Source organism: Brachyhypopomus gauderio, unplaced genomic scaffold (genome assembly GCF_052324685.1).
Source record: "Brachyhypopomus gauderio isolate BG-103 unplaced genomic scaffold, BGAUD_0.2 sc50, whole genome shotgun sequence".
Lineage (NCBI taxonomy): Eukaryota > Metazoa > Chordata > Actinopteri > Gymnotiformes > Hypopomidae > Brachyhypopomus > Brachyhypopomus gauderio.
This window is the reverse complement of record NW_027506875.1, coordinates 1,495,784-1,567,872: the sequence shown is the minus strand read 5'-3', so window position 1 is coordinate 1,567,872 and position 72,089 is coordinate 1,495,784. Positions and strand designations below refer to the sequence as shown.

Sequence of the window (72,089 nt, the reverse complement as noted above, 5' to 3'; positions counted from 1 at the left end):
ACACACCAGCTCAGTTCTATTATCGAGGCAGCAGATTTTGGGTGTGACTTTGTCCCTAATTCTCATTTATGCAGCAAAAAAAGAGAAGGAACAGTCCACAGTGTGTAAGGGCAGAGTCACATTCTGCTGTTATATTTTGTAACACATAAGAGATTTTTCCCTAAAACTTTTGAAATAAATGTAGTCTTTATTATGTAAACTGTGTGAACTTCAGGAGGAACGTGAGTCATACACACACACACACACACACACACACACACACACACACACACACATACACACACACAATAAAATGCAGTCACTCCTTACACGTATGGTAAACAGTGCTGATATTTGGACACGGTCCAGCGGAGAGAGAACACTACTCAACTCTCAGCCTGTTTGAAAGGAGAGCAGAACTCAAATTCAAACTTGTCCATTCTTCCAACAAATTAAACACTCATATGGGTGTATCAAGGTGGAATTCATGCTACTCTATGAAGGCTGTGTCTGTTTGCCATACTACTGTACAAGTCAGATATACTTTAAACAGAGTCAGATGTCTCTGCACAGGGCAGCGTAATACAAGCCAAACGCTCTGAACATTACAACATAAGTTTTCTGCACATTTTGGATTTTTAAATTTTTATCTGTATCTTCTATTCTTCATGAGACCAGTAGCTCAGATCATGGTGCTCATCAATGTACTTGAGTTATAGGTGTAGTTATGAGAGTTAGGGTTATAACCTTGAGTTATAGGTGTAGTTATGAGAGTTAGGGTTATAACCTTGAGTTATAGTTGTAGTTATGAGGGTTAGGGTTATAACCTTGAGGTATAGGTGTAGTTATGAGAGTTATGGTTATAACCTTGAGTTATAGGTGTAGTTATGAGAGTTAGGGTTATAACCTTGAGTTATAGGTGTAGTTATGAGAGCTAGGGTTATAACCTTGAGTTATAGGTGTAGTTATGAGGGTTAGGGTTATAACCTTGAGTTATAGGTGTAGTTATGAGAGTTATGGTTATAACCTTGAGTTATAGGTGTAGTTATGAGAGTTAGGGTTATAACCTTGAGTTATAGGTGTACTTATGAGAGTTATGGTTATGACCTTGAGTTATAGGTGTAGTTATGAGAGTTAGGGTTATAACCTTGAGTTATAGGTGTAGTTATGAGAGCTAGGGTTATAACCTTGAGTTATAGATGTACTACAAGCATTTATCTTGTAGTACTTTATCATGTAGTACAGCTCCAATGGGACCCAGCCTTAATCTCGCAGTGTAGCTGCAAATGCATTTGGCCTTAATCTTATTGTCCAACTGCACCTGGACCCAGTCTAACCCTGGACCAGTCTAACCCTAACCCAGTCTAATCCTAACCCAGTCTAACCCCAACCCTAATCCTAACCCAGTCTAATCCTAACCCAGTCTAACCCCAACCCTAATCCTAACCCAGTCTAACCCCAACCCTAATCCTAACCCAGTCTTCATGTATTAGTAGTCTTACAGAACAGCTACATCTGTCCCTTTATACTCAACAGCAGAAATGATGTTCTACTGTAACAGGGAGAATAGTGATGGTGTGTAGTTCTGTAGTGTCTAAACTAAAATCACCAAACTAAAGTCACCAAAATGGGTTTAAAACTGAGATAACATTGAATAATCTGTTAACAGGAAAAGGACCACTTTTAGTGGAAGAATAGTATTTAAAAATTTTCTTTAAGGAAAAAAACTATACAGCAGTTGTGTTTGTGTTTGGAAGATAAAAGGAGGTGGTGTGGGTGTTTCTGTGGAGCTGTCATTCAATTTGTTTTGGGATGTAATTCCGTGTCTCCGTGGTAACACTGCATGTCATTGTTTGTTTCTAGCTCCTATGGTAGCAATGTAAATGAACCTTTCATAAGAATGTATGTGTTTTACTCTTCATTATAGGTACATCTAGGGCAGTCATGGCCTAGTGGTAGGGAACTGGTGACTGAAGGGTCGTGGGTTCGATTCCCAGACCTGAGGCCATGACTGAGGTGCCCTTGAGCAAGGCACCTAACCCCAACTGCTCCCCGGGCGCCGGGCTAGGGCTGCCCACCGCTCTGGGCACGTGTGCACCACAGCCCCCTAGTAATCACTAGTGTGTGTTTGTGTGTGTGTTCTAATTGCACAGATGGGTTAAAAGCGGAGGACAAATTTCGATTGCGGTGTAAAAATCACAATTGACAAAATACAGCACATTTCACATTTCATCTGTCCAACTGCTCATTAACACAAATGTCAAATCAGCCAATCACAGGGCTGGCAACTAACCCACCGAGGGTTAGGGTTAGTAATTAGGGTTAGGGTTAGTAACTAGGGTTAGGGTTAGTAACTAAGCCTTGTTCATGTTTTGACGTGTTTCAGTTCACTGTTCATGTAATGCTCACAAGCTGAAGCTAAGATGAAACTGTAGAAAAAACACAAAGAACAGACAATAAACAGACAGCAGGAAGTGGTAAACAGACCTGTTTGCTATGCTGTCATGATTCATGGATTTCCCACAATTTGCTGATTTTGATTTTACAGCAAATCTTGTGGAGCTTCTTGATTCTGGCCAGGCCTTCATCTTTAGCTCTAACTTAAAGTGACAGAAAACATCTAATTAAAGTCTAGCTTATGGATATTGGTCTTCATGTTCTAGAGTGGTTTAGCGTTGCCTTTGTGTTAGTCTGGATCTGAAGTGTGGTGTCAAAGACGTGGAGGACAGTCCTCCTCTCACACACAATATTAAGGCATTTGGGACAGTTACAGCATCGTTATCTATTGTTCGCGTATGTTGATTGTCTGTCAGATCTGTCAGTAGTCTGGTGGTTTTCTTCCTGTTTTAAAAAGTTTTCAAAACTCTTGATTAGTTCAGGCAACATAACTTTGATAGCCTGTGCCATTCCAGTTACACCCTAAACCCTGGCCCCAGCTGAGTGAACACAGACTGAATTCACTTAACATTAAAAATGTCCTACCATGGACCCATCTAGTCTGACAAAAAAAACTCGAGACTCTTAAAAAAAACATAACATAAGCTTGCTTCTTTTTCATATCCCCTGCAATTTATACCATATATCTGTCGGCAGCGTCATTCATCTGTAACAGGAAGACAATGAAGCTATCTTTCACTAGCCAGCTGTTTGGTCCTGTCAGATGGAAAGACCTTCTTTGCATGCAGTGTGGACTTACCTTGGGTGAGACTGCAGGTTTTCATATTAAACAGACAATCAGTGGTGGCACTGGTGGTGAAGTATGAATTATTCTGTACATGTGTCCAGGCAATGCTGCCATCTGCATACGACAGTGCAATTAGCACAGCTCCGGAGCACAGTACCTGACACGGCCGGCAGACCCAAACAAGACCAGCAAAAACACAGACATTTGAACATGTGTCTCGGCTGTTCCCCACTGAAACACCATAAGAAAGAAACTGCAGCCCAGGGGAGACTGAAGAGGCTTGGTCATCTCTGAGAGATCTTTGAGATTTGAGTAGCGATAAGCAAGAAAAAGGACAAGAGGCAGGAACAAAGTAACAGGGGCTGATTTATTAAAAACACAGATCAGCAGAGATGGAAGTGGTGCTGGTCTATTGCACAGGGAAGGTGGCTCATACTAACTCAACCAGCAGGAAAATGGCAGCTGTGTTTACGTGACCCCAGAATGGCCACCCATCCCATCAGACATCAGTGATTAACAGGAGCAGTAAGCAGCCTCACACTACAGAAGAGCCTGAGGAGCTGACATGTCATAGACAATCCTAACTCTAAACCAACCCTAACCTTAACTCTAAACCAACTGTAAACCAGCTCTAACCTTAACTCTAAACCAACCCTATCATTAACTCTAAACCAACCCTAACCTTAACTCTAAACCCACTCTAACCTTGACTCTAAACCAACCCTACCCTTAACTCTAAACCAACCCTACCCTTAACTCTAAACCAACCCTAACCTTAACTCGAAACCAACCCTAAACCAATCCCAACCCTAACCATTAAAACATTCCCTAACCCTTTAAATTAGCACATAGAGAGAAAGACAGTGAGAGGGAGAGGAGGAAGATGAGTGAGAGGGAAGCCCATCGCTACATATGACTGATCCCTGGAGTTGACCCCTCTCTGTCAGTGATGACTGGCGACCCAGTAAGAGCTACTCTGGACCACGGTGATCAAAGCCACTGCCTTGCACAAGCAGACACTCAGGGCCTGAAATATGGGCAAGCAGCGTTAGTCTGGCCAGTCTGACTCCTTTGCAAGACCTAAACAAAATCCCCAGAACAGCTGTATGTCCCTTCAGCTTGAGAAAGAAAGGAGAGAAGAAGGGAGGGAAGAGGGGAGAGAGAGAGGAGAGGGAATGGGAGGTGGTGGGGGAAAGAGACGTGACAGAAAGGTACAAAACTAATGGTAGAAGGGAGACAGTAAACTCTACAACACCATCAGGAGAAAACACATTATACATTAATATCTAGATGGATGGAAATATGTAGCAACAATACAATATAATTAATAAACATTTCTTGTAATTCTCATAAACATTTAAATGTGCATAAGCAAATAAGTAGACATTTCTAGAACCTCTGTGTTTGTTTTACTTGTTAAAGTTTCACTGCCTCACACTTGGCCTGTGAGGGTTAGTGTTAATGTTGGTGTGCACTACACTTTAAATCAAACAAACACAAAGTCAGTGATACACTTCTAATAGTGAGCAGCCTGCTACGTAACATTTTGAATGTTCAACTGAATATACACATCTGTGTAAACATGCTTTAGGTGTCCTGAAAGTGTATAAAATAAACAAGACTATATGGTTGGGGAAATTTGAATACAACCCCGGTGAACAATCGTGCTGCGACTCATTCTGTGTCACAGAGCAACGGTTGGTCCTGTGAGTCCCAACACACTCAACAGTAGCTTTGCATGTAGCACTGGTGCATAACTGCAGCTCAGAGGACATGGGATGGGAGAGGGGGGTGGACACAGTCGGGACAGGGCCGAGACAGAGTGATGACTGTAAGGACACAGTCGGGACAGGGCCGAGACAGAGTGATGACTGTAAGGACACAGTCGGGACAGGGCCGGGACAGAGTGATGACTGTAAGGACACAGTCGGAACAGGGCCGAGACAGAGTGATGACTGTAAGGACACAGTCGGGACAGGGCCGAGACAGAGTGATGACTGTAAGGACACAGTCGGGACAGGGCCGGGACAGAGTGATGACTGTAAGGACACAGTCGGGACAGGGCCGAGACAGAGTGATGACTGTAAGGACACAGTCGGGACAGGGCCGGGACAGAGTGATGACTGTAAGGACACAGTCGGGACAGGGCCGAGACAGAGTGATGACTGTAAGGACACAGTCGGGACAGGGCCGAGACAGAGTGATGACTGTAAGGACACAGTCGGGACAGGGCCGAGACAGAGTGATGACTGTAAGGACACAGTCGGGACAGGGCCGAGACAGAGTGATGACTGTGAGGACACAGTCGGGACAGGGCCGAGACAGAGTGATGACTGTAAGGACACAGTCGGGACAGGGCCGAGACAGAGTGATGACTGTAAGGACACAGTCGGGACAGGGCCGGGACAGAGTGATGACTGTAAGGACACAGTCGGGACAGGGCCGGGACAGAGTGATGACTGTAAGGACACAGTCGGGACAGGGCCGAGACAGAGTGATGACTGTAAGGACACAGTCGGGACAGGGTAGGGACAGGGTAAGGACACAGTTAAGACAAGGTAAGGACAGGGCCAGTCTTCTGTTGACAGTGATCAGCTCCTGTGTTCTTTCTGTGTTCCCAATACCCTCTTACATTCATCTCATTTAATCTCCAGAAGCACTAATTAGTCACACACAGTTTACATATGTAAACATACACACCCAGGAAAACACACACACACACACACACACACACACACACACATGCACCCAGGAAAGCACACACATGTACAAACACACACACAGACACACACACACACACAGACACACACACACACATGTACAGACACACACAGACACACACACACACACACACACACACATGTACAGACACACACACACACACACACACATGTACAGACACACACACACACACACACACACACACACACAGACACACACACACACACACACACAGACACACACACACACACACACACACACACACAGACACACACACACACACACACACACACACATACACACACACACACACAGACACACACACACACATGTACAGACACACACACACACACACACACACACACACACACACACACACACACACAGACACACACACACACACACACACACACACACACACACACACACATACACACACACACACACAGACACACACACACACATGTACAGACACACACACACACACACACATGTACAGACACACACACACACACACACACACACACACAGACACACACACACAGACACACACACACACACACACACACACAGACACACACACACACACACACACACATACACACACACACACACACACACACACACACACACACACACACACACACAGACACACACACACACACAGACACACACACACACACACACACACACATACACAGACACACACACACACACACACACACACACAGACACACACACACACACACACACATACACACACACACACACACACACACACACACAGACACACACACACACACACACACACACACACACACACACACACATGTACATAAATATGCCACACAGACACAATATTGGTGGTCTGGAGAGATCTTCTAATACTCTACCTTTTGCTTTCTTTTGTCTTTCTAGTAAGACTGAAAAAAGCCACATTTGGGTTTGTCTCTTAAGAAAACGGAGCTCAACAGAGCTGAGGGGATTACAGTCAGCCACGGGAGCGCGGCATTCACATGTCAATCATTTTACCATCACACAAGAGAAACCTGCAGGTTGGAACTAAACAGACCAAAACAGTGATCTTCATAGTAGACACAGTAGGGACACACACAGAGACACAAAACACACACACACATGCACGCACACACACACAAACTAGACGCCCTCTACACATACTGTACATATTGTAAACACAGTACAGATGCACTTTAAATATTTGGAATTTTTCGGCACTGCACAATATTGTAGTGGGAGGGGCTTGTTCCTGTACCACATGATGATTCATTTGTGGGAAACATCTTTTGCTGTCTATGAGATTAACCAGAGTTCCAAAGTTTTTTTCCTCCGTGTGTGTGCGTGTGTGTGTGCGTGTGTGAGCATGTGTGCATGTGCGTGTGCGTACACCCTTAGGTAAGGGTAAAACATCATGTTTCTTCTACCCTTCACTAGCGTGTGCAATCAGCCTCTGTTTGAGCGTTATCAGACAGCAGCAGTCTGAACTGAAGTGCCTCTCGCTAAAGACGTCTGTGACCCTCACCCTAGACGTCTGTGAGCAGCTTTATGGGTGCAGATACCATTTTGTCTGACAATCAAGATAAAAATGCCAGGCTTGTTCATTGCTTTGGCTTTTCAAACTCCAGACCTGGAATATGTGGAATTCCGCTCGGTTGTAAATTGTCTTCCAGGATTTACATCTTTTCCTGAGAGGGTCAACATGCACATTTCACCCGCGACCGAAATAAACTGGATCCACACTAGAGCCACAGCTGCTGCCGCTCAGAACAACGAACCCTAAAACAACTTTCTGAATTATATGTTTCATCAGACATTTTTCTCTTTAGTTATACAGTATTAATTCTATAAATAACATTTATTTCAAGTACAGAGCAAACTATGACCCATCAAGAGCCAATGCAGGACAATTTTGTATTCAATTCATCATAATATAAATCAAGCAATTAGCACTTTAAAACTTCTCTGGGTTACTGACTGTGGTTTCCACGTTGGTGTTTTAAATGCTGCATGCCTTCAGCTTCTGCACATAGATTCACAATGTATCCTTGGGCTCAGATGCACCCTAAGCCTATCCCCTAACCCTAAGCCTATCCTCTAACCCTATCCCCTAACCCTAAGCCTATCCACCTAACCCTAACCTCTTACCCAAATCCTTATTGGTTACTCAAACGTGTAATCAATAAATAAGTCTTTCTTTGAATAATCCCTTTCATAAAACCATTTTGTGATGCATTTATTTTATTAATAGATAAAAAGATTAGTGAGACCAAAATCTGTTTTATGTCATGCTTGACTTGGTGTGAAAGGAAAAGAATCTTATATCAGTTTCAAACAAATTCTAACTGTCTTAGACTGGCCAATCATTAGCACAGGTATGAAAACTTGCAGCTTTAGAGTCGCTAGGCAACAAGATAGGAACAGAAATGTCCAATTATAATTTATTAATATACAAATCAAATAGCCAATCAAAGATGCTGTCTGTGGTTTTCAGTTCAATATTGGTTAAAATAGTTTTTTGGTGTTTAAAAGAGAAAAGTAACATGGTATCCCTAGTCATCGTCCACACATGCTACTTCTAGACTCAGACTCCTAGACTGAAAGCAGAGATGTGTGAATCTGAAGGGACACGGTGAGTGGACACACCTCACTCCTCATTCACTGCAGTGTTTCACTCAAACACACTTTACTTTCTTTGTGTTTGCTCTCAGAACGCACCGTTCTCACTCGTCTCGCTGTGGACGCCCACGGCAGCATTTTAATCATCTCTGCTGCTTTTTGTCTTTCTCCTGACAGGCGTCTATTCTTACGTGAAGCTCGGAGCCCCGGCCCTACCCAACACTCTTTCAGGAGTCCTGAAGCGAGACTACTAACGCACACCACCCTGCCCCACCACGCTGAATGCCACAGCAGCAACACACACTCACTTTGTCTCCATGTTTGTCCAAAGAAATTAGTCCAATATGTATTTTACAGAACGACAATGTTTGTGCAATAAATCACAATGAGCCGGAGCCCACAAGACAGAAAATGCAACTATGTGTGCATGTGTGTGTGAGTGAGTGTGAGTGAATGTGTGTGTGGGGGTGTGGGGTATGTATTTGTGTAAGTGTGTGTGTGTGTGTGTGTGTGTGTGTGAGTCAGTGAGTGTGAATAAATGTGTGTGTGGGGGCGCGGGGTGTGTGAATGTGTGTGGGGTGTGTGAGTGCATGTGTGAGTGTGTGTGGGGTGTATGTGAGTGAGTGTGTCTGAGGAAATGTGTGGGGGAGCATGAGGTATGTATGTGTGTGAGTGAAGGTGCGTGTGTGTGTGTGTGTGTGTGTGTGTGTTCACTCAGGAGTGAATATAAATCATATATAAACATATAGAAACATATTGCACCAGCTGGATGATCTCAGGTCCTGATGTTACCTCACACAGTGCAGACACACACACACACACACACACACACACACACCTGTTCTGCACAGCTGCAACAGTACCAAGTGCCAGTGCTATCGTGATATAAGGCATTACGCTAAACATATACATATTGAAAAAGGCAAATCAAGAATCATTTCTGAGACAGAAAAGTAATTTTATATATAATATTCTAATAATAGTAATATTACCTTCAGAGGAGCAGATGATGTATATAGGTGATGTACACTCACTGGCCACTTTATTAGGTACACCTTGCTAGTACCGGGTTGGACCCCTTTTGCCTTCAGAACTGCCTTAATCCTTCCTGGCAGATTCATCAAGGTACTGGAAACATTCCTCAGAGGGTCTGGTCCATATTGTCATGATAGCATCACACAGTTGCTGCAGATTTATCAGCTGCACATCCATGATGTGAATCTCCCGTTCCACCACATCCCAAATGTGCTCTATTGGATTGAGATCTGGTGACTGTGGAGGCCATTTGATTACAGTGAACTCATTGTTGTGTTCAAGAAACCAGTCTGAGATGATTCACGCTTAATGACATGGCGCGTTGTTCTGCTGGAAGTAGCCATCAGAAGATGGGTATACTGTGGTCATAAATGGATGGACATGGTCAACAACAATACACAGGTAGGCTGTGGTTTTGACACAATGCTCAGTTGGTACTAAAGGTCCCAAAGTGTGCCAGGAAAACATCCCCCACACCATTGCACCACCACCACCAGCCTGAACCATTGATACAAGGCAGGATAGATTCATGCTTTCATGTTGTTGATGCCAGATTCTGACCCTACCATCCGAATATCGCAGTAGAAATCGAGACTCATCAGATCAGGCAACGTTTTTCCAATCTTCTATTGTCCAATTTTGGTGAACCTGTGTGAATTGTAGCCTCAGTTTCCTGTTCTTACCTGACAGGAGTGGCACCCAGTGTGGTCTTCTGCTGCTGTAGCCCATCAACCTCAAGGCTCAATGTGTTGTGTGTTCAGAGATGCTCTTCTGCATGCCTCAGTTGTAACGAGTGGTTATTTGAGTTACTGTTGCCAATCTATCAGCTCAAACCAGTCTGGTCATTCTCCTCTGACCTCTGACATCAACAAGGCATTTGCACCCACAGAACTTCCGCTCACTGGATATTTTCTCTTTTTCGGACCATTCTCTGTAAACACTAGAGATGGTTGTGCGTGAAAAGTTTTCTGAAATACTCAGACCAGCCCGTCTGGCACCAACAACCATGCCATGTTCAAAGTCACCTAAATCACCTTTCTGCCCCATTCTGATACTTGGTTTGAACTGCAGCAGGTCATCTCAGGGAGATCATTCCAGGGAGGTGAGGGGTGAAGGAGGTTAGAGGAAAGGAAAGATGTATTGAGGGAGAGAGGAAGAGAGGGGGGTGCTGTGGCAAATGCAGATTCATAACTTCAAAGTTAGGGTTAGATACAATTTCACAGTGTCTACTGTATTGAGTTCAGTATATAAATGTAAATTTGTAAATGTGCCATATTTTGTCAATTGTGATTTTTACACCCCAATCGAAATTTGTCCTCCGCTTTTAACCCATCTGTGCAGTCAGAACACACACACACACACACACACACACTAGTGATTACTAGGGGGCTGTGGATCACACATGCCCAGAGCGGTGGGCAGCCCTAGCCCGGCTCCCGGGGAGCAGTTGGGGTTAGGTGACTTGCTCAAGGGCACCTCAGTCATGGCCTCGGGTCTGGGAATCGAACCCACGACCTTCCGGTCACAAGACCGGTTCCCTACCACCAGGCCATGACTGCTCCGTACAGTGTTCAGTTTTCATTGTACAGTAAAGTGTTCTTTGTACAGTAAAGTAATCTGTGTACAGTAACATTTTTTGTGTACAGTAAAGTGTTCTTTGTAGTGTCTTATGTGCTGTACAAAGTAATCTGCATGGTGTTCAGTGAATAGTGTGCAGTGTACAGTGTACATTTTTCATTGTATAGTTTTTGGTATCTAGTGGACCTAGCATACACTCTGTAGTGATCAATAGTGTGTAGTGTACAGTGTTCAGCAGTGTTCAGTGTCCTGTTTACCACAGAGCTAAATCCCCAGGCCTCCCAGCAATTATTCCAACTCTCAAACCAGATGTATGCACATGGGTATGAGGTGTGTGCATATGTGTGGGCATGCATTACTTTACTGTGTACGAAAAGAAGGAAGGGATGAGAAAAGAGAGAGAAAGATATGAAGACAAATAGGAAAATAATGAGAGGGAGAGAGTAATAAAATGTAAATGGATTTTTATTTTTGGTTAAAGAAATAAAACCAGTTATCAAAGGCTGGTGGGTTGGGGTCAGAGGGTAAGGGCTTTAGTGTTAGCTCTAGGTCATGTTCTGCACAAGCCACTCTTGGTGAGAAACCACCAACCTCACAAACAAACTCACTGCACTGAAAACTAATCCCTGAACTAACTCTAACTACTAAACTAACTCTAACTCCTGGACTAACTCTAACTACTGAACTAACCCTAACTCCTGCACTAACTCTAACTACTGAACTAACTCTAACTCCTGGACTAACTCTAATTCTTGGACTAACCCAAACCCCTGGACTAAGTCTAACCCCTGAATTCACCACAACCCAGCCCCGGGAACTAACCTCTGAGGGTTATCACTAAGGCTGCTTTAAGGTGCCAGACTCAGTTGTTGTCCAAGCAGGAATTTGAACACTTAAATGTGAACAGAGAGACATTAGGACACACAAACTCTTTTTTAAATCTTTGACTCTACCCAATCTGCACAATATTCTACGACATAGACTTTTTGCCATTGTGTTTATTAGTTAGTGGGTGTATAAGTGATGAACTGTTAAGAGTAAATTTTCTTACATGAATGTTTCCATTTTAGATCCCGATGGTTGCTGATTGAGGACTCATTGTAAGTAGTGTTAGCCCAGGAGGGACTGCTAAAGTAAGACTGACCACTCAAACACAACACACAGAGACCTAGATGCACACAAACAACATTTGGAGGTCTGTAGAAAGTGTCATTGTGTTCAGAGCAAGACACCACACACAGGTGCTAATGGCCACCCACCCAGCTCTGCAGAACATCATGTATGTCATGTAAAATTAGACACATTCATTTGTCATGTTATAGGGTATAACAAGTGTACCAATGTAATTTGAGTAAAAGAACAAAACATCTAAATGCTTTAAAACCATATTTGTAACATAACTTATAATATTTAAAGTGGTATTTTGATCACTTCCTTTATGGAGCGCTAAATTGTGGGTTAGTTTTTTGTATTTTGACAAACACAGATCTACCTACCTATCTACCTATCTCTCTCTCTCTGTCTCTCTCTCTCTCTCTCTATATATATATATATATATATATATATATATATATATATATATATATATATATATATATATATATATATATATATAGCAGAAATAGCACAAACTACGACATTTTATTTGCTGTGGGCCTAAACACTATTGATCACTACCAAAAACACATAAAATTGTTTAAACCGTCTTTAAACACATTTAAACCGTCTTACTGATATTCATGATTAAGGTTTTTTGAATATCGCATGCTTCACAATTTCAGAGAGACGGAAAAACCATCGAGACCAAAATGATTTCGATTATAGATGTTAAATGTGCCAAACCATCTGCAGGAATGTTTAACAGCATAATTCAATTAAACGTCTCCCAAATAACTTTATATTAGTTTAGTCTGCTTCGGTTAGGGTTAACATATTAAACATATTTAGATAAAAACACACGTAAAATAAGTAATGATTATAATTTACACAAATGCAGTCAATCCAGATTAGTTTCTCGTGTTTTCGCTGCTTAAACCTTTTGTTGAAAAAGTTTTTATGGCCTTCCGCTCAGTAAAATTTCTATTATTCGCGAATCATGGCACAGTCGACGTTTGACCAAAATACATCAGTTCTCACAAAAAAAAAAAGAATTAAAAAAAAATGAGCTGATGTAATTATCTACTCCTGAAACGTTATATGAGGATGCATTTTATATCCGCTCACTAAGATCTGAGATTTGCAAGAAGACAAAATTCAAAGCGTGTGGATCAAGGTGAACTCCACGACGTCGCTTAATCACATTAATAAAGTTTCATTATTAAAGCTTCGTTATTAAATCTTAATTTCAGTCGGGCCTAGGAAAAGCGGCGTTGGAATATAACTGCGACTGCTTTCGTAAATTCGAATTCAATAGCAGGCGTTTAAACGAAAACACTACTACTAAAATAATAATAATAATAATAATAATAATAATAATAATAATAATAATAATAATAATTTAAGATTATGACTTATATAGAACAAATTATGACAAGTATATTTGACTGACTGAAACCAAACGCGTTGTTTCCCTGAAACAGATGTGCTATTTGACACCTTAGACCTGTTATTCATGAATTAGATATTAAAAATCGCAATTAATTGATCTCCATATATAATATTTGTTTGCATAATCTGGGATCTCTACAAGTTCAGGTACTCAAACATTTTTGTTTCGACAAATCCTGTATCAGGTGGCCAGGAGGGGACTCGCGCGGATGACGTCACACCAGCACGCGCGAGGACAGGATCTGACCACCTCACACCAAGCGCATATGAGAACATTGCACATACTTGTACATTCGTGGAGGTCTATTTGTCACTTGCATGGGACATTTTAAATAGCGAGAAGGAAAGATACATCTGTACTTCGAAAAATTAACTGGTGAGTGCTTGCCACGTCGTTATTCAACAAAAAATAATTCGCAGCTCAGACTGCAAATTACCGGCTCGTTTAGGTTGTCTACAGTGTTATATTTAAATATTTCTATGCTTGAATAAATGCTTTTACAATGTTATTGAATTTAGATCCACATTCTGCAAATATGCCGGATCTCAATGTAGACTGTTCACTCGTCCATAGTGATGTTTAGACGGCTTTGATACATAAGCAGTTATTTCATACTTTGAAAAGGGCGCATGGAGCTTTTATTCATGCTAAATATTCTGACTAACTGGACATTAATCTACCCACCGCTATCAGCTATGTCCAGAATGACAACAGTGAAGACAAACATACGTCAACCCATAAACGCGCGCGTGCTCGCCCCCGCGAGCGCTTAAGTGAGCCGACTGAAGATTTATTAAGGATATAAAGAACCGTCCAGCGCACATAAGAAAGGTCGTGGGAATATATCAGTCTTAAAAGTAACATTTGAACAACATTTGGGTTTTTTGATCTTTGACCTTAGCTTTCTTGATTTTCAGAGTACTGTCACTTTCGACTGGAAATTTTGTTAACTCAAAATCCGACGTATATCATTGTAGGAATAGTTTCTTTACAAAGTTCAGCGTAACATGCTGAACTGAGTGATGTTTTATCATTGATAACAGCTTTGTCTTGTTTATCCAGTGGTGTTGTTTACTTGTGTATCAAGTGTTGTAAACTACACCAATAACTGTCTGATTTTGCTAAGAATTGCTACACTAAGATGCAGTCCGTGTGTTTTATTTTGTTTTGCAGACATTTGGAATGGAACTAAATTTGTCCAAGAATGTAATCTCGTGCAGCGGCCAAGGTAGGCGTGTGTCATTATTAATGTTAGCACGGAATATCCAGGACGCTGCAGACAGGACTGACAACGTTTTGTGAAACAAAATTGGCATTTTATCAATATTTTTTTGAAAAAACAAAAAAAAAAGAGAAAACTGACGTTATTATTAATATATTATAGGATATCAGTTTTGTAAATTTCGATGTTAGTAGACTTCATTCCCACATTTCCAACCCTGATTATCGTAGGCCCTGCGCTGCTTTACGCCTGTTACAGTACACAGATGAGAAATTAATTATTACTAGTGTCAAAATTACTTTTACTGTGATGATATTAAAACACGTTCCGTGTTTGATGTAATGTTTTTATACGCTATTTTAAAGGATTAATTGTCAAATGCTGACGTCAGCGGGAACAGTTCAACAGACTTCGATGGTTATTCAAACAGATCTAAATTAATTTGCAAATAACATCAACTTGCAATGTCTAACTGCTGTCAAATAATTGAACGGTCGCTATTCGTGCAATACTCATCGATATTGACCGTGAAGGTCATGAGGTTATTGAAGGAATAACATAGTCAGTCCTTTTGTGCCCGATTATATTTACAATTAATAAAGCGCTTCATTCAGTCTGTACCCTATATTATGTTGATTTGAATGTCCTATATAAATTAAATAGTTGTCGTACTGAGTTGCGGCGGAGCGCAGTGAGTGCGCCTGGCTGGCAGGTGTAACGGGAAACACAATGGAAAAAAGAGCAAACATGACTTTTTTGGCTTATTTTACGCTAATCATGTTTTCAATTTTTAAAATACATCTCTCTGTTTCCACTCATATCTTTCAGACAGTATGACGCTTAGGCCTGCTCGATCTCCAGCATTTATTTATCTTGACTATTAGATCGCATCAGTTTTTTCTGACACTTCCGTACCCTACACTTTGCGCTTCATAATACATTTCTATGAAATGAGCACACAACTCTACTCTACACAACTCTACACACTAAACTCTAATTCTACGAACTTCAAAACAGCCTTATTCTCGTCATTTCAAAATAACAAGTCGCTGGTCGTGATATAATACAGTTCCCCCAGGAAAGCCACTAAACAAATGAATTAAATCTAAGTTGTTGTTAAGGGTCTGCACAAACGCTTTTGCAAATACCCTTGAGGGAGAGGTTACTAGTTGGACGGGGTCTAATGTCAACTTAAATGTCATCAGTGGCCTAACACGCTTTAAGGATCGGCGTCTACAAAATGGCCCACTCTGACTAAGGGGCACGTTAGTCCATGACATTACTGTTACTAAAGACCACAACTGTGCGGAATTCATAATGGTATAACTGATCACCTAAACAGGCCACAGCATATAAACCGATCACGTTATATAGAATTGAGATTCGCTTATATTCGCTGGTATGTCAACTGTGTAACTAGTAGACAAAATTCTGAATCAACTGTAGGCCTATAATTAAAACGACATAATACTTTAACAGAAAGAAAATATATATAGTGTGGACCTCCTTGACTAAATTATCTGCTACTTTCAGCATCTCACTAAAAGAAAGTCCAGTGGCATCAAGGGTTTGGGTTAGAGTTAGGATTAGGGTTAGGGTTAGACTTCTGTAACAAACTCAATACCCGCTCGTATGTGCGCGTGCACGTCTATGTTAAGATGTAGGCTTTATTTCATATACAACTGTTTTAAATATGTGTTAATAATAGCACAGAAACATAAAGTCGATGTGTGAACTCCATTCATGAGAGAGATACTATAATAACGTTAGTTTTGAAAATATGAAGCGTACATCAGGCCACAGTCTACCAATAATCAAACGCATTTTCCTACCGTATCAATGCCAGCAGACCTAGCAAATAATTCTCACCCACCAGCTGGCGACGCTGAGCTACAGTGAGACATAAACTACCTGAACTCTAAATAGGCCTATAACAGCACAGGTAAATTAAAGATAGAATTAATGGGCTAAATTAATCAATTAATTATATTTAACATTAGATTAGATAACGTTTCTAGACTACTGTTGAGTCAGCAGGAAAAACGCGGCTCATACAAATAGGTTGAAATAAAGCATTTGATATGAAGCTATTTATTTAGGTTTGTTCACGGGTTACAATTTTAATAATCGTAGGCTAAACACTTATTCCAAACATATGTCTTCAATTAATAGTAAGAATATGATGTATTACTGCAATACATCACATATTACCAATATATTAACATAAAAATGTTCATTATATATATATATATATATATATATATATATATATATATATATATATATATATATATATACTAAGAAATATATATATATATATATATATATATATATATATATATACTAAGAAATATATATATATATATATATATATATATATATATATATATATATATATATATATATATATATATATATATATATATATATATATACTTTCACACTATATATATAAACTTTCACACTATATATATAGGGTTATATATATATATAGTGTGAAAGTGTGAAGAGGATGTTTTCTGCGTGCACGGAGCTTTTTCAAAGTCCTGCGACAGCTGTTTATTCAGTACCGCACATATCCGAGATTAACATTGTGCGTCTGTGTACAAGAGCCCAACGTGGTACTACGGCATGATTCAAACTCAACATGAAGCCCGTTTTCCTCCAGATCTTCAACATGGAGTGAATGCAGTAGTCTGACGGGCTGAGTGAACGTGCTCTATGTAGCACGAGGATTATTGTGGCGTTGTGGGTGGGTCCTGTCTCCAAACAGGGAGGAGAGGATGGGTGGTTCGTTACTCTACGAGGTGCTACGGCACTTCCATTCGGTCATACCGCACACTAACACTCCAGCGGAAACCGAAAGCTGAAGGCAACAGTAGTAGTCTTAGCTCGGAAATATCGGCGAGATCGGACTTAACAGCTTTCCTTGAAATGGGCAGACATTGCTACACGTGGATGGACGTAATAACATACTGACGGGCAGGAGTGGACAGTTTTTTTTACTAACAACCAACGTTTTTTTAAAGGAGGAATGAATTTGGAGCGAATCGCCGACACTGTGAGACCCCCGCCAGCGCGCGACATGGCCTCTACCTTTCATTTACCGAGAACTTCTAACTCAAGAGACACGTTAGAGCATTCAAGCAGCGAGTCCTCAGATACTGAGATAGCAGGTAAATGCATTATTTACTCCGTATTTCATGACTTGAATATCATTCAACTCTACATCCAGCAACACGCCTCGACTTGATATTTTAACTACATTTACGCCCTGCAATTCAAGGGAATATGTGAGAACAAAGAGGGCGCAGCTTGAATGACATGCCCATATTCCCGTATGTCACGGAAGTCAAATTCGCCTGATTTTCAGACTGAAAACGCTTTATATATATATATATATATATATATATATATATATATATATATATATATATATAAAGAGAGAGAGAGACTCTTCTCAAATCAGGAGAAAGAAGGTAGGTTATGGTAACCCTAACCCTGGGTGATCCGTGGGCCTATATTTCTTAGTTTGCTGTAGGCAGACGGGAGGTAGGAAATTCTATTCTATAAATTTAATTTTAGCATAATTTCAGGCATGAATATTTTACAACTACAAAATGTATCAAGTCTGCAAAACGAGCAAATGAATTGTACACACATTTAAACTGTCTCACTGTTTTTGTTTTTGTTTGTTTTTTTGGTTTGCTAAAGAAAATATGTTTAAGCGTACCATTTATTAAACTCTTACAACTAAGTGTTTTTGACATCAGTTTATCACCGTATAAATTTAACTCACAATGGTCTGCGAGTCAAAGATAACATTTAAATCTGCTCCTACTATATACTTTGCGTGTGATGTGTAGAAGACATTATTTGGAATAAGAAAACAAATTACAAAATTACGCACGTAATCATAAAGCGGAAAATAAATTGCAAAGTGCTCCTGTTTTATGCAGTGAAAAACGTACGTGTTTTTACGTTCGTAAGCATTTCGCCTTCACTCTCCCCCAGAGAAAGAACGAAGCGTTGAGCAAAGAAGCGACGATGGAAACGGAGAGGACCCGAAGAAGAAGAAACAGCGTCGTCAGAGGACTCACTTCACCAGCCAGCAGCTCCAGGAGCTGGAGTCCACCTTCCAGCGGAACCGCTACCCCGACATGAGCACCAGGGAGGAGATCGCTGTGTGGACCAACCTCACCGAGGCCCGAGTCCGGGTACGAAAGCAACATCCGTAAAAACATAGAAAGAAAACTACAACGTTCAAAATGTCTAAATATTTCTGTATTTAACCGTGACTACCTTTAGCAAATCAAGTTCTGTCCTGAGCTCGGACCGTTCTAAATGTCTCTTCTACTATAACAATAGTTAAATTTTAGCTTGATTTAAAATGCGGGTTTTGAGCATTTTGAAAGAATGAATGTAAATATTACAACTGTATTATTACTGAGTTCTGTCCTGAGATGACTACTACAATGCTATAGCCTGTTCTTTACAAACAGTTTTTTTAAAGTAAATCTAACCCCACTCTTATTCAGACACCATGATTTACCCAATATTCTAAAAAAAATTAATCTGACTATAAAATAGGAAAAGATGCTGCTTGCGAATAAACCGAATGACTATGAAAACTGTCTGATCAAGGCACTGTGCACTGTTATGTAGCCTATGGCTTGTATCGGGGTTGGGGTTACCGATTAATTGTGTCCAATATATCGCTACTAGGCTTCTTGCTATAGTTTTTTTCACAAGCCTCAGGATTGGTGGTTCTGAGCAACTAAAAAAAAAAGTGTGTGATATAATATATTTTGGGAAAGGTATTTGATAAAAAATTTATCAAAATTTATCAAATTTTAATTATTCATGAATAAAGATAAAGTCATTTAGTGTCACCGTTTTATTTAATAAATGTATTTAATTTACAGTTAATTAACAAAGATATAAAAATAAATATTTTTAAATATTGACCATTACATATTTTAAAATTAAATTGCACACACGTGGAGTGTGTGTATCAAATGGCTATTGAACTGGTGGCGCCTCTATCATTGGCTTTACACGCGGAATCTGCGTATAGGCTATAGCGTCATTAATATTAATATAATTATTAATATCATTGTTGCTGCTGCCATCTAAGTCTACATGCATACTGTTTTAAAGTATAAGCGTAAACTACATCTTCTCCGCGTTTTATTTGTGTAGGTTTGGTTCAAAAACCGAAGAGCGAAGTGGAGGAAGAGGGAACGGAACCAGCAGATGGATCTGTGTAAGAACAGCTACCTGCCCCAGTTCAGCGGCCTGATGCAGCCGTACGACGACATGTACCCCGCCTACACCTACAATAACTGGACAAACAAGGGTTTGGCTCCAGCCCCGCTGTCCACCAAAAACTTCCCTTTTTTTAACTCAATGAGTCCTCTCACGTCCCAGTCTATGTTCTCGGCCCCAAACTCCATCTCCTCAATGAGCGTGGCGTCCAGCATGGGCCACTCCGCGGTGCCCGGCATGTCCGCCACTGGCCTCAACAACATCAGCAACCTGAACGGCATCGGCAGCTCGACCATCAATTCCGCCATGACTTCGTCCACGTGCCCTTATGGGCCTCCCGGGTCTCCGTACAGCGTGTATCGGGACACTTGCAACTCCAGCCTTGCGACCCTTAGACTGAAATCCAAACAGCACCCAACTTTCGGATACAGCGGTTTGCAGAGTGCAGGCTCCAGTCTTAACGCCTGCCAGTACAACAGCTGACAAAATAACGGCGTCAAACTCGCCAATCAGGCCGATGACAACTGGATAAGTTACAACTGTTCATTTTTCAGATGGATTATGCGGGTTGTCTATGTTTACCTGAACTTGCACAATGATTTAAAATCCATGTTTTGGATTCAAGGTGATGAAGAACATTACATTGCAACACTGTAAATAGCCTAATGTATTACAAAAACATGCCTGCGTTTAAGATTCCAGCAACTCATTTTTCTGGCACGACACATTTAGACAGACTGATATAAACTAGGACTCGCTATCATGGTAGTGGAATGTATATAACTTTAACCCTTTTGTGAGTCTCATGTAGCACGGATCTTATTAAACATTGGCGCAGTCCTCGCCTGCTCTCTTGCGCGTCTTATGGGAAGACTTGGTTTCATTTACATGTTTTGTTTTTGTGCGTCGTCGTTATTTGTTTATTACTTCTATAGATATAACTAGACCTACCGCATGCTTACGTTGAGTGCAGACTATTTTGTACAGAATTCTAAAATGTGTAGGTTCAATCCAAGGAGGCAACTCTATAATGTACTCAAAATGAAAAGGTGTCCTAATGTGTTTATGAAAATGTTGGAATAAAAAAAAATAAATACTTTAAAAATTATACATATATTTTGAAATAGTTATCTCAAGGGAGACAGTGATCTAAACTCTACCTAAACCAAGTCAAGCAGGTGGTTTAAGGTTAAACTGTAGCAACTGTAGGTTCCCTCCATAGAAAGGTCGAATCCTTGCAGTTTTGTTTAATTCATTTAAGTTTAATGAACAAGTTTAATTAATAGCCTAGATAACTTAACAGCTTTAAAAAATAAATTCCCTAGCCCTCAGTACTTTATACACAAGTTTAACCCTAACTCTTGTAAAAACACAAAACATGCGCTAGTAACTGCATCACACTCGTTAAACCCGCCCCAAACATGTTTAACGGGCAAAATATAACGGTGTTCATTTCTCCTATTCACTGCCTGTGTTTACATCAACTTTTTGAACTTGCTGGTCCATATCATGAACACATTTATCGTAGGGTGTAGGGTCCGATACGCATACAATTTTTGATCTTCCGTATCTGAACCCAGGTTTCTGAAGCGGCGTTTAGTTTAGGTACAATGATATCTAATATTACTCGCAGACTAACTAAGACTATTGTGATGTTTATGTGGTAAAACCGTAATGCTTATCTGGTTACCATAGTTTGAACCTTTCACAGCACCCTATCAGTATTAATGATTTATAGTGTGATAGAAGTCTATTAACGTGCGGTAAGTTAATATTTATTACCCCAAATGTTCGCTGTATATAAGTTATTAGATTTAATTTAATACAAATAAAGTACTAAAAAACAGCAATAAACTTTTTTAATTAAGTTTTGCGATATGACCACATCAGCTACATTCACACTGGCTGGAGTATATTTAACACAGCCGTGCAAGTTATCACGTTTAAAGCTGCTATGCCCGTGTGGTATTCAATACGTGTATTATTTATCATTAGGTTTTAATTAACCATTTTAACATCGGTTAACATGTTAGATATTGCTTATAGCAAGTAACTGTAAACCAATAACACAAACACTCAAAACACAAAGAAATATTTTAATCTATAACCAACTTAAATAAAACATTGTGATTAATTTAATTTTACAAAAAATATCAGATACAAAATTAATGCGTAGTTCAACTGAAGTTTAAAACGTGCACATTGTAATTTTTGGATAATTTAGAATCCAACTGAATGCCTCGTCACTTTCGCCTTCTCTATTCTTTCTGCTTGAGTAAATCGTTCAATGCCACAGAAGAACTCGACTCGTTGCGCTTCTGCAACGTCTTAACGCTAACAAGACAAAATCGGAGTAGTATGGTATTTTGACAAATAAAGGACTTCACATTCAAACAGACTCGTATTGTTTGTTGTGTACATAATAGAGTGCTATCAACTCGCACATTTACACAACGTTTGTGTCATAAAAATACTTTACTTTATTAAAGTAAATGTTAGGTTAATTCATTATAATTTTTCTGGCAAATGTTTTTTCACAAATATAAACAGATTGGTATAACCACAGCGTCCTAACAGAAAAATATATTACTATAGCTCACCTATATCCTGCACACACATACGTCATCATCCTATAGCCTACTAGCCTATAGTAATAATTAGGATTCCTACACTGCCAGTCGGTTTGGGCATACTTCGTTTATTTTAAAATGCTCAACATTTTGGAAAGGAGTACAAGACTATGCAGTGTTAAACCCTAACTCTAACCCTAGATGGTTTAATAGATGTCTGTAGATTGTAAAGTTCTTCAGAGCCACCAATTCGTGGAAAGGAATGATGGTCTGGATGCTCCTGGTGTTCTTAATCAACTTCATGAGGCAACACCTATGATGCCCTGAACACCTTCTCATGTACACTGAACACCTATGATGCCCTGAACATCTTCTCATGTACACTGAACACATACGATGCCCTGAACATCTTCTCATGTACACTGAACACCTATGATGCCCTGAACACCTTCTCATGTACACTGAACACCTATGATGCCCTGAACACCTTCTCATGTACACTGCGCACCTATGATTCCCTGAACACCTTCTCATGTACACTGAACACCTATGATCCCCTGAACACATTGTCATGTGTGCTGAGCACTTGTAGGATAAGGGGCAACATGTATGATTTTTTGAGAAGGCAATTAATTTCAAATCTAATTATTAGTTTAATTATATACTGTATACATTGGTTTGATAAAAAAAAATAATCATACACAGGCCATTGGCATTAATTATTTATATTTAAGTATAAACCATTAGCTAAAAATGCATTTAAGACTATGAAGAACATACAGCCATGTCCAATATGTTGAGATTGATTTCAGAATATTTCGAAAGGCTGAAAATTTTGAAATAAAAAATTATTTCTTAGACTAATCAGTTTTTCTTCTAATGTCGGATAATACTGTGAGAATGAAAAGTAAAAATAAAATATCTGAGACATTTTCTGACCAATAATGATTACAGTAAAACCAACTACAACTTTGCCTGCGCAGAAGACAAAACAGCCAAACAGCTTTACAGTCTAATGATTAACCGTAGTGCACTGGTGATTGTGAATTTGACCCAATGTCTGTGGTGTTCACCTGTTCAAGGAGTTTCCCTGGATGTCAGCATGCACAGATATGTCTATAAAAGACAAAGCAGTATACAGTAAATATATGTTTATAGTATATATTTATATTTTGAATATATATATATATATATATATATATATATATATATATATATAGTAACTATATCAGATTACAAGTACAATACCAAACAAAAATAGTAAAAAATAGTAAAACAAAATTCTATAGCTGAAGGATTAGTGGTCATATTAACCTACAAATACAGTCTTCAGTCTGCATTGAACACAGCTTGGGACTCTACAAGGACATGATCATCCACCATCTGGTAGCCAAGACAGAATAGTCTCAACTTGAAGCATTGTGTTTCAAGCCATACTCAAGTTTCAAAATACACAAGGTATGGATGGATCAGGCTTTGACCACTATCAGATATGGAGGGGCTGGTCCATTTGACCACTATCAAATATAGAGGGGCTGGTCCATTTGACCACTATCAGATATGGAGGGGCTGGTCCATTTGACCACTATCAAATATAGAGGGGCTGGTCCATTTGACCACTATCAGATATGGAGGGGCTGGTCCATTTTTGTATTTGTAGGTGAGCATCAGAGCTCAGAGGCCAGTGAAGGAAAACAGCAGTGGAGTGTATGTGTAAGTTACTCTGTGTGTATGTGTAATAACCCTGTGTACATTATTGTGCATATGTGTTATAACCATCTTTAAGTAACACTGTGTGTGTATGTATAATATCCCTGTGCAAGTAGCTCTGTGTGTATGTGTAGTAATGCTGTATAAGTTACTCTGTGTGTTTGTCCACATTTCATATTTAAGTAAAGTAACATATTAAAAGCAATGCATAAGAAGTAATGTATTAGACATAACATTTATTAGACGTAACATTGTGGCAGATAAGGAAACCGTGTTAAACAGTGAAAGGAGGAGATAAAGGAGACCATGAAAACACACACTGCCAGGGGAGGAGACCCATGCTCACATATGATAGGAAAATGAGGAAGAACTAGCACTATTCAAAAACAGCATTTCAGAAATGCAGAAAAGATAACAGATGCACTAACCTATTCCATGGTTGAAGGAATGTGTTTCTACTGTGGACCTAATTATTACATTTTAATGTTTTAGCAGGATTAATTAAAATTGGATCAGATGTATATACTGCATTGAGGAATCCGTTGGGTTTAATTGGACAAGATGCTACACGTGGTACTTCGTATACATCTGGCTATAGTATCTAACTAATTTCTTAGCAGCAAACCCAGAAGCTTCTTCAGTGTGAAAGTTTAGGGTTATAGGATTTGCTTCTGTCCATTCAATTTTTATAAATATTTATAAAATGTAAACATATATAAAATGAATATATATAATATATATATAGTTATAATATATATAAATATAAAAAAATATATAGAGAGAGTTTTGATGATGCAATCACCTATAATGAAGCAATCAAGGCTTAAAATTATTCTGATTGACTGGTTGTCTTCATTTCAAGTCTTTCATTTTAAGTCAAGAGAGTCAAGATGCTTTTTACTGTCATTACAGTACAGGTACACAGTGAAACGAAATTACGTTCCTCCAGAACCATGGTGCAACATGAATAAACAATACAATAGACAACATAGTGCAACAGAGTAACAAATGTGCAACATGCAAAATGTGCAGCATGGAATAATAACACTACAGTAAGTACCATAACACTACAATAAATTAACATACAGTACCGGTACAGTGCAATGTAGTGTGAGTAGTGTGGATAGGTGCAGATATGTGACATACTGTGACATATAGATCATATATGATCACAGCAGTTCTGAGGTAGTTTTACAGTTCCTATAGGAGAGCAGCAAATATTACTGGTAGGGATAGAGATTCAGTCTTTGTATGCTGTGTGTGTGTGTGTAAATATATATATATATATATATATATATATAATACAGAGCATGAATAATAGTAAATGATTTGCTGATGATGCCACTCAGACAAAGCCAACATCTAAAGAAATATTTTTTATCTGACACCTTAGTCGGTAAATGTTAAAAGTGACGAATGAGGGGTAGGGGTATATATAGTAGTTAATAGGAGTAACTTAATTACGGTTTGCAACTCTTCTCCTAACCAAAGACCACCGAGTTGTACTCTGGTGTCAGAACGTAGGCTATAATTTCGCTTACACCTTATTTCGGTGAATACTGCAAACAAGAAGTCCAGTTCATTTACAACCAAAGATTATCTACCTACGGCTCCTGGATTAGAAAATCGACTGCGCGAGGTACTTTGATTTGGCTCAGTTTCCTCCGAACTCCTGAATCCGTTTTAAAGAAGTCCACCTCGATATGGAGTCACACAAGCGTCCACATTTCACCATTATGTTCACATGTAGTGATTCATTACAGCACGAAAATGAAAACCTAGCAAAGGTCTCCATGAAGTAGAGGGAACGTGGAGGTTTTCGTTAAGTTAAAAAATATGTTACACAGCTATTATTTTTAGAACAGTAAAACAAATTAAAACAAAACAGTAAAACAAAAACGTTTATCGTTTAATAAGCATGTTGCAGACAGCATGTCTTTAATCCTTTATTGCCCTGTCCGTCGCAGTTAGAATATACTTGAGGTGCGGATCGACCCTGAGCCCCTCAAACACATGCGCTACATATTCACCCTAGTGAAGAAAGACACGACAGACACGGCAAGAGTCGTCAAGAATTTATTTTACTCGTAAAAAAAGAGAAACCAACATTGCTTAGTTCAGTAGCCTACCACATGCCAAAACCTTTTCAAAAGCAAACTATTAAAACATTAGGCTACAGGAAACGTATAGGCTACTAGAAGTTTCCTATTGCCTATTCTATGTATACAAGTAACCCTAGCCTGTATAGATACAGATAAATTATTAAAAGAGCAGCACGATCTCCTTTTTCCCATGGCCAATAACCAAGGTCCATAATATTGAGATTAGAATTTTATTTTAGGATATTTTAGCCTACATATATTTTAATGCGAGTTAGCTAACTGTAGTATAAGAGTTAAAAGCTTTCGGAACAGATGGTGCACCAACATTTAAACTGAAACATTTAATGCAACGAGAGGCCTAAATATTCCTTAATCTTTGATTAAAACAATAACAATGGCAATAATGTGTAGGTGTTAACTGGATCAGCTGTATGGAAAAAAAAAAACGTCCAGTTGAAGAATGTATTTTTTTATTATCCCATTTTATGAAGCAGCAGCGTTACTTTGGTGGGTGAGGCAGTTACGGATAATCCGTGGAAACTACGCTGAGCTCGCTGGTTTCCACGGAAACCAGGCTATTCATTCACTCTTAGCTAGCTAACACAAGCCATTTCCCCGTCTTTACCTTAAAAGCAACCCACGTATTTTTGAAATAACGTTAGCATTCTGGTTTAATTGTGGTTTTAGCTAGTTGTCAGATGCTTTTTTTTCATATGGTAGCATACCTTACTAAATGTTAACATACTAGCTCATGCTAGCATTACAATCGCTGACCTAACCCTAACCTTTCAGCTAATTTAGCTAGCAGAATGTGCGCGAGACTTGCTGCACGCGCAATATGTCCGCTCCTCACAGCTCATCCTAACCCTAACCCTCATGTCTAACCCTAACCCTCATGTCTAACCCTAACCAACATGTCTAACCCTAACCAACATGTCTAACTCTAACCAACATGTCTAACCCTAACCAACATGTCTAACCCTAACCAACATGTTTAACTCTAACCAACATGTCTAACCCTAACCAACATGTCTAACCCTAACCAACATGTCTAACTCTAACCAACATGTCTAACTCTAACCAACATGTCTTACCCTAACCAACATGTCTAACCCTAACCAACATGTCTAACTCTAACCAACATGTCTAACCCTAACCAACATGTCTAACCCTAACCAACATGTTTAACTCTAACCAACATGTCTAACCCTAACCAACATGTCTAACCCTAACCAACATGTCTAACCCTAACCAACATGTCTAACTCTAACCAACATGTCTAACTCTAACCAACATGTCTTACCCTAACCAACATCTTACCCTAACCAACATGTCTAACTCTCACAGCTCATCAGCTATTGACACCATCTAAACGGCCCTAAACGGCTAATTCGAACACTTCAATTTCTGATATGAGATTCACTTGGACTTTACAATCATGTACAAACGTGCCTGTCATTTACACACATACGTTTGATGTCAGTAGTTGTGAGAGAAAAAAAGTTACCTGAATATGGTATAATATAGTATTTTGGTATTTCAGCTATTTGGTATGAAAGTAGCTTCCATGTACGTTTCATAGTGAGAAACACAATGAACTAATGTTTGTAAAGAAAATTATGAGGACCATTTCTTAACCATATCAATGTGTATTTATGAGTAAAAAAACATACAAGATAAATCTTGGAGCAGTCTAGTTGACAGTTGTGCCTCTTTGCTAAACTCCAGTGCTTGCATAGCTAGGGTCTGGGATAGTAAATTAGTAGGAAAGATATTTTAGATCTCTCAGCAGTCCAATACATCCAATCTCTGTGAATGAATAAGCCCATGTCTGTCCTACATAGTCAGTGCAACTTTATCAATAAATTTGGCCAGCCGGATGTCTTTCTTTGACAGCCCTCCACAGTCATGTGTTGTTAGGGTGATCTGGACCTGGAAGACAGCATGGAGATACAAGTATAAGGCAACAAAAAAAAACATCACCACACAAGAAATAACGCACACTATTAGTAAAATAAGAAACAGTGGAAAGTAGATTTTGCAGAGTCCAAAATCTTCAAATACTTTAATAAACACAGGATTAACGGCTACATTCCTTGCACTGCAGTCAAACTGCCACCAATAACTCAGTTGCTAAAGTGTGATTCACAGAGATTTGAGGCCCTGTTTGTCATATTCACTGCTACTTATATCACAGAGACAGAGTAAGGGGGTTCTTTGGGAAAAGATTTTCACCAGAAACTGTCAAGATTATTTTCCAATCTTCGCCCTTTTTTTGCTGGGCCTCAGTACTTGGTGTGAAATGTGAGCTAGTTCACTATATAGTGTGATTGCAATATAAACCCCATGTGTTCAAAGGGCATTGCCATGGGCCCTTTCATGCCCTCCACTGAGCAGCACTCTAAACTGCTGCTCCAGGGTGAAGCATCGGTGGCTCAGTGGAAGTTATTACCTTGTTATAAACATTGAACCACTCTGGATGATGGTTCATCTTCTCTGCTTGCAGAGCCACTCGAGACATGAAGCCAAAAGCCTGTAGAAAAGAAAACAGACTTTAGCAGTGGAAGGTACAGACATTACTCTATATCCCAGTCTCAGCATGCAGTGAACACATTTTCCAGTGGTCCACAGTTACAGAGCCTTGATACAGGATACGGTCACTGCTGTCAGACTTCAGGGTAACCCCAACCCTAACCCTAACCCCAACCCCAACCCTAACCCCAACCCCAAGCCTTGATACAGGATACGGTCACTTCAGTTCTGGAGCTTGCATACAACTGATTGCACATAGAAGCCAAATAGCAAGGGCTGCTCTGGGCTGGCTGATTTAGTCTAGCAGTACTTAATTCATCAGATGATCACATGTCAATACTATAAAACACAGATTTGGGGGATATTTTTGTTAAATACTGTCTTCAAACTACTTGTCTCAAGTCTTGCAGCATCCTCATGTCTTAGTGCACATCTCCACATGATCAATAATACTTTATTGAATAAAGGAAATATACAGCAGTTACACAGATTATGACCCTCACAATACATCATCATCATCATACTGGCAAAACACTATTTAAGACACCCATCTTCAGCCTTGCCAAAAGAAATAAGTGTTATAAAAACCTTAAGCAATTTTTGGTCATCATTAAAACTAATAAGAACAGCGTGGTCTGCTCATGCTTGAGAGAAACACCCTGAACAGCCTGCATCCCAAAACAGTTTCTGTAAGGCTGTTAATATAGTTATGGTCAATCTGTGTAGTGTTCAGGAACTGAATTGTTCAGTTTTGTTGTGTGGTGTAGCTGTAAATATACCCAAGTGTCATTGTGTTGCAATACAGAAGTCATTACACATCACATGGTGAACATAAACAATTATTGAAAATCCCTTAAAGATCTAGTTGAGATGGATACCTGTACAGACTAAAACAGACTGTGAGTTGGCTACTAGCGTAACCCAGGGAACTAGGGTACACATATACACACGTGTTTTCCAATCAAAGGCCAATCAGAGAGCGATTATGTGAATTCTAATTGCTTACGAAGGACAAAATCTTCTGCCTGCTGTGGGGAAGGAAAAACATCAGCGATTTCCCTCTGCAATCTCAATTAAGCCTTTAAACGCTTCCTTGGATAATTAGATAAACTGAACGGCCATTGTACACTATCTTTGCAGTCCAATCTGTCGGCTTGTCCACCTTCTGACATAAAGAGACAGAGGTACTTGCAGGAGGAAATTGCCTGGACTCAAGTGTGTTGTAACCAATTTCCAAACACATGATGTAACACGATCAGCGTAACTTGATCAAACTGGCTATCTTGCAATCAATTTAAAATAATTGGAAGATTTCTGCAACTTCACCCAATTTGAGCAAGTGGTCTGTTCTTTCTCAACCTTCATTAAGAACTTCGGCAATTATTAAATAACTAACCTTGCTGACTGCTGTCAAAGTCTGACAGACTGAATCTATCAGAAAGTAAATGTATTATAAAAAGTTACAGCAAAGAGTTTAACCCTTCATGCTCATTTGAACACAGGAAGTGAACTTGACAGTCTCCAGTCAGTGTTAATCCAATGTTAAAAATAACCCATGCTAAATGAATTGAGCTCCTTTTCTGAGAATTTGTAATTAACAATAATAAAAAGAAAATCTCGCGTACACTCACTCTGCTATCAGTGGGTCATCTCCAAAGGCTCGATTCCCTGCCTCTCTGACACCAAACCCAAAGAGGTCAAGCACCAAGGTTCTCTGGCTCTTTGTTTACCTTCACTGTGTGCCACACTCTCCTTTGCCCCTCTCTCTCCATTCTCTCCTCTACCCCACTCCCTCCATTCTCTCCTCTACCCCACTCCCTCCATTCTCTCCTCTGCCCCACTCCCTCCATTCTCTCCTCTGCCCCAGACTCTCTCTGTTCTCTTTTCTCCTCTCTCTCCATTCTGTCAAAATCAAGTAATTTGACTTGACATAGTCCAGGCCCTTGTCTCAAATAATCAGAACCAGCCGGTCTCGGATCCACATGCCAGCCCACCCATCCCCCCACCCCTCCACCCCTCCACAGGCACTTTAGGTGCATTTTAGGCTATTATGGCATGATTGTCATACAATACTGAATGAGGGAGTTTTGACGTTACAGCACTATTTCTTGGTTGCAACTGGGCTCAAATACAGCCCTCCATTCAAACACATGTGCCTGTTATTTACGATGTCACAGTGCAGGCTTAGGGACACCCGGTGCTCATGCCAGGTCTAAATGCAGATTTTGGCATGCTTTGCTTCACAAGTCCCAAACACCCACTCCCTGCATAATTATCCTGTGTCTCACAGACAAAATGCAATGTAGCAGTCTTCATGCCTCCAGACAAAATCAGCCAATGCCATGATCATTAGAACCCCAAACCCCACAGGCCCTCAGCCCTTCCTTTGACAACTTCTGTCCAACTGTCTATTGCAGCTTGCCTCCCATAGACTGCTTCAATACAACAGGAAAATTGTGGCCCACCCTTCAAAGTGAGACAAAATGCCCTTTAAATATCAAGGCATTCTTCACCAAGAGAACCTATAGTTAAAGCTTAGCTTACAGTACACTACAGTAAATCTCTCATTGTAAGAGGTTTTCATTCTTAGACTGGTGCAAGAAACAAAAACCCCATAAAGACCTTTACTGAGCCAATCTGTGGCTGCAGCATTTTTGAAAAACAGCCAGTAGTCTGGTTTCAGAGTGCAGCTTTGTCTTGTTTAACACAAGTCTAGCGTGTCCAATCAAGTAAAAGGTTTTTAAAATATTGTCCAATGGAGCCTTATGGAGGAATGTCGAGTTTGGGGTTCTGCACGTCCACTGGGAAGGTGAGACGTTGAAAGAGGTGTTCATCTGTACAGGTAGGTGGACAGCACGTCACGTTTCACATCCACAGAATCACAGCTGCCGCAAACGTTTTTTGTTTGTTTTAAATTACTAAATATAATCCATGCGTAATTAATGCATTACGACAAGCCAAAACTTTAAATGCTTCACTTATAACTCTACAATCATAATAAAAATAAATGTTTTTTTTGTTATTAATACTTAAATTAGAGTTAACAATTTCTACTATTGACTGGAGACTCAGAGAAGGAAGATACTCAATGACATTAAAACCAAAATATCACCTTGAATGGAAGCAACAATGCATCAGCCCCCTTTCAAACACAGATGGATCTCATGGCACACACTGGTATATACCATACCCAAAACAAGTTTAGAGATGCTACCTGACCTGCCAGTTAAAGTTTTCCGTCAAACTATCAATCATCAGTTTTTCTATTAAAGAGTTTCACATGAAACTGCCTTTGCTACAAGCATGAACAAAACAAACATGATCTATAGCAAACATGATCTATAGCAGAATCAAAATAGCTAAGATGATGGAAAAATGCAAGCATGATTGCTATAACCGAGTGGTAAACACAGTGAACCACAGCAGGACAAACACACACAGACGCACAAACCCAGAAGAAACAAGACAGATGGACAGACAGACAGACAGACAGACACACACACATATAGAAGAGCAACATATGGAACAGTTAGATAGTTAGTGGTTTTTTGAGCCAGATGAAACATTTTAGCCAATTTGACTGTTTGTGAAAGAAATCATTTTGATCGAAACCTCAACTACACTACAGCTGAGCTCTGGTCCCTATCAGCGTGATCAGAACTGACACCCCACCCGGGTAAAAAGAAACCGGGGTGGAGGGGGGCAGGATCCAGCCAGTGCTTCAGACCCACGGAAGTGTAAAAACAGGATAATGTGGTGTAATGGAGCTAAAACAACTAACGTCTGGATTAGTGACCTCGGGTTGACGATGCGGAGTGGCCAAGCAGTAGGAAGGAAGAAAAGGGAGAAAGGAAGCTATGATATTACCTGGTGCAGGTATGCTAGGCTTTCTGGTGCTGGTATGCTAGGCTGTCTAGTGCAGGTATGCTAGGCTGTCTGGTGCAGGTATGCTATATATATGCTATATTATCTGTTTTGGTGAATCAGTTGAAACGGTTTATACATAAGGATTTAATATATGTAGTAGTTCAGAATGAAAGCAGTAGAAAGTTGTCCTAACTAATCCGCTGGCATATATAAAATCTCCTAACGAGAGTCAGAGTGGTCTGCCAAATTGGTTTGCACCTGCAACCAATCAGCTGAGAGACAAATCTAAGTGTTTCTGGAAGAACACAGCCAGCTCTGTCTCTTCTGACTTTTATGAAAAAACCTGAAGCCCCCCGAAGAATAAAACAAACACAGAACCTTCCACGGGGCCTCCAGAAACCCCTAATGAGTGATGGAATCCACCCCATTACTATGGAGTCTTATAAATCAATGACAACAATGCAGTGCCATTACACTGTCATGAAGGAGTGTGTCCTGTTTCGTACTGAGGCAGCTATAGTAATGACGAGGTTCATGTTGCTTTGAAGGGCAGTACTGCACACTCAGTGCTGTTAGCGCTGTTAGCCAGCCTTGAATCAAGTAGCAGAAGCTTTGCATAATTTGGTAGAATTTGTTGCCAAGCCCACAGCCCATGACATGATTACGTCAGATCCAGAAATCTTTTTTAAAGCTTTATTTACGCTACAGGCTAGAAACTTCAGGCAGAAGCATACAGTACCTTGTCAAAACTTTGGACACAATTTTTCAGAGTCTTTAAGGCATTTCATACTGTCTTAAATAACAATGAAAATTAACATATATTTGTTTTTTTTTAAGTATATACTGTACAAACCAATTTCATAAAACTGTGCATGTTTATTTGTGCAACACACACACACACACACACACACACACACACACACACACGATGCTTGTGCTTATGTTTTACCGGCGAGTTGACAATCTGACCTACAAACAATCTGCTGTTAAAACAACAAGAATTATTTTGGTGCTGACTTATTATACTACAAATATAACCCTACACTTCCTAACCCTAACATTATACTTAATCACACTGGAATCCTCCACTAATTCCCTACAGATGATACAAGAACATCAAAGTTAAGAATGAGATAAATGACCATTCAGATAACTGTCGTACTGCAGCCTGCAATAGGTCTAAATGTGCTAAATGTACAATTATTAACACAACACAAAAATCAACCACCGGAGTTGTGTTCTGTATTACTCAGCTTTATATTGGGGAAACCAAGAGAAGACTTGCTAATCGGTTTGTTGAACACCTTGAGACCATCAGAATTAAGGATCCGTCATTTCTAATAGCAAGTATTTTAATATTAGTGGACTTTGCATTAATTACTTATCTGTTTGCATAACCAGTTGCTGCTATGGCAGCAATGAAATTAGGAAACTCAAAGAAAAAAACTGTCCCTCATTCTCCAAGTCCAAAGACATTACTGTTTCCTGGTGATGGTAGAACACTCAAAGTCATCCTAAGGATTAGGGTTAGGATTAGAGATAGGATTAGACTTAGGTTAGGGTTAGATATTAATATCTACAATATCTGTTTAGCCCAGTATAATTATATACATAATTTGGTTATTTTGATACGTTCACTGTTTAGAAAATGTAAAAAACAAACTGAAAAAAGTAAAAAATAAACTTTAGGTATGTCCAAACCTATGTCCAAACTGCTAGTTAACTACTAGTTACAACAGTTTTACACTTTCACAACATATTCTGGAAGATTTAAAGCAGGGTTTAAAAATGATGTCATTTTTTTCTGGCTGATCAGAAAAGGGAGGTGACTGTGTTTGTGTAAAAGGATATTAAAATAGTACAAGTGCATTGCATTACTAAAATACTATACAATGCAACTTAACATTCGATATTTAAACAGTACACCAGCCGTGCGAGAGAGAGAGAGAGAGAGAGAGAGAGAGAGAGAGAGAGTACCTGGTTGAATGTTTTGAAGTGCAGTTCCTTATACAGAGCATCACGGCCTTCCACCTCCACCCAGCCTGTAGCCTTCAGCTCCATCAGCAGGGGCTCTCTCTCTGATGCAGTCAGCCAGAGTGAGTCTGTGGCCTAAAACACACACACACACACACACACAAATGTAGCAACTCTTCCCACTGTCAATGTTAAAAGCAGAGCAAAAGTATCATGAAAAGTGTAACTGCAATAACCCACATGAACCCACATGTACATACTACATAGGAGTATAGTTATTAAGTAACTAGTTACATAGTTAATATAGGAGTATAGTTATTAAGTAACTAGTTACATAGTTAATATATGAGTATAGTATTAAGTAACTAGTTACATAGTTAACATAGGAATACAATGAATATATAAAGACATTGGCTGAGACTCTGTTGGTTAATATGAACAGGGTACACTGTCTATTGAATGAGATCAGAAGTCAAGCTTGCTGTGAACTTTCTGTGGCATCAAACATGACAATCACACTTGACTGTATTTTTACTTTTAATATAGTCAGTTTGAGGATTAATCCTAGTCCACTCAGATCTGCGAAGTTTAGTTTTCAACCTGGAGACAAATGCAGGAGGAAAAAAGGATGATGGAAGAGCAAGAAGGTGTTCTAGAGAAATAAAACTAGAGAAATAGAACTAGAGAAATAAAACTAGAGAAATAAAACTAGAGTGTCACGTAGGGCAACGCCCCCTCTCGTAGCTGCCACTCTGGGTTCCCTTATGTCCGTGTTCCCTGCCTGTTCATCCCGCCCAGCTCGTTTGTCTTCGTGATTCCTCGTGTGTTACCACGCCCCTGTATAATCGTTCACACCTGTCCCTCGTTTTCTGTCCCATGTATATAAGCCCCTGAGTCTCCCTTGTCCCTTGTCGAGTACTTTGATTCTTTGTTTGATTGGTTTGACTAGTTCTTGTTCAGCGTCGTACCCGACCGTTTTTGTGTTCCTGTCTTTTGATTCCTCGCCTGTTACTCGTGTTCCCCTGTGTTGTGATGCCCGTGTTTGCATGTTTTTCGGACTGCCCTCCTGTGATCGACCCTGCCTGGCTTTCTGACGATGAGTATGGTATTCCCCTTAATAAATCTCGCTCTTCTCAGCGATTGTGTCCGTCTCCTCGCTCCGTGGCGCGAGCCACGTTACATAGAGAAATAAAACTAGAGAAATAAAACTAGGGTTAGGAACTGCGCCCCACTGCTGTGGTACAGTCCAGGTACCATATTCACTCTCCTGTGTCGTGTACTAGATGGTTAATAATAACCCATTGAAGTCAAGACACTGAAATGATTTGCATATGTTGCCGAGTACCACATTTTCTTAAGCATTAGCACAAAAAAATGTTGTTGTATTGACAAAGCGGCTAAAAGGCAAAAACAGCTGTTTAAATGTTCATAACCCTCTAAATTATGTTAAAGGTTAAATGATGTAAAATTACATTAAAGGCTGTCAAAATGTCAAATGTAAACTTCAAATAATGCTGAAATTAGCTAAAATGAATAAGAAGCTGTTTGGTTGTTTCATGCTTGATAATGTGAAATGATGATAATGGCTGTTTAAATGTTAACATTGTAGAATGATGGTAAACCCTGCTGAAATATTAAATGTAAACCTCAAATAATGCTGAAATGCTAAAATAGGCTATTGTCCGCTAAAAACAGAATAAAAGGCTGTTTAGTTGTTTTACGGTTGATAACTTGCTAACTTGTGTGAAATGATGTTAAACGCTGTTGTGTAGTCTAGGGTAGTAATTTAGGTAGAGGGGTAGTTTAGCTGTGGGAGGTAATTAGTGTTGAGTGGTAATTGGCTAAACTAAGTGGTGGTTTAGATGTGTGGGGTAATTGGCTGTGGGGTAGTTAATGTTATTAACCTGTTGGGGTATTGAGGGGGTATTTACTTGTGGGGGTAAGTAGTATTGAGGGGTAATTGGCTGTCGGGTATTTGATAGTGAGGGGTAATTTAGTTGAAGGGGCAAATGTTGTTAAAGGCTTTTAGGCCAAAAAGGTAGTTGTGATTGAGGGGTAGTTTAGCTGTGCAGGGTAACTGGCTGTGGGGTAGTTCATGTTGAGGGGTTATTAACCCGGCTGTTGGGGTAGTTATTGAGGGGGTATTTACCAGCGGGGGGGGGGGGGGGTACTGTTGAGGGGCAATTATCTGTGGGGTAGAGTGGTTGTTTAGTTATACAGGCAATGCTACTGTAGGGAGTGAGGCGCCGTGCGTGTGTTGTGTGTTTGGGGCTCTGTGACATCACAATGTCTATATTCTACCTCATAATAATATTTACATAATTAAGCCAATGAACCACCTTGCAAAACGCACGCGAAAACAAACAAAGCAAAAAAGCTAAGGTTGTGGAACAAAACATTTTTTGGCTTATACATCAGGGAAGATATTTTTGTTTTAGTGTTTCGACTTTTACCGTTCTCAATAAACGGTATTTATTGATTACACGGGAACAGACGTCCCATACCCACTAGATGGCAGTCGAAGTCTGTCAGGTAGCTTCTTTTATGCTCCAACTATTTCCCCAGTGACCCAATTCTTACATTTAATCACAACAGCCAGATACAAAAAGCCTAAACGTATGCAGCGTCAAACTACCGAAAGAGCATCAACAAGTTAACAAGGTTTTTAGCTACAGTATACCAAATTATTTAGGATCTATTTATAATCGTTTATATGCAGAGGGCTAGAATCAAACCAGTTAACGCGAGTTCATTCTACCTGTGAGCAACCGCGCAGGTTTCAGACGAATCCCTTAGTGCCTGTAACATGTTTATAATTTGCTCATTTACCGTTTTGCTTTGACGAGGGTTTGGTTCAGACCCCCCCCCCTCTCTCTCTCTCTCTCTCTCAGATAAAAGACCTGCATTCATTCAAAATCCAGATTATGTCTTGGAAATCGCAAACAGATGGGTGATCTGCTCAAGTTGAGTTGGTTTGGTAAGGTAACATACCTACACTGGTAGCATTCTTTGAATAAAACACAAGCGGTCTTACCATTTTAGCTGTGCGTGTGAACAGAAAAATATTTCCCTGCTTGTTAAAAACACTACACAATTGACTACATGACCTAAACATTAACCAAGACATGATCCCCTCAGGGGGACAAAGTATACCACACACGGGTCCTTTCTCGAGCGCCTTGTGTGTGCTGCCTTTCGCTGTGCCTGAAGAAAAAACAATCATAACCCGACCTGAAAACGTTATCGAAGTACAATCGGAGTATAAATGCAAAGATGCATGTAATATAATTTGGCCTATATGGATGACGAACCAAGCACACTCGAGTCTTGCATTATAACAACGAAAAATCAGCGTCTGGTTTTATTTTGAACGCTTTAAACTTTTGAACAAAGATGTTACAAACAACTTTACAGATAAAATAAAATAAAAACTGTCATGTCCCTCTACGTGCACATTGAAGTCTTTCATTTGACTCATTCTTTTAGAGCTATTTTAGGGCGACAAACTGCTGGGAAAATAACCTACACTATCATCTTGCATCATTTCATTCTGAAGTTACATTGCAAAGACTTTCAAATTAATAATTACAAGTTACGAGAAACATCTGTATGGAAGCCTATTTCCGCCGTTTGAAGAAAAAAAAGTCCATACACCATCTTATAATTAACTTACTAACACTTTATTATGCTTTACTATCTCGTCATAATTATACTACGTAGTATAATTATGAGAAAGTAAGTCATAAGTTAAGATTTTTTTTTTACTTCTTGCGACGTAAATTGGCTTTCATACATCTGAATGTTCCCGCCACTCATACAATTATTTGAAGACCCTTTAAAAAAGTGCCACAAAATTAACTGGTATAAAATTTCAAGTGGAACGTTTTCAATTTATGCATAGCACATACTAGCCAGTTAAAAATATTCAAATGGGTTTGAATTCTAAAAGCAAACTTCTTAGTGGTTAATAGTGGCAAATGTGGTGGAGGTGGAGTACCTGTCCCTTCTCATTAGTTCACACTGCTTATTAATATATTTTTTTATCAGATCAGCTCACCTTTGTATTCACCCATAGCAGCAAAACGGTATCTAGTGTTTAAAAAAATGGCTCACATCAGTTCAGAGGAGGCATTTTACTCTTAGTCCATTTACAATATACTTGTAAATAGCACAAAAAAATAAATATTATTATTTTTTGTTATTCATATTCAGGATGGGTTAACTGCTATGTCATACTTGATTTCTCTATTACTGACAGTGTATAACAAATGAAAATTTAGTTTTAAGCATTTTTGAGAGATCACAAATGCTCCAAATATTCATCAGGATATTTGCCAAAATGTGAAAACTAAACTGGAGCACACACAAGTTTCTGTTAGGGACAAGACCGACCTGAATTCCCCCCATATACTACAACACAATGAACAACATACACAACTAGTTGTCAGACGTATGTGGAACACACTTATTCCTGGTGCTCATGTTCTTGTCCAGGTATAAGAAGGCGTATGTTGTCCGTTCGCAGGATGGCATAGAGGGTAAAGCCAGTTATGAACACTATAGAAAACACAAAGAGCCAATCAATGCTTTTCACTGGGACACTGGGTAAAGGCCCGAAACGATCCTCCTCTTCAACAGTTTGGTGTGGAATTGCTTCAAAACCTGAGGAGAAAAGGTTTAAATTTATGAACAGGAAACCAGGATTGTAAAAGATTTTTTTAAAGATATTTCTTAAACCTCACCATTTAGATTTGTTAAAAATGTAATGATATATTTAAAAAGATTAATATGCAATTTTTAAGATTGCAATTTTCAAAGAGTTGCTTTGAACAATAAATGATATTAAATGTTGTGAAGGCTCTAAGTTGTCTAAAATTGTATGTTTACAGAATACTGGAGTTTGGGATAGACAAAACTCTAGCCTTGGTTTACAGAACACTGGGGTCAGTATTGCCTTAACAGAAACATAGGCTTCCAAAACCACTGGTATAATGTGAATCATCCTTATTTATTTAATCTAATACTGCCTTATAGCTCAGACCTTAAATGACAGCATTAATAACAATGGAAATATTTCCCATTCCTTGACTTTTTTACAGTGATATGTTTTTCATGTTCTGATATCAGAATTTTTTAAAGCTTTTAGAAACTTCCAGATAAGCTGTGCAGGGCATTTATTCTTAATATGTTTTAGGGACTTCTAAACGCTAAGGGCAAATTCTTCTAAACACACACACACACACACACACACACACACACACACGTACATTCTGTTTACAAAACATGATGCTCAAGTTCGTAAATGTATGAGCATTTTCTGAAACTCACATGGCACTCTTGAAAGAGCTCATGTCATGACAAATTCACAACACACAGGATAGAATGATAAAAATCAGCAATGTGGCCCATTTTCACTCCTTTCAGTTATCTGCTTCCTGGATGAGTTTAATTCTTCTACAGCATATGTAATACCATAAGAGGACCAGAGTTCTCCCAGCCAACACTGACCACCACCTCACTGTTTCATATTCATGACTGCAGCTGGACTCGGTCACTCATACCTGTCTGATTTGCTATGAAGGATGTTAATGTTTCCAGTGTTCTGTCAGTATGGTTGAACCGAGCCATTGGTTTGGCACCTTGAAAAAGAAGTATGTTGGGAACGGCCACTGTCCCAAACCGAGTTGACAGACTGCAGAAAAAATATAAATGAAGAACCACAATTAATAAGGGAAACCTATTTAGACCTAGTTATTTATCTGAAACCCAAGTAATTACTGATTATAGACATTACACTTTTCTAAGTGTATTTTCAACAATTCTGTAACAATTACTGCCTGTTTCATTCTAGAGGTGTAAATTATTACTGCATATTAATGTTTATACTGCCTGGATGTTTGCCCCTTATTTTTTATTACCAGCTGTTTCACTGTCCATCTGCTTCTTACTGAACTGTTCACTTCTGAATACAAAATATTTAAGCAGTTTTTTCTTGTTTTTGTATAGTCACTGATAAGAATGGAACCATAGTTTCAACATATTTCTACCTTAATGACACAAATTTTTGAAAATGGCAAAAGGCACCATGCAGACACGGTAAACTGGTGATGACAACCTGCTATGCTGCGAAGCGTCAAGAGCAAGGAAGTACATGGTGGGAAAGACACGGGGCAGCGCGTTGAAATGTGGAGCGAGATTTGCAGAAAACTGACACCAGGTAGTGTAGAAGAGAACCAGGGAGCATTCTGTGCTGTTGGCATTTAAGTAGTCCATCAGGTCCTTAAACACACAAAAATACATTAAATGATCAGATGGCAAACACGAACAGATTGTGACTAGTCTGCAGAGTTCTAACTCAAAGCAGAAAGCTTGACCCCCCAAATAAGAATCTTAATTTAAGAAGCAAACAGAATGTTTTTAATTAAGGCTGAAAAGATACACAGTGGTTTGAAGACATGAAAATAAGTAGTGTCACTATTGGATTATCTAGTACTGCTAATTCATGGTTTATGTAGTAGTCAAAGAAATTATTAGAATATGAATTTTGACCCAGAATTAAATATACTCTCCTGGGGCATCGTCAATTCAGGAATATAAATCAATCGCTAATTTCTAAAAGTGGTCACTGGGAAAGCATCACTGATGGCAGTATTTTGTTGCTATGGCAATGAGCTTCAACAAGATGGAAGCATTAGAATTTATTAATCAATAAACATGAAACTTCAACTCGCACCACACACTAAATCAAGAGATGTTGTTCTAGGTATCAATATATATTAAGACCTTTTCCACTATAGAATACATGCATTGTAGTGGACTATATGAGCAGTTATGATTATGGCTGTATACCTACGTGTAGGTAATACAAACTCACTTATTCTGAAATCTAATGGAATAAAATCTTAGGAATCACCCTTTAACCAAACCCATATATGCTACTTGTCACAGCCACTACTATTGAGTTGTTCATTGACAGCTATGGTCAACTCAAAGTACCTGAGATGCATTCAGAACCTGAACCGTGAGGTTCTCCAATCCAATAATGCTTCTTTTATCGCAGCTGACTTTGTATGTCTTCGCTGTATCTGTGGCGTTCTTCCCTTCCACCACGCTGCTGTCTGTGTGAACCACGTCCATGTCAGCAGGTACCTGCTGCTCACTGGTCTCCTCAGACTTACACATCTCATTACCACAAGGTACCGAGGGCGCCGAACTACCTGCCAATGCGTCTTTCATTGTTTTGGGAATAAGAGATTCAATGCCAGCCGAGTTCCCGGAGAGTTCGACCCCCAAGACAGCATCAGCAATTTCAGCAGTTCTGAACTGTCTTTTAAAATGTGGTTGTGCGTGGTGTGTTTCAAACTGGGGGGTGTGTTCATCACGGTCCACGTCTAATGCATCAGGAGCAGTCTGTAACCCACCATGATCTGTTTACAGAATAACAGAATATAATGTAAACAAAATACAAGAAACCATGTCAAAACAATAGTTACGTTATGTCATAACTCCGTCGACTGAAGTCATACGTTTGGTTAATTGTTTAATCCAGAGATCGACTGTTAAGTTACAGTAAGATATGCCAGTTAGTGAACTATTTAATTAACTGATGTAACTCAGATCAAATACATGGAGCTGCACATGTTCTGGACATGCGCATTAACGCCGTTTAAAAGCGTGAACCGTTTCGGCCTTTTAGTCTAGATGCTTACATACCCGAGTCGGTGGCTAATGAAGTCGCAAGCACTCCAGAAATTAACAACAAAACGCTCCAACATCCGCTTGAAGTGGGAATCATGGTCGCATTTCCTGCTCTGCGTTTATATATCTGTCAGCATTACTGGCGAAAGCGACATAGATCCTCGTTTGTACATGGTCGCAAGAAAACAAACCGCTAATGTGCTTCCTGGTTCTTCTCGCACAAATATCGCGAGAGTTGGAGGGTAAGAAACTCGTCAGATCAGATGCCGTTTGTGTTCAAAACCTGCGGACAAATAACTGGAGGATGAACGCCACGTCGTACGGTAGACTATACATACAACACCCCAGTATAGCGAATGTTTACTATTGAAATATTTAAAATAGAAACGAATTAATTTATTGTATGGAAAGTCTCTAGATGGTACACGCACATGGCGAACCTTCTTTTAATATATATATATTTTAGTTTATTTGTATGCCTCGTTTATTCCTGATATGGCTTAGCAATATATTCTGACATTTTTTCATGATCACAGCTAAATAAAACCCCCATATTCTGAAGGTGGCCAGCAGATGGCGTGGGTGTGCGTGTTCATCTACATGTTCGTGGATTTGCATTGTTTAAGTGTTTTAAAACCTCTTATTTTTATACTGGTTGAATTTAAACCAGGGTCTAAACCTGGAGCGATGTAGCCTGGATATAAGAAGGCAAGCTTTGAGCAAAACTACTGTAAAATATAACCACAAATTCACTCAGCAGGACTCAAAACGGCAAAACGTAGTATCAAACCGGATCTTAAGTCGCACCACCTGCGTTTTACTTCTGTCTCTTGGCTATAGCGAGTCCAACATGAGTGTTACTGTAACCCACTGAAATTATTAATAATCAAGTAAGTTGTAATCCACTTAAATAAATACACAAACAATTAATTAAACACTACAAACCAACCTAGTATTAACCTCCTCAGAAAGTTATAGTAAACTACATTAATTAAAAAGAAAATAAATGGATACTAATTATATATATGTAACCCCTCCCTAAAGGCGCCCAATATAAATTTAGGGGGCGTACATCTCAAAATACAATGGATTGCAGTTTTAAATACCCTTTAGCTAAATAAGTTAACGTTTCACAGATGACACGAGGGTGCCTCCATAACCGTTTTCAATACTTCATTAAACCCTACATATATATAGGGCTTATGTGTTCCCCAAACGTAGATTTAAACCGTACGAATTAAACCCTGAGCTTAGTAAACAGGAAAACGAATGAGAGAGTTCAAGCGCTTTTCGTTGGGGCCCAGTATGTTGGTGCACTTATTACTCCACTTCGAACGGCGGAAATGAAAGTGAATTGAATGGGTCAACCCAGTCAGTTGGCTCGTTACTCACAGTTCACCTCGAGATCACAGTTCACGGAGCAACGGAGATCCCAGGCGTAACGCAGCAGTCCTCAGCACTCACGCCGGCCGACAACGTAGTCCGTGCGTGACAGTAAGTTCAAAGCACCGTCGTTTAACTCGCACACGATGCCCGGCCTTGCCGCTCCAGACAGACGCGAGGAAACGCAGCAACACCAGCTCGTAGTCACTGCTATGCTCTGATACTCACAGTCCAACCGATCCGCTTCTTCAAAGTTTTTTTTGTAAAACTAAACTAAAACGCTGCAGTTTGTACCACTATATAGTGCAACAGCACCGTAACGTTGTTACAGAGCGAATGGAAAGTAAATAAAACGCTCCGAAAAAGTCTGAACACACTTCTCTCTTCGGCTTCTCTCTCTCCTCGTTTTCTTTCTTCTCTAACCTTTTCCAATCCGTCCCAGAACCCCGGGAAAGAGAAAATGCCGCGAAAACAGAAAAGGCTTCTGGGAAAAGCAGTTCTTTTATACTTACAATAAAAAAAACAAAGAAGATAATACAAATACACAGGACATTTTTAAGGGTCCTACATATAAATAAATAACTAAAAAGAAAAAGAGGAGGGGGGTACTTTGTGCTGTAGCACATGTTGAGTAAGAACGGTGTAACCAGGAGACAGGTGGGAGAGTATAGGGCTCGTCAGCCAAAACGGTTTTCTTCCATATATAGCAGGGGTGGGCAACCCGCGTCTCGCGAGCCGCATGCGGCTCTTTGCCTGGTTTCATGCGGCTCCCCAGCCGGTCCGCGGGCTCACCTGCACAAACGGGGCGACACACTGCTACATTTTCGTGGTGCGCGGTTAGTTTACAAGCCTAGCGAGCCGCTAATACTTTTGAAACCGGCGTAGTGGAAAACACGCATTTGACTGTCTTCACAGCTAATAATTTACACTCGCCACCCCCCCCCCCCCCTCAACAGATTACACTCGCCCATGTACGATGTGGCTCTTTGCCGTAACACAGTAAGAAAAGTGGCTCTTGGTCTATGACGGGTTGGCCACCCCTGATATATAGTATCCATCAAACTGTGACTATGTTAATGTGGCCAAAGCTCTCACCTTAAAGTTCCTCTTCTTGAGAGATGTGGAGGGCAATGGATATGTAAGTGTTTTATGTCTTATATTCTGACTTTTAGATCATTTCATTTGTAGTGCAAATATAACATGTTTCTAATCATTAACAGAATTGATTAAGGCTGGAACCAAATGAGCATCTATTTGGATATTTATTTGGACAGTCCTAGTGTTTCAGAACAAGAACAAGTAGTCTTAAAGATTTTCCTTTTCCTTATCTAGCATACCTGGTACATGTCCTTAAAGAGAAAGTTCAAAACTGAGCGTTTGGTCAGTGATGAACAGTGATGGCTAAGTTACCTTGAGAAAGTAATCCGATTACTGATTACTGATTACTCCTTTTAAAAGTAACTTAGTTACGTTACATATTACTTGATTTTAAAAGTAACTACGTTAGATTACAAGTTACTTTAGTAGTTACATTCAGCAGCAAAATAAATTTTTCCAATACTCACTTTATTGGAAGTGCATTTTTAACAGTAACAATGTATTGAAGCAGGTTTGGTAACCGAGGCAGAAACTGCTTAATCCAAAAATCCCGAGGAGGGAAACTTTATTGATAACGCAACCCTGGCGCGCGCAGGCTCCGCCCCCAGTGTCACTTAAAGGGCAAGACTCGCCGTGAGGAGTAGGAGTCGCTACAGTATCTCCTGACATTACGTTTGTGTAGCTGCGCGGTATTATTTGTAAATTTATTTGTAAACGTAATACAAGCGAACTGGGGTGGGTTTCCCGAAACGTTCGTAGCGCCAAGTACCTCGTAACCTCGTATGAAGCTACGAACGTTTCGGGAAACCCACCCCAGTTCAGTCAGACAGCTTGTGAAACGAAATACCATTACAATTTCAAGCATTTTAAAGTAGGCGACGTTAGTCAAAATTCCAGCACTTTTCAAACGTGGAACACAAAGCAACATTAAAATTCATCAGGTAAATGTTCCTTCCCCTGTTTTTGAGGGGTGTTTCTTTACACTACCACATATCGTTACGGGAGGACACTGCACAGAATGACTTGTAAAACGTACTCGCGCTCTCACAGGGTCGCGCGCAGCGTGCGGAGTCGAGCGCTATGGTCAGACGCAAAAGTAGAACTGAGCCAAGAAGAAAGCAAAAATATATATTTTACTAGGGAAAATATAAATAGTAACGCACAGTTATTTGGATAAGTAACTTTAATCTGATTACTGGACTGGAAATAGTAGCGCGTTATATTACTCGTTACCGAAAAAAGTGGTAAGATTAGAGTAACGCGTTACTAAGTAACGCGTTACTGACATCACTGGTGATGAAGAGGTAAAGAAGTTTAAAGAAAGGTCTGGCCATGGTGTCAAGAGACCCAAGCAAAGAGAAACAAGTTGTCAAAGAATTTATATATATATATATATATATATATATATATATATATATATATATATATATATATATATATATAGACATATGTAGACATATGTAGACATACATGGGCAGAATTTGATATGTACAGTAGAATGTTTAAAGTTAGAAATGACTGCAGAAATCAGAATCACTCAAGACTGCTTGGCCATTCATAACTTGTGCTTGTGTGAATGTGTTTAACAACTGTCTTTGGATCTCCGTGGATGCTCATGTAAAGATCCTTCAAGAACAGTACCAGAGGACACAGCCAGACACTGCAGTAGTCAATGAATGAATGACATTTCTTTCAGACATTTCACTGGAGAAGAACTCTTCCACCTCCCTCCGTCGTCATGGTAAGCCGCATCAGGTGTGGAAGGTGAAGAATGGACGGCCCCCTGTGAACAGTCTTAAAGGGGCAGACACAGATACAGGCATAGCAGACAATGACATAATTCACAATTCACAATATGACGGAGGTCATAACAGTATCTATTAATTTGTATAACTTATTGAACTTTCAAAAACAAACTTGTCTAACTTATTTGTTTTTAAAATGGTCTCTTACAGTTGTATCAGGAAGTTGGGCGAATACACAGTCACTGACCTAAATCAGCGTTTCCATGAGAACTTCAGTGAGATGGTTCCCAGTCTGCTAAAGCTGTTGCGAGGAAAATCTACAATTGATGAAAAGGCGTATGCGGACTCAAGAGGAGAAGCACTTGTGGAAGATACAACTGGTATGTTTTCATTTTGATTTCTATGTTTATCTAATCTGATAAAATTGTAAAGTCTGCATTTTGATATGGCAATTCATTTAATATTTGTGTGTTTAAAACTTGGTGGGGATGTATTGTGTGTATTTTATTTATTTAATGCCAACTCGCATCACAATTTCACTTGTGTGTGTGATCTTTTCATTTAAGGAATGGACTTAAGTTGCACTGATACTCCTACCTACACTGGACTTCGTCACTGGGAGGCCCCAGTCAGTCCGGATCGGGAACAGCACCATCACACTGAACACTGGGGCCCCCCAGGGCAGTGTTCTGAGTCCTCTGTGTGATGCTCTAGTGTAGTGGTTCCCAAAGTGGGGGGCGCACCCCCTAGGTGGGGCGCGGAGCTATTGCAGGGGGGGCGCGGAGCTTGGAAGTAAAACATGTGCACATGTGTCAATATGGGGGGGGGTGTGTGTAGGGGGGGCGCAAAAATATTCTCATCTACTAAAGGGGGGCACGGCAGAAAAAGTTTGGGAACCACTGCTCTAGTCAAAGTTTCAATCAATCAAAGTTTATTTGTATAGCGCTTTTAACAACTCAAGTTGTCGCAAAGCAGCTTTACAGGGTTTACAAGGTTAACAATACTATGGGTCCAGAACCCTAATGAGCAAGCCAAAGGCGACAGTGGCGAGGAAAAACTCCCTATGATGGTGGGGAATAGGAAGAAACCTCGGGAGAACCAAGACTCAAAAGGGAACCCATCCTCCAATGGGCGGCCCGTTAACACACAAATACACAAGTCACACATAATTCACACAATCAGACTAGGTAAAAGGTAGAATTGAAAGTTCTGGGTTTTGATATTGTCACTGTAAATGTCTGTTGATGAATGCCAGGCTTTCATTCCGTGTCGGAGCAGTGATGCTGGTATTGTAGGCTCCGACTGCAGTGTTACTCCCCAGGTGAACCCCGGTATCAGCACATCCACCGGCAGCCAGACCATCCCCCAGGTGCCTGCAGGTGCCTGTATCCAATCGTCTTGGGTAGAGCCATGCAAGAAGATAGATAATACAGACTGAGTGGACATGAATTTAAACCACCGTTGATTTAAATGTACGTAGCTCACGTGCCAGTGATCAGCATGTGGCTCCGGCAGACTAATCTATAGCAGCATAACTAAAGGGAGAGGTTCAGAGGTGACCACAGGCATGAGGGCTCACTGAGACATTGCTTTCCAGTCAAGTCATAGTCACAAATAGAGTGATGCCATGACACAGCTGGATGACAGCATCAACATCTCAGATCACCAGAAATCTCAATGTCTGGGGGCCCCCAAGCCCCTACACCTTACAAGGGGAATTTTAGCTGAAGGCTTGACTAAACAGGTGAGTCTTAAGTCTAGATTTAAAGATTGGAACTGTGTCAGAGTCTCGGATTGGAGCTGGAAGGCTATTCCATAATTGAGGGGCTTTAAAAGAGAAAGCTCTGCCTCCGGCTGTAGTTTTACTAATTTTTGGAACTAGGAGAAATCCAGCATTTTGGGAGTGCAAAGGGCGAGATGGGTTGTAGTAATCAATGAGTTCACTCAGATATTGTGGGGCAAGACCATTTAACGCCTTATAGGTTAACAGGAGAACTTTAAATTCAATGCGATATTTAATCGGCAGCCAGTGTAGTGCGGCGAGAGTGGGACTAATATGATCGAATTTCCTAGCCTTGGTTAGGACTCTAGCTGCGGCATTTTGTACAAGTTGTAGCTTCTTTATGGACTGTTTAGAGCATCCAATTAGAAGACTATTACAGTAGTCCAATCTCGACGAGACAAAAGCATGAACCAGCTTCTCTGCATCAGCTAATGAAAGTAAGTGTCTCAGCTTGGCAATATTACGTAAATGGAAAAAGGCAGCCTTAGTGACATTGCATACATGTGTGTCAAATGAAAGATCAGAATCAATAGTGACACCTAAACTTTTTGCAGTAGATTTTGGTGTTACTGAAAAACCATCTAGGGTAAGGGGAATATCAGCCCAATTGCTTCTAACAGCTTTAGGCCCAAGAATCAGTACCTCAGTCTTGTCAGAATTTAGTTTAAGAAAATTAGACGCCATCCAGTTTTTAATATCCTGGACGCAGTTCTCAATCTTGAGAGTTGTGGTGGTATCATCTGGATTAGAAGATATATACAACTGAGTATCATCTGCGTAGCAATGGAAGCTAATACCATGCCTACGAATGACAGTGCCCAGTGGTAGCATATATAATGAGAATAATATGGGGCCCAGTACAGATCCTTGTGGGACACCATACTTTACTTTAGAATGCTCAGAGCATTCGTTATTTACTAGCACAAATTGGTAACGATCTGTCAGGACCTGAACCAGGAGAGTGCTTGACCTCTTATGCCAATGAGTGTCTCCAGTCTATTAAGTAGAATATTATGATCAATGTGTCAAAAGCAGCACTGAGGTCTAGCAGTATGAGAAACAAAATGTGTCATTTATCAGAGGATATTAAGAGATCATTCAGTACTTTAGTTAGTGCTGTTTCAGTGCTGTGATGAGCTCTAAATCCAGACTGAAATAACTCTGACATGTTCTGTCTGTAAGAAGGAAGAGAGTTGTGAAGAAACTACTTTCTCTAAAATTTTGGATATGAATGACAGATTAGAAATTGGCCTATAGTTGGACAGTTCTTGGGGGTTAAGACCAGGTTTTTTAATTAGCGGCTTGATGACTGCAAGTTTAAATGAACTGGGAACGTAGCCCAGGCTCAGAGAATAATTTATTATAGTAAGCAACGGTTCTACATTGCTGTGCAGTAATTCTTTAAGTAGATGGGTTGGTACAGCATCTAGTATGCATGTGGAGGGTTTAGCAGATTTCACCAGTGAAATAAGCTCCTCACGACCAATTGGGGAGAAGGACTCTAACAGGGCATCAGAGCTGACCAGACAGCTGTCAAGGTGCATTGGCATGTTGACAGGCTCTGAGATAGCACTACTAATGTTTTCCCTGATTTTATCAATCTTATCATTAAAGAATTTCATAAAATTGTTAGTGCTACACTCTAGTGGAATAAGAGAATTGTTTTGTTCATGACTCCTCGTAAGGCTGGAAACAGTTTTAAAAAGGAGTCCTGAATTGTTTTTATGTTTTTCTATTAAGGCCGATAAGTATAAGGACTTTGCCATATGGAGGGCATGCTTATATTCAATAAGGCTGCTTTTCCATGATAGTCTATACACTTCTAACTTCATATTTCGCCATTTACGTTCCAGGATCCGCGCGGCTCGTTTGAGGCTACGCGTGTGCTCATTGTACCATGGCGCTATTCTTCTCTCCGTGGCTCTCTTATATCGTAGTGGTGCAACTTTGTCTAAAGCTGTACGAAGGGAAGTCTCGACGTGCTCGGTGAAACGCTCTAGTCCTTCCGGAGCTACAAGTGGATCAGTGTTTGTCAGACCCGGTAAAATATCAGTGAGCGCAGCTATGGTGCTGGGTGTTATAGCTCGTTTAATTTGATAGCGGGGTGGCCGATGAACACAGTCAGTTAAACACAACTCGTATGTTATGAGGCTGTGGTCAGAAACAGCCTCACTCTGAGGAAGAATTGCTAAACTGGATATGTCAATACCAAATGACAAGACCAAGTCTAAAGTATGACTACAGTTATGCGTAGGACCCACCACATTCTGAGTGATACCCATTGAATCAAGAATTGCTTGAAAATGAATGCTAAAAGAGTCACACCGATTTTCAAAATGGATATTAAAATCACCCACTATAATCACCTTATCGGCTGATAGCACTACATGAGACAGGAAGTCTGAAAACTCCTGCAAGAACTCAGAGTATGAACCAGGGGGGCGGTAAATAGTAATTAACATAAACGACTGTGACACTTTGTTGCTTGTTAAATTTGAAACATTTGATACAGTGAGGATGAGGTGTTCAAAAGAATTAAACTTGAAGCCAAATTTTTGAGAAATGCCTATATCAGAGTCATATATTGTGGCGACCCCACCTCCTCGACCATTTGGACGGGGGTTATGGACATATCTATAGCCAGAGGGAGAAGCTTCATTTAGAGCCATATAGTCGTCTGGTCGGGTCCAGGTTTCCGTCAAGCAAATCATTAATTATCAAATTGCAAATCATTGATTAAGGTAATCATTTCATTAACAAGCCATGCTTTAGATGACAGGGATCTAATATTTAGTAGTCCTAGTTTCAGATTTAAACTGCTCTCTGAGGGAGCATAGTTGAATTTAACATTGATTAAAGTTTGTCTACTAACTTTACGAGAATTATTTTTTGGTACTCGAGGAACAGACACAGTTTCAATCTGGTGTGACCTAGGTGACGTCTCTTTGCAGCTCGCAGACAGTCGGTTTAGCCTGTTTGTCTGCTGCCTGGCCTCGGCTCTGGTTTGTCAATCCCCATTAACTACACCTACACTACCACTATTAAGCCTAGCAGATATGCTACGAGAAATGAGAGCAGCACCCTCCCAAGAGGGGTGAATGCCGTCTCGCTTCAAAAGGCCAGGCCTGCCCTCAAAACGTGTCCAATTATCTATATAACCCACTTTGTTATCTGAGCACCATTTAGACATCCAGCGGTGTAACGCCCATAACCTGCTGTAGGTTTCAGCGCCACGCCGAAATGGAATGGGACCAGAGCATATTACGGCATCTGACATCGTCCCCGCTAACTCGCACACCTCTTTAACATTATCCTTGGTGATCTCAGACTGTCTCAATCCCACATCATTGGTGCCGACGTGTATAACTATCTTAGAATATTTACGTTTAGCCAGCACGTTTAAATTAGCCCTGATGTCAGGCGCTCTAGCCCCCGGGATACACTTGACTATGGCCGCTGGTGTCTCTAAACTAGTCGCTACGTTCACGTGTCTGAGCTGTGAATCTCCTATCACCAGAGCTCTTTTAACAGGTCGCTCAGTCGGTGTATTACTGAGTGGGGCAAACCTGTTTGACACGGGAACCTGAGAAGGACGGTGCTCAGCCCTACGGTTATGCCGCCGAGACGTCACCCATTCGCCCCGCTGCGAGGGCTCTAATGCCGGAGCTGAGGGCTCGCTAGCTACAGCTGTGCAACCCGGGCCTGCTACGCTAGCTGCGCTAGCCGCTACGCTAGCCGCTACGCTAGCTGCGCTAGCTGCTACAAAATTTCTAGGACTTTCTAAAGCCCGGATGCGTTCCTCTAAAAGCGAAATCTTCTCCGTCATACTAATAACTAACCTACACTTCACACAAATATAATTATTATTATCACTACTGATGGAAGAAGAGTAGCTATACATGCCACACTCAACACAAGCAACAAGGGACTCAGACATGATGACATACTTAGCTTCGGTTAAGATGTCGAAATGTCGAAGATGTTTCCAGTCGAAGAGAGTAGTCAACTGTCTTGATAGTGGAAGCACTACCTGTAATAGTTGTCTAAGGAGGCAAAAAGTAAAGATTAGTACGTAAACAGATTATCACACTTTAGAGAAACAATCAAAATTCGCTCCGCAACAGCGTCGGCAGAAAGCAGCGTCGGCAGGAAGCAGCCTAATGAAGCAGTTCAAAATAAGTCTGACATTAGCATTGTATACATAGTTAGTTAGCTAACTAGTCGGACTTATAAATATCTAGCTAGCTAGCTGGTTATTTGTTTTACCATAGTTCATGGAGCTTCCAACTGTCTAAATGCGTTGATATCGTGAAAAAATAAACATGAAACAGACCCTGACAGCCAATCACAATTTACATCCAGAAGCCAATCCTGTCTGGGTCCCTCCCACGACTGTCAAAAATCAAACGATCTGCTCCGCGAGCAGGAGCTTAATCGCAAGCAGAAAGGGTGTGACTAATTTTCCTTGTGCAAGCAACTCTCTCCTCGCACGTGAGAGCATTTTTGCTTGCGCGAATAAGCACTTTTCCTCGCGCGAAATGATTTTCCGCGCTCGCGATTATTGACTTGGATTTGACGTCATACACGACCTCGCGAATCGACAGCGTGCGACGCCCTCGCCCACGGGCTGAGCCACTGCGATTACGTCATTTTCGCCGAGCGGACCTTTGCCGCTTGTGTGCGCTGCAGTGACTTCGCGGGCTACCGTTGCATTGTGGGGAATGTAGTGTTTGTGCGTGCAAAACACCAGCGGGTGGCTGTGGCCTGCGGGCCGGTTCTAATAGTAATTAAATATCATCCAGGGGGCCATAGATAATCAATTCCAGATCCGGCCCGCGGGCCTTGACTTTGACATATGTGCTCTAGTGTGTGTGTGTGTGTGTGATTCTCTAGTGTATGTGGCATTCTAGTGTGTGTGGCGCTCTAGTGTGTGTGTGATGCTCTGGTGTGTGTGTGATCCTCTAGTGCAGTGGTTCCCAAAGTGGGGGGCTATTGCAGGGGGGGCGCGGAGCTTGAAAGTAAAACGTGCACATGTGTCAATATTAGGGATGCACCGATTCCGATATTAATATCTGAAAAAATTCTAGATCGGGTATCAGTGACAATGTGACCGATCCATTAAAACAGATCTATTCAGTCTAATTCTATGCTTGTAACGCTTTTCGGAGTTACACTCCGACACGGACAGAAAACTTGGACAGTTAACAGGCGAGTGAAACACGAAGCACACAGAGAAGAGGTGAATCACTCACTCGTACTCGCGCTGGTGCTATTCCACTTAGTCCGTTTATGTGCTGGTTGACCAAAATAAACCTGGGCTCCATCATTACTTGACTGTTCATACATGAATTGGTGAGTTGTCCAAAGCTCATTGAATGCGTTACTTACAGAAATAAAATAAAGATAAAATAAAGAGCAGTGGTTTTCTACGGCAGAAAGCTAAATAACAACAATATTCCATACGCGCGCTCAACTCGCTCCCTTAAAGAGACAGTACACATTTCTGGCCGTTACATGCTTTGTGCTCTGCGTGATGTCAACGCTAGCAAACTAGCCGCATAGGTATTGCTGTTTCTCTTATTTCATCTCCTTATTTATTTTAAATGATATTTAGAATTCTTGAACCATTTCAAAGGTTTCTTGCAGTTTATTTTTTTCATGTTTGACCAAAGATGTGAACCTATTGTTTTTGTCTGTTTCAGGTTCTTTGGTATTTTACATTCAATGTTATATTCATAATTGCCCTGACTGAACAAATGCAAGTTGTGCTTTTTTTTTACATGTTTTTATGTGTGTTTAAGTGTGCTATACTGGTGCAGAGTTTTCAATAAACTTGTAATTCAGTATGTCTGTGTTTAAAAAAAAAAAGTTTTAAGTCGATTCAGCACTGTTTTATCAGATCGGTATCGGATCAGTATCGGCCGATACCAAGCCTCAGATAGATATGAAGGGGTATCGGAAGTGAAAAACATGAATCGGTGCATCCCTAGTCAATAGGGGGGGGGGGGGGCGCAAATATATTCTCATCTACTAAAGGGGGGCACGGCAGAAAAAGTTTGGGAACCACTGCTCTAGTGCAACCAGTCACACAAGTTGAACTTCCAAAGCAAAACTACATTTATTCAGTTTCATGTACTCAATGTAAACCCCCCACTCCCAAAGGTCCTCACCTACTAACTGTTCAAGCTAGCATCAGTGTGTAATAGCTTTTTAATTAACATTTCACCCTCTCCATCTCTGGTATAAAGAATGAAATTAAGTCATAAAAAAGAAAGTCCATATCTAAGGCCAGTGCTGGTACTCTGCTGATTGTAGCTACATATAAACATGATTTATTGCAAATTAATAACATGTTCTTCCTGACTTTCCTATAAGCACTCAAACACTTGTCATTGTTTTTAAATGGCTGAACTAAAACTCCTTCATCTTTGTTTAGGAGGAACCTGCCACGCCATATCCCATTGTTCAGTTACTGGGTTCCTGTGACTGGAAGAAGGTCTTCTGCGAGAAGAGGAACGCTGCTGTAGTTAAAAAGGAGGGTTTAGACATCTGCAGAACTGTGAGTGTGGAAGTCATTGTGAGTCATCTTTTACACTGTTTTCATAGATGTCATTACTTTGTTTAATTACAATGAATGTAATCCTAATACAACTAAATTTCAAGTCCTCTAGGCAGAGTTGAAGGTTTTTGTTTTTAATGTTATATTGTTAAATAGAGTTGTATTTAACTAAGGATTGTCATAGTCGAATCTGATTCGTCAGATTTTCCCTTTAGTCGACTAATAGTCGAATCGGTTTTTATTTTTATCTAGAGCACCTTAAACGGAATCTCGTCCTCATTCAGGACTTCAAAGTAAAAACCTAATACACTCAGATAAATGAATAAACATGGTAGTTTGGCTTTATTCAGCTTTTATTTATTTACTTATTTATTTTTTAATGAAACGTTAGAGAACATTAACTGTCAGTGCGCAGTGCGCATATTGAACTGTCAGACAACATACATTGCCACACAACACAAAATTGCCACACAACATAAAAAAAATTATAAGTAAAGGTTCAAGTAACGGGGTTTAAAAAGCAAACAAGAACAAAAAATGTTTATAGGCCTACTTGTCGAGACACACCACGACGAGACGAGACGACCGAAACGACAAACGGCTGAACTGTTTTTTTTTTCCGCCTTACACGTTTTAAATGGTATGCCATGTTGGTTGTTGTCGTGTGAAATGAATGACGTTGATGACATAACTTGCACTTTACTTTGTTTGATTCATCTTTATCTTTTTCAAAATACTCTCAAAATGAAGTTTTTTTAGTAGCCATTATAATCTCAGCAGATGCTGAAGATCCTGTAGCGTGTTCAGCTCCGCTCATTTGGATTGTGCAACTATACCTATTGTTAATGCGCACACATCATTTTAAAATATTTATTAACAGAAATTAGGATGATTTGACAAAAGGCTATATATAATGATACCAAAGACATTTCATGTAACAACCAATAGGGCTGTCGCGGTGAAAGAATTTCCCTGCAGTTATTTTTGGTAGCTCAACACCACGATATGCGGTATGACGCAATATGCGTCATTTGTCGTCTAAAATCTTAATTTTAGAGCTATATAATTGTTTTATTGTTTTTATTGTAAAGGGGTTCTTATTGTTTTGTTTTTTAATTGCAAATAAGACACAGTTTTAAGAGCAGTTAAATATGTGTTTATTGTCAAATAGAGAACACAGAAGTCAAATGAGATGCAGTAAGAACCCATGCTCTTTCGCTTTCTTAAAAGTGTAGGGTAAGTATTTTAAACGAGATTTTAAACACAAAAAGAGAATTTAATAAATAAATCAATAAAACGAAATCTTTCCTTAACCAGAAGAATAACGTCTCAGCTTAAACCTGAGTTGTCACGTCCCTGTTGCGCGCTAAGAAAACCAACATATTCACCTTATGTGGTTTCAGTGAGGAGCGGAAAGGGCTAACAATATTCCCGGCAGTACTAAAAACTTGCTCTGATGGTGTGCTTGTTGCACAAATGCACATGTACTTGCGGGCGAGTTTGGAGAGCAGAGGAAATCTAGCCTCATTGACGCGCCACCAGGCGAGTGGATCTGCGTGGATTTGACTTGAACCTGAAATGCTCCCAAACCAGCGAAGTCGCGTTTTGTTTTTTGACCAGAGCATCTTCCGTAGTTTCCATCTTTGAAAAAAGGAGACGGATTGTTGATCAGCCGCACCGGATGATAACAGGGGGTTGATGGGAAAATGACTTTAACTCTTGCACAGGCACTTTCCCCTGTAATATTGCGGTTGTTGCGGTTAATTCTCGTACGTTGCGATTTTCTCATCAATAGCGCGGTATTGCTATACTGCGGTTATCGCGACAGCCTCAACAACCAATTCTTAGCAGCATCCTTGTGCACCCCCATGCAGTTAGAATGGTATATTCGACTATGACGTTCATAGTTGACTAGGGGGTATAGTCGACTATAGTCGAATTAGCGACTATTGCAGGTCACCCCTATTGTTAAAGTTAAAATTAGTGGTGGGCCGTTAACGGCGGTTGTTAATTTGATACTCTTATCGGGCGGTATAAAAATTATCGCCGTTAATCTATTCTTAAAGTTGGGTTGGGAACTGGGTCAAAATGGGTAAGCAAACTATGATGACTCAACTTGATAGTTTAGCTCGGCTGTATTCCTAACCAAATTGCACAGTAGGGGGCGAGAACGAGTTTTCAAACCTGTGAATTACAAATCGTACGTGTGTTTACATCAGAGTTTACATGGATGCAGCCACGAAGTTGCCAGGTTTGCTTAATGGAAAATTCATTTTTAGGAACGTAAAGTGTTTCAAGAGTGGAGCTCGGAGTGGTCGTTTTCTGCATGGTCCTAGCGCTAGATTCGTCGCTATTTAAATATTTCTTTTTAACCGTTAAAACTGCAGAGGACCAAAACTGACTTTTGAAAATTACGTCCGTGAGGTTAAATGTTGGCTTACATTTCAAATATCATGTTTAGCTGAATAAACATGTTATTTAATGTACAGTATGTAGGCTTACAAATTCATGTTTAACTGAATAAACCATTGAACACGAGTAGCCTACATTTTATTGAGCATTTTTTTTTCTTCAAATATCAAAGTAGAACAGCTTTCTCAAGCAGTCATTGATGCATTTTGGAAACAGGAGATGAGCCCCTGTTCTAATGCACCCTCTGTATTAAGAAACCCTATCTCAAAAACTGACTTTTAGTCATTACTTGGGTAGCACGCATATGAGCCATTTAATATAGATTAATCTAGATTAATTTCAAGATTTCAGTGAGATTAATCTAGATTAAAAAAATTATCTATGCCCACCCCTAGTTAAAATATTTTCATTGTTGGTACTTTTAATGTGTGTTATATTTTACATTTTGCTCTGATGCATTTATACCATTAAATTTTCATTTTAGTTTCACAGATGGCTGTGTATGAAATTCACTGACATGTCAGTTGTTTTACACTATAATGAACAGTGTTTTTACACATCTGTAAGATGGTACTGCCACAATGAAAAGCGATTGTACCATTATAGGTACTGAAAAGCATGGATGAAATTTGATTTAATAGGGTGGGGGGACACAAAAGGCTTGAGAACTGGGGCGTGGGGTTTACCAAAACCGGGCTTTTGAAAAAAGTGCAGGGGAAATTACCCCCCCCCCCCCCCCCCCCCCCCCCCCCCCCCCCCCCCCCCCCCCCGGAAATTACGTCTGTGCTGAATGGTACCATTTTTTCTGAGAGTGTATACCCTCACTAATACTCTGGTTTTATGATAGATTGGAGAGAAATTGTTCTGTGGGACGGTGCCTTACGATGCTGGCTGGTTGCTGATGACATCCAAACGGACATGTGAAGATTTGCTGTTGCTATTTTTTGTCTCATTCATAAGGATCCAAGACAGAGAGTGTGTTTCACACTCATTTTTTCTTTTTTTACCTGTTCTTTTTTAAGGTGGACTACAATTTTTTTTCATTGATCACAGTGGGCGACATTTCACAGACAAGATGAATAAATTTCACAGTGGGAGTTTTATTTGTTGTGTAAATATGTAAGGAGCATCCAGAAAAAGAGATATATTGCATTGTTACATTGAGAGTAATAATAATTCGTACCACGGTATGCTCAGGCCTGATATTTCTTTATTCAGAGTCTAAGGTAGTACATTGCTGCCTGACCCCCTAAGCAAATTTCTCCTTTTTTCCTTTGTTGCCTGCACAAGGTGATTTTTAGTGTTCCTTGTGTACTAGGTTACGTTACAATGAACATGTTAGTCTTTAGCTTTTCTGACTGAGGTTAAGTTCCAGTCAGTGGTGGGCAGTACAAAGTAAATGATATTAGTTACTGTACTTAAGTCATTTTTTGTTGCCTTTACTCAAATTAGGGCTGCCACGATTAGTCGACTAGTCACGATTATGTCGACTATTAAAATAGTCGACGACTAATTTAATAGTCGATGCGTCGTGTTTTTTTTTTTTTCTCTCCATACTGCTGCGGTCGCGTCTGCCTTTCTGTCCCTAACGCACATGCGCAGTAGTGGAAATCGAGGTAGACAGTGGACGATATCCCAGGACATTATACAGACTGGAATCATGGTTTACCCGGCTACGGAACTCAAAAGTGTGGGATCATTTTCCGTAACCGGGTTCCGAAACGCGTGCAATATCTGCAAGGCAGAACTTTCCTTCCACGGCAGCACAACCGCGATGTACAAGCACCTGAAGCATGTTGTGGCCTTATTATGACAATGATGAAGAGGGACCGTCATCTCTGTAATCTAAATCGCTAGTTAGCTGCTAACGTTACCGTAAACGGGGGTAGCGCTAACTTTGTACTTACTTATCGTGGTAACTGTAAAGATAACATTAGTGATCGGCAATTTGTTTCATTAGCCTTAGCACGCATTCGTGTGTTTTCCTGTAACGCAGTGAGACCAAAACTTAATTTTTGTGAATAATTCCTTAGTTTCAGGTACCTACCTAATTTGATTTATATGTAGCTAGGTTTGATGCCAGAGACAAATGAAAGAAAGAAAAACCTAAAAAAAAAAAATTCTTTATTATTGTATTAATTTTTGCGTTGTTTAAGGCAGTGCCTTATACTTATTTTAATAATTGTTGCAACAAGTTGCATATTTCATTAAAGGTTTAATAACTATGATCTTAATTGTTTTTATTTTTAGCTGAAATCTAATGATTATATAAATAGCAGTTGCATTCTAGTGTGATAAGCTGTATGTTTTATATTCAATTAACGCACGAATCCGATTAGTTGACTAATCATAAAAATTTATCGGTGATTAGTCGACTATAAAAATAATCGTTTGTGGCAGCCCTAACTCAAATATTTAAAATTTTGTAGCTTTTTACTTAAACTCCACTACATTTCAAAGTCAAATCTTTCACTTTTTATTCCACTACATTATGTTGAAATCTGTTCCTTCAGGAACATGTATTCTTTGAAAAAGTAATGAAACACAAGAAGTGAAGTGTGCCCACCAGTCAGCGTTCAGTTCAGTTGCAGCGCAGCAGCATAACGGTTAGAGAGAACAGATCCCAACATACACATGGTAGAAACTGTAACTCCCACCCTAAACCCAGGCCCTTATCTGAGTGAAATTCTTTGAAGTAGAAGTCAAAGTCAAATTTATTTACAGGGGTGATAGTGGGAAAAATTCCTGAGCCTGAACTTTTTTTAGCGGGGGGGGGGGGGGGGGGGGGGGGGGTTGTGCCATATGCCCTCACTGACGCGGCTCAGGGATTATGTCGTCACACACAGCGCCATGCACAGTGCCCTAGTGCCTGTAAATTTTATGATCCAATTAAGGTAATTTAAAAACCAGGACATTTCCTCACTTTATAAAAAAAACCCGGACATGAAATACAGACATGTCCTAGGAAACCTGGATGTTTGGTCACCTTAACGTATGACACACTTAACTCATAGCTCGTGGGCCCCTGGGTGCAGATATATGTCTATGTATAACCCTGATCTTCATTACTGTCAAAGAATTTTTGCTCTTGGGACTAGTAGGCCTGTTCAGGAATCCTGTTTTTAACTAGTCACATACCTTATTGTTTCTGTAGCATAGGAGACTACAGATACTACAGCCATACCAAGAATGGTCCGCAGGTGGCAATAGCAATACTACCAAAGTAGTAATACCTAACCATTGACTAAATGACATGAACAAGGACACATTCATTTCTTTTAAAAATATAATAGCAAACTATGCACCATTTATTTTAAATATTTTGAAACAGTTACAGTGCAACAAACTTATAAATAATAATACAGCCCTAAAATTACTATTCAGTTCCATTAACAATGGCAATAATTGAAAGTGTTTCAATGAAAATTAAAGTGCTTCAAGAACTGCAAAACAATGAGACATAAATAAAGTATGAGCAATAAAGTATAAGAAAACTTCTTTCCCCTTGCATTATTTCTTCCTTTTTGGACAGGATTTTGGGTTAGCAGAGCCTTTCCCTTTTAACATGTTTGGTGGCTGTGTAGATGACCCTTTGGATTGGCCATAAAAGAGTGGGGAAAGTGTTGGTGCAGAGGTAGTGGCAGCTGATGCTGAGGATCTATCTGGTGAGGAGGAGGCTGTGGCAGATGGAGGGAAACTGACTTGTCCAGAGCTGGTGGAGGTGGCAGCTGGAGAAGATGAGGATTTGGCTAGTGTTCTGGCCTGCTGACCAGAGGAGGTGGTGGCTTGTGCAGATGAGGTGGAGACTGGAACAGAGGAGGATTTTGATTGCCTTTTGATTTTTCGGGCCTGTTGAACCAGTTTGTTTGCCTCCTTTGAGGACTGCGTCCTTGCTGCCTCACTGAGCCTCTTCTGCTTTAGTGCCTGTTCATTCTCTTTCTTTTTCTGTAAATGTAACAGGTAGTTTTGGAATGATGAAAGGCAGGATCGCCTCAAAGGCTGGTCAATGGTCATAGTTGAGGCTGTCCAGTCTCTGGCTTTAAGCGTGGACTTGATCACGTCTAGGCTCTCATAAGTTTCCACATTCATGGAGCACCTGTCATCTTCAAGGATATCATCCATCACATTGAATGACCCCTCCACCAAGGGGCCTGTGAAAATGGACAGAAGAGCTTTAACTAGCTTGCACAGGATTGGATACCTCACATCTCTCTCTGCATTTTTCAAGGAAGCAACATGGCTCCACCAGTCTACATCGACTCAACAGTCCTCTTCGATGTAGCTCTGTACACGAAGAAGCATATCCACATTCATCTGGTAGGCCCGGCATTCATCTACCAGCTGACCAATCTCTTCTGGAGGGACAACATTTGGCAAGGCCTCTCCTAATGTAGTCAAAGCTCCAATTACAGCATCGGATTGAATTAGAGATGGAGTAAGAGCAGAGAGAGATGTTAATATGATGTTATCCAGGGGAAGGTTTCTTAGCAGAAACTCTGCGGACCTCATATACCCTTCTCTGAGAGAGTCATAGATATGTCCAACCCATACCTTCCTCTCCATACGAGCTTTGTTCATTGCAACATAGCAAAATTGTCCAACAGAGAGCCTCTTGTTTGGCAGTTGCAAATCCCTTCTCCGTACATCAACCTTGAGAATCTCTTTGTGGCTCAGTGGGATATCCTTTGGTCTCATAAATGTGCTCAGCAGCTCTCTTACAAGGGCCACCATTTCCACATGAACCAAATGCACCATCGACTTTTCATGTTGAAGATTTTTGACAAATCTCTGAAATGTTGGAAGGACCCCTGCAAATATAAAAGACAATATCCTTTCATTTGAGTAATTAAAACTCACAACCAGTGTTGTGAGTATGGTTATACTATGTGGTATGATAATGCATTGAAAATACAATATATGACTAAATAATAATACAAATGAATTTAGTTCAAGCTAAATATGAATAGATTGGTTTCATCCAAAATAAGTCATACTGCTCAATAAATCGGATTACCCTTTGATATATTCCAATATACATTTTTGGTGTAAGCTCAATTTCAAATATTAATGAGAAGACGAATCAAAACACTTTTCTCTCTGACACAATGGGGGAAAAAAATCAAGCATCAGTCTGCCTACTATTAATGTGTTTTTGGGTTTTGCATCCTCTAATACAGCATGCTGATTTGGACAATAACATTTTGAGATTACGATGATGTATTCTTCAGTCAGTCTTATTTACTTATTCACTTTCATCTACAGGAGTAAGGATACTGTTGCCTTGCTACATAGTGCTTCACCTGATTTTCATTTGTATATAAAGCTATATAAAGCAACTCAGATATGCCGGTGGGCTGCAACCACATATAACTTATATTATTAGTTTGACTAGTCATAAAATACCTCTGTACAAGTCGATCATGACCTTCATTCTTTCAAACTCTGTAATGAGCACAGAGATCCGTCCCTTTCGATCTTCGTTAATCTGTGTTCCTGATCGGGATCGCTGCTGCCTGCTCTTGCTGAAGAACTTGTATTCTGGCCTTTTCCTCAACTGTGAGCTCATGTCTCTCAAACACTTGATACAGAAGCCTTCTGTAGCACACGCACACACACACACAGAGCCTCATGCATTTGTAAATAGATGTATAGACACTTAATATCCTCCTGAATAACACCTAGCCATTCTAAACTATATTTAAAAATGGTGCATTACATCCCACAAGGGCTAAAAGAAAATCAAAAATATTAAGACACTTTAAAATTTGTTATTAAAAATGTTGGTGTTACCTGTATTTGTGCTCTTCATTTGGATCCAGCACATGATAGTAGTGCACCACTAGCACATCCAGGAGCTCGTTCACCCTGTTGCACACCTCCAGCATCGGAATAAATCGGTTATTAATGGGCCTTATCAAGCTCTTTGGGGGGAGATGGAGTAAGGTTTGAAATTGTGAGAAAATCTCTTTCTGTTTGGGCGACTTCTCTATGTCATAATAAAAATCAGAACAGAAATCTTCCACTTCTGCACTAAAAGGTTTCATGAGGGCCTTAGCTGCATTGGACACCATGTGCACTGTGTCTCCTGATATGTCCAGCAGATCAGGATTCTGCTTCCTAGCAAGTGTCTCAACTCCAGATTTCTTGCCCCTCATTACTGCACAGTTGTCCAGTAAAATACTAGTCACTTGTCCCCACTCCAGCCCATATGACTGCAGAACATCTTTCAGTTCCTGCATCAATGCTGGGGCATTTGCCATGTTTACTTTTTTGCTGGCAAGGTGCTGCGTTTTTACACTGCCTGCACCCTCGTCATAAAATCGGACCAGAATATTAAGAATTTTGTCCATGGGTCATTCTACAAAAATGTCCACTTTTGACATATGGCAAAACTTGAAAATAAATTTATTTTTCTAGGCTTTAAAATTATACTACATTATTACTGTACTAATTGGCTATGAGAACATACATAAGGTACACCTAAACAGCTTTTTGCCTTTTTTGTACATTTATTTGAAGATTTCATGTACCATGTATTTGTCACTGGTGTTACCTGACCTTATTTTGAATAAAAGCAACTTTTATTAAATATTATTTCTCAACTTCTGTTGCACATGCAATCACAGTAACTGTACAATAATGATGAGGCTAATTATTAAGAGATAATTATTATTATTATTATTATTTTATGTTTGTTACAACTGTGTTTGAACGATATTTCTTCAGTTTTGTAACCATGTATTTACTTTAAAAAGGAAAATGTTATTGAAAACAGTTAAGATGAAGTAAAAACTAAATGTTGTAAATGTGAACTCTTGAGTAGAGGAAATATGAACTCATTCAAAATCCCTACCATGACAAATTTGACATGTTTTTATGTGATGTTCCCGAAAGTGCACACGGTGACACCAGTGACATAATGAGACACCAGTGACATCCATAAGACTTCCATGGAGTCCTTAACACTAATGAGGCATTTTCTTTGATAATTTACTTGCAAAATGTGCTATTTATGTTGTTCTATGGAACTGGTGCTTTAATTTCAATCTGTAAACATATGTAAATACAATGTAAATACTCTGGGTCACCCCTAGTGAGGACTAATTTGCTTGTGCTCAGAGCCATTAAGGGTGATCAGCCAATGAATGCTCCAAGTGACCAGGTGTTCATTAATGGGGGGAACATAAAGAGACATTAGATATTGGTGTTTTGTAAGTTTGAAGAAAGCTAGACAGCCAGAACGTCACTTTAAATAAAACATGGAGCAGAGTGCGCGGCATCTTCTTTATTTTCTTCCATATCATGGAACAATAAAAACAGTAAAAAATTCAGTATAAAGTATAAAAGTATAAAGTAGCATAAAGTATAAAACTTCAGTAAAATATTAGGCCTATATGCAACAGTTAATAACTTTCAATTAACTTTCAACAGTTAATAACTTTCAATAACTTTCAGTTGCAACATGTGAGACAAACAAACTTGTTCAACAAACTTGTGTGAACTGATAATAACAATATGATTTTGACGATAAATTCATGTTAAAAGGCCTACTCTAGCTGCTTCTTGATGAATTGCCACTTTTTTTTCAATCTGAACTGAGTGCCGATTCAGTGCCAGGGGTTCTGGTATAAAGCAGATGATCTGGCCATCCTCATACCAGTTCACGTCCTCCCTGGGGCTTGGCCAGTAAAACATGTTAATTCCCTTGGAATGCATGCATTTTACTTGCACACTTCCTTCCTCCACCTGAAGAATGATGCCAGGGTAAGGGGTGTTATCATACTGGACAACACACCACTGACCACAGTTATGAGGTCCAATGACAGTGGGCCTGAACTTATTGCTGGGATGACTGATTGATTCCGGTACAAGGACAACTTCCTGCAATGAGTAGCATGGACAATCAATTCCATCTGTTCCGGTCCTAGATCTTGCCCTGCACCTTTGCTGGTGAACCCTCCATTCTTTGCGCCGCACTCTCTTCCTTCTTTCAGTAAGCTCACTTATTCTCTTCCTCTTTCCTGTTTCAATGTCTCTGACATAGCTCTCTTTCCTTTTTTGGAGGTATTCCTGCCTGTGTTGAGGGTCAGCATCCCTGCACTCTCTGTACCTCCTCTGTGTTGAGGGTCAGCATCCCTACGCTCTCTGTACCTCCTCTGTGTTGAGGGTCAGTATCCCTACGCTCTCTGTACCTCCTCTGTGTTGAGGGTCAGTATCCCTACGCTCTCTGTACCTCCTCTGTGTTGAGGGTCAGCATCCCTACGCTCTCTGTACCTCCTCTGTGTTGAGGGTCAGTATCCCTACGCTCTCTGTACCTCCTCTGTGTTGAGGGTCAGCATCCCTACGCTCTCTGTACCTCCTCTGTGTTGAGGGTCAGCATCCCTACGCTCTCTGTACCTCCTCTGTGTTGAGGGTCAGCATCCATACGCTCTCTGTACCTCCTCTGTGTTGAGGGTCAGCATCCCTACGCTCTCTGTACCTACTCTGTGTTGAGGGTCAGCATCCCTACGCTCTCTGTACCTCCTCTGTGTTGAGGGTCAGTATCCCTACACTCTCTGTATCTCCTCTGTGTTGAGGGTCAGTATCCCTACGCTCTCTGTACCTCCTCTGTGTTGAGGGTCAGTATCCCTACACTCTCTGTACCTCCTCTGTGTTTAGGGGCAGTATCCCTACGCTCTCTGTACCTCCTCTGTGTTGAGGGTCAGCATCCCTACGCTCTCTGTACCTCCTCTGTGTTGAGGGTCAGTATCCCTACGCTCTCTGTACCTCCTCTGTGTTGAGGGTCAGTATCCCTACGCTCTCTGTACCTCCTCTGTGTTGAGGGTCAGTATCCCTACGCTCTCTGTACCTCCTCTGTGTTGAGGGTCAGTATCCCTACGCTCTCTGTACCTTCTCTGTGTTGAGGGTCAGTATCCCTACGCTCTCTGTACCTCCTCTGTGTTGAGGGTCAGCATCCCTACGCTCTCTGTACCTCCTCTGTGTTGAGGGTCAGCATCCCTACGCTCTCTGTACCTCCTCTGTGTTGAGGGTCAGCATCCCTATGCTCTCTGTACCTCCTCTGTGTTGAGGGTCAGCATCCCTACGCTCTCTGTACCTCCTCTGTGTTGAGGGTCAGCATCCATACGCTCTCTGTACCTCCTCTGTGTTGAGGGTCAGCATCCCTACGCTCTCTGTACCTACTCTGTGTTGAGGGTCAGTATCCCTACGCTCTCTGTACCTCCTCTGTGTTGAGGGTCAGTATCCCTACGCTCTCTGTACCTCCTCTGTGTTGAGGGTCAGTATCCCTACGCTCTCTGTACCTTCTCTGTGTTGAGGGTCAGTATCCCTACGCTCTCTGTACCTCCTCTGTGTTGAGGGTCAGCATCCCTACGCTCTCTGTACCTCCTCTGTGTTGAGGGTCAGCATCCCTACGCTCTCTGTACCTCCTCTGTGTTGAGGGTCAGCATCCCTACGCTCTCTGTACCTCCTCTGTGTTGAGGGTCAGCATCCCTACGCTCTCTGTACCTCCTCTGTGTTGAGGGTCAGCATCCATACGCTCTCTGTACCTCCTCTGTGTTGAGGGTCAGCATCCCTACGCTCTCTGTACCTACTCTGTGTTGAGGGTCAGCATCCCTACGCTCTCTGTACCTCCTCTGTGTTGAGGGTCAGTATCCCTACACTCTCTGTATCTCCTCTGTGTTGAGGGTCAGTATCCCTACGCTCTCTGTACCTCCTCTGTGTTGAGGGTCAGTATCCCTACACTCTCTGTACCTCCTCTGTGTTTAGGGGCAGTATCCCTACGCTCTCTGTACCTCCTCTGTGTTGAGGGTCAGTATCCCTACACTCTCTGTACCTCCTCTGTGTTGAGGGTCAGCATCCCTACGCTCTCTGTACCTCCTCTGTGTTGAGGGTCAGGATCCCTACGCTCTCTGTACCTCCTCTGTGTTGAGGGTCAGCATCCCTACGCTCTCTGTACCTCCTCTGTGTTGAGGGTCAGCATCCCTACGCTCTCTGTACCTCCTCTGTGTTGAGGGTCAGTATCTCTACGCTCTCTGTACCTCCTCTGTGTTGAGGGTCAGTATCCCTACACTCTCTGTACCTCCTCTGTGTTGAGGGTCAGCATCCCTACGCTCTCTGTACCTCCTCTGTGTTGAGGGTCAGTATCCCTACGCTCTCTGTACCTCCTCTGTGTTGAGGGTCAGTATCCCTACACTCTCTGTACCTCCTCTGTGTTGAGGGTCAGTATCCCTACACTCTCTGTACCTCCTCTGTGTTGAGGGTCAGCATCCCTACGCTCTCTGTACCTCCTCTGTGTTGAGGGTCAGGATCCCTACGCTCTCTGTACCTCCTCTGTGTTGAGGGTCAGCATCCCTACGCTCTCTGTACCTCCTCTGTGTTGAGGGTCAGCATCCCTACGCTCTCTGTACCTCCTCTGTGTTGAGGGTCAGTATCTCTACGCTCTCTGTACCTCCTCTGTGTTGAGGGTCAGTATCCCTACACTCTCTGTACCTCCTCTGTGTTGAGGGTCAGCATCCCTACGCTCTCTGTACCTCCTCTGTGTTGAGGGTCAGTATCCCTACGCTCTCTGTACCTCCTCTGTGTTGAGGGTCAGTATCCCTACACTCTCTGTACCTCCTCTGTGTTGAGGGTCAGCATCCCTACGCTCTCTGTATCTCCTCTGCTTCTCAGCTGCACTCAGCTTAGCCATAGCTGTCCAAAGCAGGATTAACAGTAACACAAAATGTTATTAACTTAAAATCTAAATATAATATAATATGCAAATAAACTTTAAAAAAGCTTTGAATAAAGACTACTTACACATGGGCATCACTGGAGTTACCCATCAGGATTGTAACACCAGTGACAGTAACACCAGTGACAACTGTTATAACAAACCAATTTTACAAAATGCCTGCCACAGGGAATCAAACCACATGTTGACAGTCATGAACTACTCACTGAATTATGTATAAATTAATCAATTTTTATTATTCTATGTTCATTTTCCAAAGATTAAAGTAGGGCACACCAGTGACACTGCACTGAAGCTTCAAAGGAAATCTGAGGGTAGATGATAAAATTTATAAAAAATGAAATATGACATCGAACTTACCATCTGTCTGTCTTCATTGATCTTCAGAGAGGAAGCAAAATGACTTCCTGTGATGTCATCAGCATGGCTTTGTATATTAAAATAATAGTCTTTTATCATACGGTAACACCAGTGACATGAATATAGGGGACGTACACATTTATTATGTATTTTATTAAATTTATTTGCAATATTGTATTTTTAAATATTTTGTGTGATATATTGGACCTTTATGGACACATAACTGCAGTTGAGTTAATAAAGTATATGTTTTCCATTAAGAAATAAAGCCCTTAGTTTCCCAGCATGACAGCGAGGACAGGCATTTTTGGGCATACTTGGAAAAACACTAAAATGGTTGAAAAGAAAAACTGACTCATGAGTGGTTCAAAAAGGTATAATTGTTCAAATATCATGTTGTTTTGTCTTAAAATGTAAAAAAAAAATCCCTAAATTTGAGGTGCCCTGTGAAGTCTAGGGACAGAAAAGTAGACATTTCTGTAGAATGACCCCCATCCGTTTGTCTGTGGCCTCATCGATATTGAGAGAAAACATGGCATTCTTTAGCTTGTCTGACAGACGTTTCTTAAACTCTGGCGAGATGCCGTGTGTGATAAGGTAACTTGCATGCTGCCTCGAGACCGACAAATGCATGAGGGCTGGTTTATCCTCCGCTAATTTCTGACACAAAGTAACGAGAGGTTGAGCAGTGGTGAACGATAAGTCAAGCTCAGCAATGAAGGAGCACAAGCGAATTTTTTAATCTGATACACGATCCGTCATTGAGGGTCGGATATCCGTTGTGGCTGTTGCTCCCGGTAAACGTGAAGTGTGTTGTACTGCTCGGACAGCTGCTTGATGATGGGGGTCTAATTCATGCAGTGACAGCACTTTTTTCCCACTAGTTCCATATAAAAGTTTCCTTGCACACAAAGTGCAGAAGCATGCTCCTGGTTGCCGGAGCTTTTGACACCAACTTCCAAAAGGCTTTTCATCTCTGCCCACCTCCTCTATCCAAGACCAGTGCCATTTATTCTTAATGCCTTTATCGATGTTTTTTATGTTTTCACCAGGCTTAATATAGTTGTTTTCCATGGCTGAGTATATACTTTCGCGTTGACAGTGGAAAAATATTTGCACGTGTATTTCCCGAGATTTCCTACTGAATCAATTTGTTTGGTCAAAGCAAGTCCCGCCCCGCCCTGTTTCTGACTGGTTAATGGCTAGTAGGCTATGCCTTGGTGTTGGTTACAGTGAAACCTGCGCATGTCAGATCCTATGGTCAGATCAATAGGCGAACTAGGCGATCACATTTTTTTCCCTCGCAGACACGTCGGTACGCCGGAATTCCGGCGTGGCGCCTGAAAACTATCAGGCCTGTATTTATATAGTGCTTTTCACAACACATGTTGTCACAAAGCAGGTTTACAATCTTATGGGTCAAGATCTCTAATGAGCAAGCCAAAGGTGACAGTGGCGAGGAAAAACTCCCTATGATGGTGGGGATTAGGAAGAAACCTCGGAGGACCAAGACTCAAAAAGGAACCCATCCTCCATTGGGCGGCCCGTTAGCACAAGTCCGTGGTGCGCAGGATGGTTCTATAGATAAAGTTACCGACCTTGTTCCCCATTCAAAGTAGTCACAGTCCCTTTGGTGTAGATGGTGGGCCTCAGGTAGGAGCTAGCATCAGCACGTCCTCTTGCGGAAATGGCACATCCAACCCCGGCATCAGTACATCCACCGGCAAGCCATACCATCTCCCAGGTGCTTGTAGGTGCTTGCATGCAATCGTCTTGGGTAGAAGCATGCAAAAATATAGACAATACAGACTGAGTGTGTGGACATCAATTTAAACCACCATTGATTTAAACTTACATAGCTCACGTGCCAGTGATTAGCATGTGGCTCCTGCAGGCTAATCTATAGCAGCATAACTAAAGGGAGAGGTTCGGAGGTGACCACAGTCATGAGGGCTCACTGAGACATTGCTTTCCAGTCAAGCCATTGTCACAACTGAGTGATGCCATGTCACAGCTGGAAGACAGCATCAACATCTCACATTACCAGAAATCTCAACGCCTGGGGGCCCCCGAGCCCCACAACTTACAAAGGGAATATTAGCTGAAGGCTTGATTAAATAGGCGTGTATTAAGTCTAGATTTAAAGATTGGAACTGTGTCAGAATCTCGGATTAGAGCTGGAAGGCTATTCCATAATTGAGGGGCTTTAAAAGAGAAAGCTCCGACTCCGGCTGTAGTCTTACAAATTTTTGGAATAAGGAGAAATCCAGCATTTTGGGAGCGCAAAGGACGAGATGGGTTCAATTCGATATTTAATCGGAAGCCAGTGTAATGCCACGAGAGTAGGACTAATATGACTGAATTCTTTAGTCCTTAGTTAGGACTCTAGCTACAGCATTTTGAACAAGATGTAGCTCCTTTATGGACTGTTTACAGTAGAGCATCCAATTAGAAGACTATGACAGTAGTCCAATCTTGAAGAGACAAAAGCATGGACCAGCTTCTCTGCATCAGCTAATGAAAGTAAGTGTCGCAGCTTGGCGATATTACGTAAATGGAAATACACTATAGTGGGACACTATATTTTACCTTAGAATGCTCTGAGCATTCGTTATTTACTAGTACAAATTGGTAACAATCTGTCAGGTAAAACCTGAACCAGGAGAGTGCTTGACCTCTTATGCCAATGAGCATCTCCAGCCTATTAAGTAGAATATTATGATCAATGGTGTCAAAAGCAGCACTTAGGTCTAGCACAGCGTTTCACGTTCGCCACCCCCCCCCCCCCCCCTACAGATTACGTTTGCCACCCCTATTGAATTTAGTTCAATAAATTATAAGATTTAAAACTAGCATTTGTATTTGGGGCATGGAATTTCCCCTTCTTCTGAGGTGGGGATGTCTGTAAGAAGGAAGAGAGTTGTGAAGAAACTACTTTCTCTAAAATTTTGGATATGAATGACAGATTAGAAATTGGCCTATAGTTTGACAGTTCCTGGGGGTTAAGACCAGGGGCCTCATGTACAAAGACTTGCGTGGATTTCTTACTAAACATTGGCGTACGTACAAATCCAGAAAATTGCGTACGCATGAAAAAATCCAGATGCCGGAATCCACACACATTTCTTTTGTACATCCAAAACAACGTGGAATTGGGCGCACACGGTGACACGCCCCCCCTATAAATATGCAAATTAATTAAAATTTGCCCTGCACCGGAGAAGTTTGCTCTCTGATCTATCACAAACCTTGTCTAAACGGGGAAAGAAGAGGAACTTCACTGAATGTGAAAGTGGAAACGCTCCTGAATGAGGTAGAGGTGCGGAAAAGATGTTTGTTTGGCACGTTGTGGCATTATGGCAAAGCGCAAAATGTCTGAGTGGGATAGCGTGTGT

General features: G+C 40.5%; 4 protein-coding genes across 8 annotated transcripts; 2 read left to right on the top strand and 2 right to left on the bottom strand.

Annotated features, from left to right (window-relative positions):
* The first annotated feature begins 13,901 nt into the window (after positions 1-13,901).
* Positions 13,902-22,563, top strand: pitx1 (paired-like homeodomain 1). 2 transcript variants are annotated; one of them, XM_076986974.1, is made up of 5 exons: positions 13,902-14,054; positions 14,853-14,907; positions 17,931-18,077; positions 18,916-19,118; positions 20,104-22,563. In XM_076986974.1, the coding sequence occupies exons 2-5, from the start codon at positions 14,862-14,864 to the stop codon at positions 20,650-20,652; spliced, it is 945 nt and encodes a 314-aa protein (XP_076843089.1). In that variant the 5' UTR covers positions 13,902-14,054; positions 14,853-14,861; the 3' UTR covers positions 20,653-22,563. The 2 variants fall into 2 exon arrangements, with proteins under 2 accessions (XP_076843089.1, XP_076843090.1); XM_076986975.1 differs by having other exon boundaries at positions 13,922-14,054; positions 14,827-14,907.
* Positions 22,564-26,509: 3,946 nt separating this feature from the next.
* LOC143487765 (pterin-4-alpha-carbinolamine dehydratase 2) lies at positions 26,510-38,102 on the bottom strand. 3 transcript variants are annotated; one of them, XM_076986916.1, is made up of 4 exons: positions 37,959-38,102; positions 34,928-35,059; positions 29,004-29,084; positions 26,510-28,483 (listed from the first exon to the last, which is right to left on the bottom strand). In XM_076986916.1, the coding sequence occupies exons 1-4, from the start codon at positions 38,049-38,051 to the stop codon at positions 28,388-28,390; spliced, it is 402 nt and encodes a 133-aa protein (XP_076843031.1). In that variant the 5' UTR covers positions 38,052-38,102; the 3' UTR covers positions 26,510-28,387. The 3 variants fall into 3 exon arrangements, with proteins under 3 accessions (XP_076843031.1, XP_076843032.1, XP_076843033.1); XM_076986917.1 differs by lacking the exons at positions 34,928-35,059; positions 37,959-38,102 and adding an exon at positions 30,715-30,871; XM_076986918.1 differs by lacking the exons at positions 34,928-35,059; positions 37,959-38,102 and adding an exon at positions 30,709-30,854.
* Positions 38,103-38,251: 149 nt separating this feature from the next.
* On the bottom strand, positions 38,252-42,779 carry txndc15 (thioredoxin domain containing 15). Its single transcript, XM_076986915.1, has 5 exons — positions 42,638-42,779; positions 41,921-42,351; positions 41,040-41,203; positions 40,486-40,616; positions 38,252-39,586 (listed from the first exon to the last, which is right to left on the bottom strand). Exons 1-5 carry the CDS (start codon positions 42,717-42,719, stop codon positions 39,390-39,392), a joined length of 1,005 nt encoding a protein of 334 aa, XP_076843030.1. The 5' UTR covers positions 42,720-42,779; the 3' UTR covers positions 38,252-39,389.
* Positions 42,780-42,832: 53 nt separating this feature from the next.
* LOC143487767 (uncharacterized) lies at positions 42,833-47,641 on the top strand. 2 transcript variants are annotated; one of them, XR_013124360.1, is made up of 4 exons: positions 42,833-42,945; positions 46,800-46,844; positions 47,059-47,228; positions 47,415-47,641. XR_013124360.1 is itself a non-coding variant. In XM_076986919.1 (4 exons), exons 1-4 carry the CDS (start codon positions 45,124-45,126, stop codon positions 47,552-47,554), a joined length of 375 nt encoding a protein of 124 aa, XP_076843034.1. In that variant the 5' UTR covers positions 45,094-45,123; the 3' UTR covers positions 47,555-47,641. The 2 variants fall into 2 exon arrangements, 1 of the variants encoding a protein (XP_076843034.1); XM_076986919.1 differs by lacking the exon at positions 42,833-42,945 and adding an exon at positions 45,094-45,143.
* Positions 47,642-72,089: the final 24,448 nt, after the last annotated feature.

Bases quoted from the DNA above. Each gene is read 5' to 3' on its own strand.
- pitx1 (XM_076986974.1), top strand. From the start codon at position 14,862: ATGGAACTAAATTTGTCCAAGAATGTAATCTCGTGCAGCGGCCAAG. The intron at 18,078-18,915 runs GTAAATGCATTA...ACTCTCCCCCAG, and splicing joins CTCAGATACTGAGATAGCAG to AGAAAGAACGAAGCGTTGAG. The intron at 19,119-20,103 runs GTACGAAAGCAA...TTATTTGTGTAG, and splicing joins TCACCGAGGCCCGAGTCCGG to GTTTGGTTCAAAAACCGAAG.
- LOC143487765 (XM_076986916.1), bottom strand. From the start codon at position 38,051: ATGTCTTGGTTAATGTTTAGGTCATGTAGTCAATTGTGTAGTGTTTTT. The intron at 29,085-34,927 runs GTACTCTCTCTC...TCTTTTCTACAG, and splicing joins ACTTCAAAACATTCAACCAG to GCTTTTGGCTTCATGTCTCG. The intron at 28,484-29,003 runs GTAATAACTTCC...GCTGTCTTCCAG, and splicing joins GGTTCAATGTTTATAACAAG to GTCCAGATCACCCTAACAAC.
- txndc15 (XM_076986915.1), bottom strand. From the start codon at position 42,719: ATGATTCCCACTTCAAGCGGATGTTGGAGCGTTTTGTTGTTAATTTCT. The intron at 40,617-41,039 runs GTTGTCATCACC...TTTTTTCTGCAG, and splicing joins GACGCTTCGCAGCATAGCAG to TCTGTCAACTCGGTTTGGGA. The intron at 39,587-40,485 runs GTATGAGTGACC...TTTTCTCCTCAG, and splicing joins CTTCATAGCAAATCAGACAG to GTTTTGAAGCAATTCCACAC.
- LOC143487767 (XM_076986919.1), top strand. From the start codon at position 45,124: ATGTGGAGGGCAATGGATAT. The intron at 45,144-46,799 runs GTAAGTGTTTTA...CATTTCTTTCAG, and splicing joins ATGTGGAGGGCAATGGATAT to ACATTTCACTGGAGAAGAAC. The intron at 47,229-47,414 runs GTATGTTTTCAT...TTTTCATTTAAG, and splicing joins ACTTGTGGAAGATACAACTG to GAATGGACTTAAGTTGCACT.